The 65,424-nt window shown below is 33.5% G+C and overlaps 3 protein-coding genes and 1 long non-coding RNA gene across 7 annotated transcripts in view; 3 read left to right on the top strand and 1 right to left on the bottom strand.

Moving 5' to 3' along the window:
• Positions 1 to 6,128: 6,128 nt before the first annotated feature.
• Positions 6,129 to 7,891, top strand: LOC18586889 (ubiquitin carboxyl-terminal hydrolase 13). The gene is made up of 4 exons (XM_007010470.2): positions 6,129 to 6,215; positions 6,397 to 6,520; positions 6,599 to 6,747; positions 7,620 to 7,891. Exons 1-4 carry the CDS (start codon positions 6,209 to 6,211, stop codon positions 7,772 to 7,774), a joined length of 435 nt encoding a protein of 144 aa, XP_007010532.1. The 5' UTR covers positions 6,129 to 6,208; the 3' UTR covers positions 7,775 to 7,891.
• A 13,533-nt stretch (positions 7,892 to 21,424) lies between these two features.
• LOC18586892 (replication factor C subunit 1) lies at positions 21,425 to 36,910 on the bottom strand. 4 transcript variants are annotated; one of them, XM_018129730.1, is made up of 23 exons: positions 36,892 to 36,910; positions 36,427 to 36,483; positions 35,987 to 36,079; positions 34,745 to 35,212; positions 34,594 to 34,661; positions 34,290 to 34,365; positions 34,149 to 34,210; positions 33,909 to 34,057; positions 32,319 to 32,473; positions 31,847 to 32,035; positions 31,621 to 31,742; positions 31,308 to 31,515; positions 29,793 to 29,846; positions 29,216 to 29,385; positions 28,421 to 28,511; positions 27,445 to 27,626; positions 27,305 to 27,344; positions 25,705 to 25,829; positions 24,240 to 24,312; positions 23,338 to 23,430; positions 22,996 to 23,239; positions 21,969 to 22,025; positions 21,425 to 21,855 (listed from the first exon to the last, which is right to left on the bottom strand). In XM_018129730.1, exons 2-23 carry the CDS (start codon positions 36,427 to 36,429, stop codon positions 21,704 to 21,706), a joined length of 2,874 nt encoding a protein of 957 aa, XP_017985219.1. In that variant the 5' UTR covers positions 36,430 to 36,483; positions 36,892 to 36,910; the 3' UTR covers positions 21,425 to 21,703. The 4 variants fall into 4 exon arrangements, 3 of the variants coding, with proteins under 3 accessions (XP_017985219.1, XP_017985217.1, XP_017985218.1); XM_018129728.1 differs by lacking the exon at positions 36,892 to 36,910 and adding an exon at positions 36,607 to 36,754; XM_018129729.1 differs by lacking the exon at positions 36,892 to 36,910 and adding an exon at positions 36,702 to 36,753.
• A 21,803-nt stretch (positions 36,911 to 58,713) lies between these two features.
• On the top strand, positions 58,714 to 61,513 carry LOC18586893 (putative disease resistance RPP13-like protein 1). Its single transcript, XM_018129724.1, has 2 exons — positions 58,714 to 59,488; positions 59,625 to 61,513. Exons 1-2 carry the CDS (start codon positions 58,714 to 58,716, stop codon positions 61,511 to 61,513), a joined length of 2,664 nt encoding a protein of 887 aa, XP_017985213.1.
• Positions 61,514 to 64,684: 3,171 nt separating this feature from the next.
• Positions 64,685 to 65,424, top strand: part of LOC108663850 — a 996-nt gene continuing 256 nt past the window's right edge. Inside the window, exons 1-3 of the long non-coding RNA XR_001929949.1 lie at positions 64,685 to 64,881; positions 64,982 to 65,091; positions 65,349 to 65,424. The exon at positions 65,349 to 65,424 is cut by the window's right edge and continues 256 nt beyond it. This is a non-coding gene — a long non-coding RNA (uncharacterized LOC108663850). The remainder of the gene's footprint in view (positions 64,882 to 64,981; positions 65,092 to 65,348) is intronic.

The raw sequence follows: 65,424 nt of genomic DNA, 5'->3' as shown, positions 1-65,424 counted from the left end.
AAAATAAGGAGAAATGCTTAAGGAAAATGGATTTCAAGCTTAAGTTGAAAAATCCTACCTTTTTCACTTGTTTTCCTTGATTTTCCACACTTTTTCTCTTGAAATTCCTCACCTAGGGTTTGTTCTTCCTCTCTTTCTCTCTCTTCCTTGCTTGGCCGAATATTTGGAGAGTAATGGGCTGATTTATGCCGATTTTTTAGTTAAATAATAAAATATCCTAAGCTTGATACATGGCATTTTCTTATTGGTTCATTTTAAAACTTTTTAAACATTTTATCTCCACTACATGATTAGTCAAGGGTCAAAGATGAAGATAAAGGAAGACCATGTGCTGGAAAAAATGTCCTGATGGTGGAAAATTACAATTTTGCCCTTGGGGTGGCAAAATTATCATTTTACCTTTTTACTCTAAATTATACCGAAATTAAAATTTTTCACTTCTAAGCCTCAAATCATACTCCAATAAGTCAAATTATACTCCAATAAGTCAAATGGGGACAAATAAATCTTTTCTAAAATTACCATTTTGTCTCCAGGTGGCAAATGATCATTTTGCCCCTAGATGGTAAAAATTCCTGTTTGACTCCAAATTGATCCTCAAACTCCGAATTACCATTTTAAGTTATCCTTGGACTGTGACACTCTTAATTTCACCTTAAAATTCCTATTTGATCTAGTTCGAGGATTAAATCAACTTTGTTGTACCTCTAGGTACAATATCGACTTTTGTAAATTTTTCGGGACTCTCCTAGCATGCAATCATGCTATCATCACATGTATGTCATGAATAGTATTTTATAAGGTCGGGCTTTACAACTTGTGCCAATGACTATGTCATCAACATAAACGAGAAGGGCTATGAATATTCACCAGTTTCTGTACTCACGGTAAATAATGAGTAATCTGATAAAGATTGTTTGAAACCATACTGTGCCAGTGTTGTTGTAAACTTTTCATTCCATTGTCTTGAAGCCTATTTCAAGCCATACAAAGACCTATGCAGTCTGCACACAAGCTTAGTATCAGGTGGATACTCGCCCTGGACTTGATAACCTTGTGGCAAAGACATATACACTTCTTCATCAAGATCCCCATTAAGGAAAGCATTGTTGATATCTAGCTGAGTTAAACACCCTCCTTTTGTAGTTGCTAATGCTAGAAACACTCGGACAGTAGATTGCCTTGCAACAGGACTAAATGTCTCCTGATAATCGAAACCCTCAACTTGACTGTAACTTTTGACAACCAAGCGAGCCTTGAACCTTTCTATAGTACCATCTGCTTTCATTTTGACCTTATAAATCCATTTAGAGCCAATGGAACTAGAATTAGTGGGTAGAGGAATTATGCTCCATGTGCCATTATCCTCTAAAGTTTCTAGTTCAACAACCATAGCCTTTCTCCAACGAGCATGTTCAACAACTTGATGATAAGTACTAGGTTCATGAATATGTGATAATGAAGCAGTAAAGGCTTTATGTGTAGGGGATAATTGAGTAGTAGATAAGAAATGAGTAATTGGATGAGAAGTGATAGAATTTGAAGAATTAAGAATATCAACATGATAAACTTCAAGATACTTAGGTAGTTTTCTATGTCTGTCACTTCTTCTAGGTTGGATAGATGTAATAGGATTGGAAGTATTGTCATTAAATGTTGAATCAGAAAAGTCAACTACAGGGTCAATAATTTTGTTAGAAATAGACTGGTCATTAGAATTTTCAGCAAAATCAACTAAATTTGATGTTCCTGTGTTATCCAAGGATGTAGGAGATTGTAATGAAGGTGTAGAAGTAGATGGAAATGTGGAAGATGGAAATGAAGTAGGTACAGCATCCAAAAAATCAAAATTTGTGTCATGCACATGAGGTGTTTGATAGAATGCATGATCATAGGAATTGGCCCCCAATGATTGAAATGGAAATACATGTTCATGAAAGACTACATTCTTGGATATTAGAATATTGTTGGCAAGAAGATCATACACCTTATAACCTTTGACACCATAAGGATAACCTAAAAATATACATTTACTAGCCTTTGGATCAAATTTCTTTCTATGTTGACTAAGAGTAGAAACAAAACATAGGCTACCAAACACTCGAAGATGAGCATAAGATGGAGATTTCCTATAAAGAAGCTCATATGGAGTAAAATTATTGAGAATTTTGCTTGGCATTCTATTGATAATATGAATGATAGTAAGGACAACATGACCCTAAAAGTGAAGTGGAACATGAGACTAATGTAGTAAGGCTTTAGCTACTACTAAAATATGTTGATGCTTCTTTTCTACCCGATCATTTTGCTGAGGAGTTTCAACACATGTAAGATGATGAACAATACCTGTCCTGGCATAGAATTCAATAAATCAAATTCTTTACCATTATCTGTCCTCAAAACTTTTATGCAAGTATTAAACTAAGTTTTGACAAAATTATGAAAGTTGGAGATAATGGTTGAAACATCCGATTTGGATTTCATCAAAAACACCCATGTGAAACGTGTAAAATCATCCACAAGAGTAAGAAAAAACCTTTGATTAGAAATAGTATGTATCGCATAAGGACCCCATATATCAGCATGCACAATTTCAAATGGATTAAAAGTGGTTTGCACATGAACAGGAAATGGAGTTTTTCTTTGTTTGGCCATAGGGCAAACTTCACAAATCAAATTTTTTGAACCTTGAACTTCTGGACAATGTTCATGAATTACATCTATTCTTTCTGAAGGTGCATGACCTAATCTAAAATGCCACAAATCAAAGTTGGAAGGTGTAACTAGGCTAAAACTGAAGTTACATTGGCAAAATCAATGATTTTATTGAAACTATACTTGGACAGATCTTGGTCATCCTCATTAACTTGCATGAAGTATAAACCTGCAGTGACTTTAGCTACCCCAGTCACCTTGTATGAATTCAGGTCCTGGACAACACATATTTCATCAATAAACCAGACACAATTTGTTTTTGAACTAGTAAGCTTACTCACAAAAAGAAGATTAAACTTAAAGCTAGGTACACACAAGACATTATTCAAGGTGAGAGATGAGGTAAGTTTGACAGTCCCAATGTAAGAAACTAAAGCTCTAGCCTTATTTGGAAGTTGCATAAAACAATTAGACACAGGCTTAGCAGAAACCAATTGTTCAAAGTATAAGAAATATGATCAGTTGCCCCTGTATCTACTATCTAAGAATTATATTCAATCATGGAAGCATTCACATTTCAATATTTGGAAGGAAGATTATTAGAATTACTGAAGCAAATGAGACCAGAAATGATATCTGCAAATGTAGAATTGACCAGAGAATGTTTGCTTTGTTGAGTGGCAGTAGGATTTTCTTTACCATCATCAATGTTAATGCCACTTTCATTTAGGAGATTCATCAGCTTGCTGACTTGCTGCTGAATGAGTGACATCTGGAACATGGAGATATTTCCAACAACCTCATCATCTTGTGCAAGCTGTTTTCCCTCCATAACAGATTGTTTCCCTTCAATAAGTGTAGCATTATTTGCTGCCTTGTCTCTCTTGTATGCATTTCTTCCTTTATTGAACTTGAAATCTTCAGGAAAGCCTATCAATCGGAAACATTTTTCTTTTAAATGGCCTTTCTTATTGCAATGAGAACAAATGACATCTTTCTTGAACTTTTTCTTGTCATCTGTTGCAACAGCCATAGCAGAAGAGTCTAACACTGGTTGACCTTGTATCAGTAGATTTCTTTGTGCTTTTTCGGTCAACACCATACTATATACCTTATCCAAAGTAGGAATAAGATCCAGTAAAATTATTTATGACCTTATAGCAAAGTAAGAATCATTCAAACCATTTAGAAACTTAAATACCATATCCTTCTGGTATTGATTTGAATACCTTTTAAAGCAATTAAAATTGCATTTTCCACATTCACATTGTGGCAGTGGTCTGTAGTTCCTCATCTCTTCCCAAATCCCCTTTAATTCAATGAAATATGCATTTACTGATCTTGTTCCTTGAGACACATTTCCTAAAGTAAATTGCAGGTTACATATCCTTGTGTCATCAAGTTGTGAGAAGTTTTGCTTTAGAGTACTCCAAATTTCTACAACAGAGTCCATGTAGAACACAGTAGAAGCCACAAGAGGAGTTATTGACTCTAATAACTAGGCTACGATTAAATTATTGCACCTTGTCCATGAATCAAATAATGAATCTGTCATAGCTGGTTTAGCAATACTTCCATTTAGGAACCCTAACTTGTTCCTAATCGAAATTGCTAAAAGAAGCGATCTACTCCATGAAACATAGTTTGTTGTGCTTAGTTTAGGGGTAATGACAACTGATCCAGGATAATCAGAATGGTGTAAAAAATAAAGTGATAATGGATCTTGAACTGGATAAATAACAGGTCTTACAACTGTATTTCATCCATCATGAACTCAGAAATTTCAAGAATGATTAGCAAGAATCAACAGACAAATTTCATCAAGAATCAATGCTAGATCTATTGGAAATCAGAAACAAGTTAACAAGATCTTCAAAATAATGAGAGTTTCAAAATCCCTAACCGAATGCTTTGATACCATGATAAAATCAGCAGAAATGTCATACAAGCTGAGAGAGAGAGCTTCGAGAGACAGTTGAGAGGAAAAAATGATTTTCACATTTTGAATCAGTCAGTACAAGATGTATTTATACTAACAACTAACTAACTCTAACTAACTCTAGAAACAATTAAAAACTAACTTTTACTAGCTTTTAACTAATTACAGTGTCATAGTAACAGTAACTAGTAAAACTACAATCCAAGCCTATAATTAAATTACATGTCCATTGCTAGTACTCTGTTCTTCATTACAGCCAGTAACTCATACTTCCTTAAATAGATCCTGTAGCTTTTAATATCAAGCTTGACCATGAGAAAATAAAATTCGATTGAGCTCGAGCGTCGAGTTTTTCAATTGAGTCAAGCTCGAGCTTGACACTAATTTTCTCTCTCTCATTTTCCTTCATCAAATTTTTTTGTTTAAACTCAATGAAGGGGAGGACAACCATGTCCATTTGACCTAGAGCTTTAAACATACCTACATCCTTGAAAAATAGGAATAAATAAAGATAATTGTTGTAATAATCTATGAGTAAATAAAATGTTTCAAGAAAAGAATGTATAGTAAAAATAAGAGAATGAAATATTTAACTATAGATTTTTAAGCAGAAAGGCCTAAGCATGTAAGGATGGTAACATGATTGCCATCTTAAATTGGTCAAGTTTTTCAAAGATATCACAACTCAATTAATAGAATCAAGAGTTCTAACTTAGAGGTGTTAAATTTGAATATTGGTGATGTTAAGATAGATAAATGATTCACTTTGTGGATTTTTTTTTCATCTGTTTCAAGGGTCTTAATAATTCCTCATCAAATCTCTGCTCTGCTTCTCTATTCTTTAGTTATTTTATATTCCCTTGCTACTGGTTCATCTTAATCTTTGTAGCTTTTTGCTTTTGCCTATATATGATCAGCAGGTCATTGGCAAATGGATGAAATCTGGTCATGGTTTAACATTGTTTAAAACCTTAGAAAGATAACCCATGAAGAGCATGAGAAGGCACTTGTGACAATTCTTAATTACATAAATTGCTTTTACATAACCCTTAGACATAATGCAGCCATCTTTTATACTGCTCATCATCTCTACAACAACATAAGATAGAATCTACCAATGGAAACCTGCTAAATTTTCCAGTTTTCAATGATAAATTTCGAATAAAAAAATAAAAAGTGAGATAGGGAAGTAGTACTTGTTTATTGCCCTACTTTTTCCTTTACAAGTTGTCCTAGTTACAGACCAGATGTAACCTTACCCAAATCTGTCCAAAGAGTGCAGAGGTTGAGACATTCTTTACAAATTTAGAATCAGAATTTGCAGACGGTGAAACCGTTCCCTCACAAGAAGAAAAGCAATGGAGTATTCTTTTATTTGGTTTTTACTATGCAAATGAATGGAGTAGGAAGCAAAGTGATTTGTAGTAGAAGAAGGAAAGAAAAGAACTAATTTGGAGTGAAGTCAAACTCTAATTTAATATTTATTAAAAAAAAGGCCGAGAGCTTGTACATCAAGTCCAGATAGGTAAAAAAGGAGAAACAAACAAGAACATTGCGTAAATTAGACGGCTAGCTCTTTTTCTAATCAAGTTTTGATCACAAGATTCTCTGCCAATGGAAGGTAATCTCAATTCCATTATTAGAACTTAGATTTCATCTTAGCATAAAACCCTAACATGGGATTTATGTTATTAACGGTTTGACAACAAGTAGAACAAGTTTTCAAATTGATGCCTTGTATTGTTTTCTTCTTTAGTTCAATGTCTTTAGCTAACCTTTCTTAATTTCGCTTCTTCGTGCAGGAAACACTGGGTCTGCAAACGATGAACCCCAGAGTTTATTGTTCACATGGAAAGCTGAGAATTTCTCGAGACTCGAGGCCAAGAAGATGTACTCTGAGACCGTGGATCTTGGTGGCTACAAATGGTAATTTGCGTATCTTCAACTTGTTTATCATGCACTGCCGATAGCTACTTAAGATGTGGAAGGAATTGTATTGGACAGGCGACTACTCGTTTTTCCCAATAAGGATCATTTGTCAATTTTCCTAGATGTTGCTGCTTCAGAAAATTTGCCTGATAATTGGAGTGTCTGTCCGCTGTTTACATTAACAGTCGTCAACCAGATTGATAAGCGTTACTCTGTCAATAAAGGTGAATTATATTACAGTAGCTTGCAATCTGTTGTTCATATAAATTGGATACATGATTTCAAATGGTGTGCACGATTAATCTCTGATTTCGGTATTTGAGCAGTCCACCTGTGATGCCAAGGACTTGTATAAATTCATTGGTTTTGTGAAGTAAAACCCTTTCGTGATTCTTGGCATTTTTGTTCCTTGTTTTTCCCTTTTCCATGAAACAACAAGAATAGTTTCATCTTAAGGACATCAAGAATAGTGACATATAATAAGTTAGTATATCTGATAGCCAGTTCTTGTGAGGAAGGGCTCAGTTTTTGTTATACACTTGTTACTCGATGTGCACATTACTGCACATGTCACATTCGTTTCTGCTAAGATATGGGCCAATTGCCTTAGTTTGTTCACTCGAATGAGGACTTGTACTACGAGGTCAATATTGGTGACTGTTCACCCTCGCCCCTAACCTGTACTGTGCAATTAAGATACCATCTCTCAAGCATCAAAACACTAGTGGCACGTCAGATACACATAGATATATTTCTGACGAACTTTTTTCATATATCTACCAAGTTCATCGCCTAGAAAACTGAAGTCTTGGGTTTCCCAGCTAGTTGCCTAGTAAGTTTAACCCTTTCCTGTTGAGGAGCTAGCCATTGCAACATAACATTTATCATTGATCGTCTTTTGTAAGCTGAATTTGCTCTTCAGCTCCCACTCCTTGTGTTGTTTATTATTTTTCTAGTTAAGCTTTTGCATCAGGAAGAAGCTCTTCCCAAGTGATTTATGCCAATTCTACATATGCTCTTTGCATTATTTTGTCTCTTTTGGTTTTCCATTCTTGTTTTAAACTGAAATTGACAATCTTTTGCGTTGCTTTTTCAGACACATATCATGAGTTTAATGAACGTGACCATGACTGGGGCTTCAATTGCTTCATGCCTCTGACTGAACTCTACAATCCTCGAACAGGCTATCTTGTAGATGATACCTGCATAATTCAAGTTGAGATTTCTATTGGCTCACTGTTTGCAGACTGAGTACTTATATTCCCCATTACCTCTTTTATTATGTAGGATTTCTATGTAACTTATTTTTTAATGCTTCGTACATAAACTTACTTCCCATTTTCTTGTTTCTCGTATTCTAAAATTATGTGTCTTATTTCCTACTTTAAAATATCTAATACTTTTTATTTTTTTTTAAATTTCAATTTTATTTTTCATTGCTTCCTTTTTATGCTTTTTGGCATTAAAATCATATTTATGTAAAAAGTTTTAAAATTTTAATAAAAAATATAAAAATCAAAATGTTTAATCTTAAATTTTTTAAAAGTCAAATATGGACAATTAAAAAGAAATGCAGCAAAAGAAATTTTTTTTTGCTAGAAGCGTTAATTGTGCATTTCATATTGAATTACATAATAAGAGAAATTTTTTTAATCTCATAAATCTTATTTTGTGAATGGAACTTCTAAGTTGTAATCATCTAGTAAAAATCTGAACCGACCCAAATGATTTCGTTATCGGTCTGCAATTCAACCCAAAATCTAAGAATATTGACTTGAAAAAGATAACCAAAAGTAGCTGAATCCAAAATCCAAAGGGACTAAAAGCAGACTCAGCCAAGCTTTAACTGAATATGAAAGACCAATCCAAACCAAATTCGACTCAAACGACAAAAATATCATTGGCTTAAAAGTTACCAAAATCAAACTCAAGTTGATCTAAACTCAAGAATATTAAAATTTTTTTTAATATTTTATACATCTATCAAAAAAATATGATAGTTATTTACCTATTTTAAAGTTTTACTTGAATTGTTTTTCTAAATTCATACTCAAGTCGAGTTTTAAATTTTTTATATAAATTAATAATAATTGAATTGACCTCAAGTAGTTTAATTTTTTCTTGAATCAAGCTTGTTCATGAGAAAATAAAATTCAACTGAACTCGAGACTCGAATTTTTCAATTGAGTCAAGCTCGAGCTTGACATTGTACGTGACCAAGCTCGAGCATTGAGTTTTTTAATTGAACCGAGCTCAAACTCACCTAACACTAGATAGACTTGACTTGATTACACTTCTAGATGTGCGGTATGCTTAGATAAAATGTTGTATTGAACAACTTAATTGAGGGTGATAAAATCTCAGTCAACTAGAATGATTAGTCTAATTCAACTCAATTTCATTTTAAAAATTATCCACTTGAATTTCAAATGAATCGAATTTTTATTGATTCAAAATAATCCGAATTTGGGTGCAAGGAATAACGGATATGGCTTTGTAAGTATGGATCTAGGATGGTAGGCTACAAGTTTGGAGGTAGGATTTGTAGGTCTGTGGCTGTATAAGTATGAAGGCTATGAATAGGTACTGAAGAGTTTTTATTTTCTAATTGATCAAAGCCCAGTTTTTGTTCTAGGGGCAAATTATTTTTTGTGATGCAACCAGGGAACATTTTGAGTTTTGTTGTCAATTGCTTTTCGTGCGGTAATTGTTTTTGGTAATTGTTCAGATTTTTCATACACAAATCAAGTTATTATGTCATGCAAAGTCTCTTGTTATACAAACAAGAAACTTGAAATGATAAACTGATTGTTGAGGTCAATAAATTTACTTTTCAAAAAAAAAAAAACCATATACCGACACTCATTTCCATTATTTAAATATGAAATGACCCAAAATTTGTATTAAGAAAACTTTTTATTTTTTTTTTCTCATTTGAAAAATTAACTTAATTATAAGTAATATCTGAATGAACCCTACAATCCTCCAACAGCCTATCTTGTAAACGATACCTGCATAATTCATGTTGAGATTTTTATTGCCTCACCGTTTGCAGAAACAAATCCCAATAGCCACTCAAGGGCTTTAGTCGGCATGATTGACAATCTTTTTTTTTTTCTTCTTGCATAAAGAAAATGTTTGAATTATTGCCTCTTTTTTGTTTATACTTACCAAATGGAGGCTATATTGTAAATGGCACATGCTTAATTCAAGTTGATGTTGCTATCCCACTGATTTCATGTCATATGATCTAGTTGACAACAAAATATTAGCTATTACTTTCGATAATGCTGCCATCTTTTCTACAACAACATAAGGTAGAATCTACCAACTCAAACTTGCTAAATTTCCCAGTTTTCAATGTTAAATTAGAATAAAAAAGATCATAAATTAAAAAAAAAAAGGTTTTCTCAAAAAATCAAACTGTGGCAATATAATAAAAGTGAGATAGGGAGAGTAGTACTTGCAGTTTGTAGCCTTATTTTTTCCTTTTCAAGTTTTCCTAGTTACAGACTGTGGAACCTTAGCCAAATCTGTCCAAAGAGTCGATTTAGGAAGAGGCTGAGACATTCTTTGCAAATTTAGAATCTGAATTCGCAGTCAGTAAAACTGTTCCTTCACAAGATGTAAAGGATAGGATTGAGGAAGCCTATGACATGGTTCCAGCTATATTTGTTGATTACAGAGAATTTCTCCAATTAAGTAGATATTCATACCTGGAGAGGAGCCGAATTCAAAAGACATTCAACTTACTCTCGACTTCTCTTCTGCTTTATTGCTTTCTTATCAATTCCATGCAGCTTGCAGGTTTGTTATAATTTTTTAACAATCCTACAAAATGGAAACTCACTTTTCTCTTTGAAGGTGTTAACCGTTTAACATGTGATTCTAATATAAAACGTTTTCTTTTATTGGTTTTAGGTATGTGAATGCAATGAGTATGAAACAAAGTGATAGATAATGTAGTAGAAAAATTGGAAGAAAGTTTGGATTTTCATTAAAAGTCCGTATCTTACAAATTACATGGCTAACCAATTTATAGACTAACTCACCATATCAATTGTAGTACTAGGACAAAAGGAAAATATACAAGAAAATGAGCAGGATAAAAACAGTCCAGCTGCAGCCCCTTAAGATTGAACGATCCTTACGACAACTGTAATGTCATCTACCTTGCCTCCCATACGATTCAGCCCTGCCTTCTTTGCAGCTTCTTCAAATGGAGAGAATGCAAATCTGTCAAACGAGTTGTGCAATGCATACCCTGCTATCAATGATGCTATCTTATCTGGACAAACATTTCCTTTTTTTTCCTTTGTTTCGCGCTTCAAAATTTCCTCCATCTCAGTTGGATGCATGCTATCAAGCAGCCATCGGTGCCAAGAACGACTATGTCCCCTGCCTCCACCCTCACAAATAACTTCATTGTCATATTAGGTCCATCACTAATCTCGCTATTACCCAATTGATAAGGATATTTGAAATCACGTTGCTGACTGGGTGATCGACAGACCAATTTTGCATCTCTAAACGCCATGACCCCACTGTCTCCCACATTCACAGCATGCAAAAAGTTGGCTTTAAGTGTGAGAATACAGGCCGTTGATGATCCTTCAACCTTGGTATGGAAGTAAGCTTCCTACAAGACTGTCCTAGGATCAACACTTCCCTTAAGCTCATGTTCTTCATGGACAGCTATGGTGGCGTTAGCCATAAGTTATCGAAGATATTCGCCTACATCCATGCCCTTGGTTGCCCATCCTCTAATCTTTAGCTTGAAAAGACTTTATTATCAAGATTTTGCTTAGAGATTAATGCAGATATTTGTTCAAGTACAATTTGACGTTTCTTGAAAATTCTCTCATTATCAAGACTACCCATATTGTTACAACTATCAACTTTGTTGTGCATACCTATGATTTCAAAACTTTTTCTTAGTGTTTTCTTCAGAAGGAAAATTTCTAAGATGAACTTTAATGGATCAATTTCTGTCAAAGAAGAAAAGTAATGGAGTAATTTTTTTATTTGGTTTTTGCTATGCAAATGAAACGGAGTAGGAAACCAAATGATATGTAATAGAAAAGGAAAGAAAGAAAAGAGTTGTTTAGAGTGAAGTCAAACTCTATTTAATATTTATTCAAAAAAATTAAGCACGTGGAGCCAAACTAGAAGCTTGTACATTAAGTCTGGATAGGTATAAAAAGGGAAACAAACACCAACATTGGCAAAGAGGCATAGAGTTAAGCTTACTCTTCTTAGAGGAGAGGAAGATATTGCTTGTTAAGGATTTTGAACAGGATGGTTTGTCTAACTTCCATTTTCTCTAAATATCTTGTCCATAATGATAAATGGTATATTTATGCCTTTGATTCGCTAGCTGTATTGGTTCTTATTTGATCTTGTTATGGAGCCCCTGATTAATAAGAATTAGTCTTGGTGCAGTTTTGATGTTAGAAAATTTGCAGCTAAAATTTTCTAAGAACCACCAGTCAGGGATCCAGAACAAATGAATGTCTTTTATATAAAGTGCTTTCTATCTAAAAAGGCTAGTTAGGTAAGTCCATGCCATGGCAATGGCTAATGATATGCTTTTTGCTGGTACATAGGTGTTTAATCTGATTTGAGTCCATCTTTCTTTAAATCATTAGTTTACATTGACTTCTTTTTGACTTTGACACAAAAGTGAGTTACTTAATCCATCGTTTTGTTGCAGAATGGGGCTATAATCTCATGGAAAGCCAATTCTGAGCCCAACCTTTTCAACTTGCTATATCTTTGGAAGGTCATACTGCTGCTGTCATATCTATAACCATATGTTAAAGGAAGCCCTGAAAAGCTATTGGCTTGACACTTGGTAAGGCTCTTGGTTTCACACTTGGGCGTTTTGTATGAACGATCAATTAGCATTTTGTATGTGTGACGTGTCGCTTGTTAAGTTTGTGGTCTCACATCTTATTTACTGATAGTATATATAATTTCTGATTTTTTTTATATTATCATTTTATCTCTGGCACAAAGCTGCACTTTGCTATCCAGAACCTTCCTTTTCTTCAGTTTCTCTATTTCTTTTATTTTCCTTTCCTTTTGTCTTTATTAGTTCAATATCTAGAACTTTCTCTTATTTTCTTTGCCTTTCTCTTTTCCATCTTTTTCTTGTGTTTCTCCATCTTTCTATTTTCCCTTCTTCATGTTCTTGTTGTTTCAGTATCCAAAATCTTCTCCACTTCTTCTTCTTGCTTTTCTTTTTCTTTCTTATTATTTCCTTGAGTTTTCTACATTTTTTGGTTTGTTGTCTTAATTTGCTTTCTTTTTTGTTGGTGCAAATGGGGTTTAGATGAAATTTAAGAAAATGACAAAATTGACTTCAAAATGAGCTTTTCAATAAACGTTATCTTTAAGACTTAATTCGCCTCCACTACTTTGTATGTAAAAGGGAATAATGTGAATAGCCTTAAAGATACAATGAAATACATTACGAGAGTAGACCATTAAATACATTTAAGAGTTTGCAAAGTTGTTCAACCTAATAACCTACTTTTTGTAGCAAGTAGATTACAAGGGATTTAAATGCTTTTTGTAGTTAATGGGAACTTAAGTATTTATGTTAATTTTTAGAACACAACACTTCTCTTACTCTTGATTTTTCTGTTATTGTTTTGTTTTTGTTTTGATATATTAAAATGGTTAACAGTAAGTCCTTTATATAGGCTTGCAAGTATCTTCTCAAAGACACAATTCTTTCATCAAGGCACCTCTTTTTCTAAAAAACATCTTTGTATTTTTAAGACACAACCTATAGATAAAGGGATGTTTCCATAATTATCATTTGAAATTACAACTATTCATTCATAAGACACAATATGAAAAGATAACTTTTCATTTGAAAAGACTACCTTTTATTTTGAAAGTACACTAACAATCCCCCACTATTTTCAAAATTTTCAAATATCAACAATTTTGAAAATCTTATGCATAAACCCGCTGATTTGAACCTTCACTTAGTAAGTGCAATTGGTTTTATTTTGAATTGAGTGGTTGACCAAGCATTGAACTATCAATTCTTCATTTGATTAGTCGGGCGATTAAACACACACAAACTTCCTAACTCACTTTGTATTTAGTTTTTCCAACAAGTTTTATGGCCTTATGTTTTGCATCCATTCATGAGTGCTTGTCATAGTCAATTCGTTAGCTCCTAGAAGCTGTCACACCTCCACTCATATAGGTAGCTCCCATCAGAAGTACCTTGTAATAATAATATTTTAACATATACATGTTATGGGTCTATTAAAAACTTTTGTTCAACCTTGTTTTACACATTATGGGAACCAAACATTATACATCTTGGGATGGAAAATATAAATTAGTGCTTGCAATCATTCATTTGGTAGAATGACCAATACCCAAGACTTGTAAGTCAGCCACAAGCACTGAAGTGAGCTCCCACCATTGGAGATTTAGTTGATACGCTTGAGACCTATCCTTTTTGAGGTTTTTATCACTATGTCCTTTTTTAGACCTTTAGCAAACAAATCTGCTAAGTTTTCATAAGATCACACATAACTTATAGTGACTATACCATCACTAATTCTTTATCTTACAATGCCATATTAAAGTCTAATATATCGACTCTTTCCGTTGTATGCTTGATTATATGCCTTTGATATCGTTACTTCATTGTCATAATGTATCAAGATTGGTGTCATTGGTTTAAACCAAAATGAAATTTCATAAAGTAAATCTCTTAACCATTCCGTTTCTTGGGTGACAGATGCTAAAGCTACAAATTCAACTACCATGGTAGATTTCATTTGACAAGATTGTTTCTTAAAATCCTAAGAAACAACACCCCCACCAATTGTAAAAACCTAACCAGTCATAGAAGTATGATCCGTTTTATTTGAGTTCAAACTAGCATCTATATACGCTTCAAAAACTAAAGAAAAATCTGAATAATAAATGCCATAATTCATTGTACTCTTTAAGTACCTTAGAACTCTATGAACAACATATCAATGGTTTTTACTTGGATTACTTGTAAACCGGCTTAGCATCCCATCTGAAAAAGCAATGTCGGACCTTGTACACACCATAGCATACATTAGACATATAATCACCTTGGCATATTCATTTGTGCTGTCGGCTTATTTTTGTTGGATACTAGCCTTAGATTAGAATATAAGGCGTAGACATTGGTATACAATTTGACTTACCATACTTTATTACAATCTTTTCAATGTAATAAGATTAAGACAATGTTAGGTCATTATTGTCTCTCATTATTTTTATACGAAGAATAACATCTTAGGAAGTGATCTATACTCATAATGAGGAAAATGTATGTCTTGTTTTTCTTTTACTTCTTTTGTCTATAGGAACATTAATAATCCATCTATGTTTCTTTCTCAGCTTTTATATGTTCATTTACAAAGTTACAACAATGATATGAGTATTAAATGAGGAATGACTTCATGTTGACCTTGTATGAACTATGACGTAAGAAAGCAATTCATGTTTCATCTAGTCGATTGGATTTTTTTTTATGCAAAAAATTGTGCTTAGGTTTTTAAAGTGGAATTAACGTATGAGTAACATTCGTAAGAACTTAAGTCTTCCAAGGTAGGCTGAGAGAGCAACTTTACAGCAAATAATGTTGGAGTTTGAACACCACAAATTTGAAAGATTGAGGAACAAGAACTAAAATTGTAGTAATGCAAATGACGTGTCTCTTATCTTTGTAGAAATGGAATTATAGCTCCATAAAATTACATGATGGAATTGGCTCATCAGTTGGCCTTAGTCTTTTTTTTATATATATAAAGAACATGCATATATATATGCTTTTTTCCTTATAGAGTCTAGGCGTAGAACACGGACTTCCAATTTCTTTATATGGACTTTTGATTTCAAGGTGTGCTCACACTTTATGGTATGAACACGCTAAAATGAAACCAGTTTTATTCTGCTCTTACAATGACAACACTATTCACCTAAATGAGTTGCCATCGTGAGTATATCTCTTCATGTTTCCATTACAAGAGTGAGGGAATCTTTTTGGCTTAAAAGTTCCTTGTATGAAATAATACTGATTAATGAACTTAATTTTTGTGTTACAGGTTCATGGAGAGGGGCAGATCATTTTCAAAACGAGAAGTAAGAGTGGTTCCAAGAGGGCCATATGGTATTTTCTTCACAAAGGATGCAACTGGCTCATTGGTTGTATGGAGTTGGCTACCAAAGCCTGATGGAGAGGCCTCATGACCATCAGCTCTCTACTTACAAAACACCCTGCACTGCTAACATGACCTTTTTGGGTAGACAAAGATGGATAAATGAATGTGGAAACCAAGTCTTGAAGGAAAATCTTTGTGTTGATTGTAGTGAATCATATTAACTAATTTATGAAATTGAACTCTTTTGGTTCATATATAATCTTAGTGCCCATCAGGCCATCAAGATATATTACCATAACTATGCTTTGTTATCTTAAGTTGCTCAAAGCACTTTGCATTTAACATTTGAGATTGAAGAATTCCATTTTCTTGGGGAAAACTTTTTTCTTCTTAGTACATAGTTCTTGTTTTTTTTTTTATTTCTTGTACAAAATATATTGTTTTGTAAAATAATGTTGTTTACTGGATTTGTAAATATATATATATATATTTTATATATTTAAATGCATGTCAATATTGAACTATTGGTGCCATCAAATTTTGGTAACTATATATGATGGTTTTAATTATGAATGAAGATTGCCGTGCTAGATTGGTTTGCCTTTTGTTTTCAGAATTATCTTTCCCTTAAGCTATGTTATGTCCATGGGATATATTTTGGATGTCTTGTAATTGGTGTGGAGGTGATGTTAGTGCTGGTGGCTGGGTCCAAGCTCTTATTGTCAATTCTGCAGCTAATATAAGCTACCACTAGAGACTTGAATGCCATGATCAGCTATTGGTGCAAATGGGGCTTAAATGGAATTTAAAGAATCGACAAAATTGACTTTAAGGTGAGCCTTTCAATAGATGCTATTTTTAAGATTTATTTCATCCCACCACTCTATATGCAAAGGGGCATAATGCGAATAGTTTTAGGGATACAATGAAACTAACGTCTAACTTCATCTTACACTTTATGAGAGTTTGCAAAGTTGTTCGATCTTAGAGTCTACTTTCTATAGCAAGTAGATTATAAGGAATTTGGACGCTTTTATAGTTGATGAAAATTTAAGTGTTTATGTTAATAGAACACAGCACTTTTCTTACTCTTGATTTTTCTGCTCTTGTTTTGTTTTTGATTTGATGTGTCAAAATAGTTGACAACAAGCCCTTTATATAGACTTGCAAGTGTCTCTTCTTCAAGGGCACAACCCTTTCATTAAAGCATCACTTTGTCTAAAAGACATCTTTACATATTGCAAGACACAACCTTTAGATAAAGGTAATATTTTAATAATCATCTTATAAAAAGACAACCATTCATTCCATAAAACATAATCTTTAACTTATAATTTGAAACAATAACTTTTCATATTTAAACTTTTAAGCTATGGTGTTTTTTTCAATTTGTCTCATAACCATTAGATGTCATTTTACTAAAAAACATAACCATTCACATAAACCTATCTACAATCCAATAGTCACACTACATCACTTTATATGACATAACCTCTGAACTAAAATAGTTTTTCATTATGTGATATAACTTTTGATTTTGAAAATACATCAACATCAGCTATGCTGCCTAGGAATGTTTTGGTGGGATTGCAACTAATATGGTACATAGGATGGGACCCTATTTTTGTTTCCAATCGTCACTGAGGATCAGGTCTTTGGGGAGTTTGAATTATGCTGATGATGTGCATTTTGTATTAGGTATGGGTTCCATCTATTGCTAGGCTGTTATTTGTCTGCTGCTGCGGCCTATCTCTTCGAACAGGCAAGGTTGTTAGGGCAGTGTGAATTGATCATTTCTGCTGTAGATATTGTGTTAAAATCTAGTCGTACTGGGATGTTTATGGGGTGCTTTTGAGCTATAAATGATTAATTAGAAGAAGGGGTTTCAGGGACCTATTTTGATCCCTAGAGCACCTTGGTGGCTTATTTTCTTATTTACTTTCATCAATGAAAGCTTAAAATTGCCTTAAAAAAAGATTATGAATGAAATTGAGGTCAAGGATATGATATGAAAATGATAATTATTTTATATGTTTTGTGTTGGTAAATGATGCCAATACAATTTATTGCAATACATTTTCAGCAACCTTATATGTGATTTTAATAATTTAAGTTACTAAAATATTACACATATGTTATTGAATTTTAGATACTTGTTTAGTCTTATAAATACTTTTTCAATAATCTTTTATATGATTGGGGCTATGTTGTGAATCACACATGCTTAACCCAAGTTGGTATTGCTATCCAAAACGCCAAGGATTTCATGTCATATGCTTTAGTGGACAACAAGGTATATCAGCTATTACTTTCAATAATGCAGCCATCTTTTCTACAACAGCATAAGGTAGAATCTACCAACCCAAACTTGCTAAATTTTTCAGTTTTCAATGATAAACTTCAATTAAAAAAGTTTTATCAGAAAAACATAAATTTGTGGGAACATAAAATAAGTGAGCAGGCCAGTGACGGTTGCGACCTCTCAATTTTTAATTTTTTAATTTTTGTGGTTATAATATTAAAAATATCTAACTTCGTCACCTTTAAATAAATTTAATGAATTGCTTTGGAGTAGTGGTAAGGAATTTAAGTTAATTTTCAACAAGTCTTTCTAGATCCAAATTTTGAAATTTTGTTTTCTTTTTTTCCCTATTTTTTTCTTCTTTTTTAAACCAATTTAGATTTTTTTCTCTTTTTTTCCTTCTTTTTTAAACCAATTTGGATTTCTTTTCTTTTTTTTTTGCTCTTTTTGGAATTATTTTTTCTTTTTTTCTCTTTTTCCCTTATTTTTAAAACCAATTTGGATTTCTTTTTTTTTTTTTGCTCTTTTTTCCTTTTTAAACCAATTTGGATATCTTTTTTTTTTTTTTGCTCTTTTTTCCTTTTTAAACCAATTTGGAGGATTTGGCTTTAACATGTATTTTCCTTGGTCCTGTGGAGTAAAATATGCATTACTTAATTGCCTAAAAAATGTAATTTTATACGTTGGTTTTTTGTACAATCCATTGATTCAATTTGAACACTTATGCAGCATATGTATTTTTTTTTTTTTTGTCCTATGAAGTAAAAGATGCATTGCTTAATGACCTTAACTACCTAAAGAGTATAACTTTTTACTTTGATTTTTCTTACAATCTATTAATTCAATTTGAGCGCTTCTTAACTACCTAAAGAGTATATTTTTTTCTTTAACTTTTCTCACAATCTATTGATTTGATGTGAACACTTATGCAATATGTCATATGTTGACATGAAAAACTAAACAAGAATGTGATTAAAATATTTAGAAAATTTTAATAATCTTATCTTATTTTTTCAAATTAAATAAGTATAAATTGAGCTTATCATGATTAATTCAAAATTGATTCTTACTTTAAGAAAAGATCTCAACAAGACAATGATGACCTTCCCATTCTTGACACGTCAATTATGAATGTCTATTTAATGCTAATTTTTTCTTATATTTTATATCTATTTATTTTAGTGAATCTGAAAACTTATATTTAAATTCTTAATGAAATTTTATGTTATAATTTAATTTTATTTCAAAAGTGATTAATTTTTTTGTTTTGAATCGAATTATTGACTCAATCCATTACTTTATATGATTACTCTTCAACCACTCCTCATACGAAATTGTAGATCCATCACTGTAAATGAGATAGAGGGAGTATTACTTGTATACTGTCTTACAAGTGACATGGCTAACCAATTTATAGACCAACTCACCATAACAATTGTAGTAGTACAAAAAGAAAAAATAGTAAATAATGAAGCCATGATACAAGAGAATGAGAAGGATGAAAGCAGTCCAGCTGCAGCCTCTTAAGATTGAATGATTCCTACAACAACTGTAATGTTATCTACCTTGCCTCCCATATGATTGAGTCCTGCCTTTTTTGCAGCTTCTGCAAATGGAGAGAGCACAAACTTGTCGAACGAGTTGTACAACGCATACTTTGCTATCAACAATGCTATCTTCTCAAACTCTTTGTTCTTGTTCCTTTGTCGCACGCTTCAAGATTTCCTCCATCTTAGTTGGATGCAAGTTATCAAGCAGTCCATCGATGTCAAGAATGATTATGTCCCCTGCCTCCACCCTCACAAATAACTCTGTTGTCATTATCAGGTCCATCACTAATTTCGCCACTTCTCAATTGATAAAGATAGTTGTAATCACGTTGTTGAATGGGTGATCGATAGACCAATTTTGTATCCCTAAACATCATGAACCCACTGTTCCCCACATAAACTCGAGAATACAGGCCGTCGATAATCCTTCAACCTTGATATGGAAGTAAGCTTCACTTTCCCAAGATCAACACTTCCCTTAAGCATATGCTCTTCATAGACACCAATGATGGCATTAGCCATCAGTTCTCGAGCATATTCGCCTGCATCCACGTCCTTGGCTGCTCATCCTCCAACACCATCAGCCACAACCAATGTTTGTTCCTCGTAGCAAATAAAACATACATCCTCTTCTAAAGGCTTCAACTCATTGTCTTTTGGAAGATAACATGCTCTAAATTTTATCTTCACTCCTTGGCTTGAAATGACTTTATCATCAAAATTCTGTTTGGAGGTTACATCAGATATTTGTTTGGGGACAATTTGATACAATTTCTTGAATATTCTCTCATTATCAAGACTAATCACATTGATACAATCATTGACTCTGTCCTGCGTACCCATGATCTCGAGCTTTTTATTCGTATTTTCTTGTGAAAAAAATTTTTCTCATATGAATTTGGATGAATAGATTTGTATCAAAGGAAAAAAAAAACTAAAATTGAAATTAGGAAGAATAAGTTTGGAAATGGAATATATGTACCGGCATAACATTCCTAGTAGCTCATATCCTTTCTTCTACTTCGACTTGTACAAAAATTGTTTAAAATCATTCTACTTCTATTCATACAAGGATTATTTAAAATCAAAACAATAATAAATACAAGCTTTAAAATGATTTTCCTTTTATCAAAATGAAATTGTAGCACATATCCTTGAAAACTATATTAGGAAATCTATACTAACCAATTTATAATGCTTTGAAAAATTAATTTATAATATATAATATAAGGTCTCAAACTATTCATTTGTGGAGATTTTTTTTATTTTTAATAAGACAATTTTTTTTTTTTAATTTCCTGATATAACCACCAAATATAATACATGCTTTAATTTTTACTTTCTTATAATAAAGTTTCGACTTTATAGTGAATTACATATATTAATTAAATTTAATTGATTCTGGAATAAGTCATAATAAATTTAATTCACTTGTTTGCATAAGGTTATAGCTGTTTGAACATCATTAAACAATATTCTAGCTTACGTACTATATTAGCCCAACCCATAGAGATTGTAATGAAGACATATGTACGCTTAGATTTAAAATTAGGTTTCTTAATTGCCATTTTATTTGTTGAGGGAAACTGTGTTCAATATGAAGCTTGAGTTCCAATACTTTGTAATACGCAATATTAGTTTAGAATGGAAAATTAATTGATATTCTTAAAGTTAAGTGGTGAAAGAGTATAGATAGCATAGCAGCGCATGAGTCAGGTTACAAATTCTTAGAATTTGCTTCACTTTCATTGATGAAAAGTGTACATATTTCTATATATATATATATTTATGCTCATGTTATAAGATAAAAGTGATTGGCGTAATCTATATTTGAGTTTAAGCTATTTGCAAGATAAAGATAATTGACAAAGAGAAAGCAAATAACACCAGAATAATTGGCATGCAATAGGACTAGGCTTCATCCAAAGGGAAGGTTTAATGGGCAACTCAGCATTCCCATAACATACTCAAAATGCCCAAGATTGTTATGCATCAATCATGGGAATGATATCCTCTACGCTACTTACACCAAGGAATCCAACTACAATCCTCACTCACCATCCTAAAAGAGTTATAAGTTGTGGAGTGACATGCTCCTTACACTGGTTATATAAACAACGCCAAAATTGTAGAATGTCCACCCTATACTCGCTTCTCATCTTTTTCTCTTTGCTCCTGCCCCTGAACCACGCCCACCTTTCTTTTCAGCAGATCCTGAAGCACCCTTACCACCTCTTCCTCTACCAGCTGGTGCCTTCTTAGCACTTGAATTCCCTGTCCCTTTCAACTCCATTTGTACTTCAATTCCTAGGGAAAATAAGGCAAAATATTAAAAACAATTAACTGGTACAACAGGAACGAATATATATCGAATAATCACTCTTGATTAAAAAACAGAAGGCTGAGACAAAGGCAGCAACCTTTGGAGTTCAGACTCTGAAGTTCTGCCCGCAGCGTCTCACCATCGGTAGTTCCTTCTGTTGTGCCAAAAGAAAAGGCATAAACATAATTAATGAATGAAATGAATAGTACACATTCAGATATTTGTCCGAAAATATAACAACCAGAAAACTGTATATGTTCCCTTTTTTATTTTTATTTTTTTATTTTTTATTTTTTGCCTTTTTGAGACAACTATTCAAGTCCTTGGTTGTTACAGCTCACTGGTTGTGTTCCACTTATCACAGAAGACTTCAAAATAATCCCCTACTTATTAGATCTTAGGACTTCCAACATCAAAGTCAAGTTTATACCTTAAGAAAGGGGGCTGGAGTGTATGAGACTTCCAATTTGAAAACTCAAGTTCAAACCATGGGAAGGAGAGATAAGGTTTAGGCAACGAGAGTAGTTATGGTGGGTTTTATGGGATGGGAAAAGGAAAATGTAAATAGTTAGAATTTATCTTGAGATGTCAAGTTAGAAACTTGGAAAGGGAGGATAAGGTTTATGAGATGGGAGACAGCTACCACCCATAGAATGCTCAAGGCCTAGCAGACCTCCATATTGATAACAGGAAAAAAAAAAAAAAAAAACCTCACTTTAGACAAGACTTTCTGCACCCTCACTAAGAAACTTCTTTCTTCCACTTTAATGTTAGCATCACAAGTTTCCCTGATCCAATGGGAAATCCTGGGTCCTTGCCCAGCAAATTGGATTTTCAATGTCTCGAGAACTAGTACAATGCAGTACAACATATTTCTCCTGCCACTTTAGTAGATTCAAATGCATGCATATTTCTATTTTTAATTTTTAGTGTTGATGAGTTATTTTCTTAGAATCAAATAGTAGACCTTTATCAAGATTCTATCATGTTAAAAGACAGTAAAAACAAGTGCCACATTAACTGTGCTAAACAGATAACTGAGAGATATAATTGATGAGTGCAATGCAAAACAGCAATGAAATAAAGGAAATTAATTAACACCAATATTAAAATCAAATTTTTACCCAAGTCCTCTGTGTCTGAAGACTTCTCTTCACTTTCAGGCAATGTGTCACCATTCTCCTCCCCTAATACATCATCTGATGGTTCTAGTATTGCAGCAATTCGCTTCTTAGGGGCCTTTTTCATTCCAGGAAGAGTTACTAAATCCGCAGCTCGTACCATTTGTGTCTTGCTTCCTTCATTGTATGCTTTTGTCAGAGCTGCTTTGACAGCTGCTGGAATGCCTTCCAGTGGATTTGATTGCCCCTGAGCACAATTATTCAGAAAAAAAAAAAAAAGTATGTTGGAAACACAACAGAAAATGAAGCTACGTATGTTATATAGGCTATAGAAGTAGAGGGTACCTGGAATTTAGATAACTCAACAACCGTATCAAAATCCTCCTGGCTTATTGAGTAAGCATTCATAAACTCAACAACCTGCTTAACAGCTTCATCCTGGTCCATGAAGAAGAAAATATGAAAAAATTTAAAACAGCAACCTCTCACATCTAAGGCACTCATAAGGCACAAAGGCCAACTGCAAACACATCCAGACATTTGTATGCACATACGTGCACTAAGATAAACAGAAGAACAGAAACAAAATATAAGAAAATAGGGAAACAGGAGAAGGCACAGGTACAAGGCGAACAAGAGATATAATGCTTCAGGCCCAAAAATCAGGCATTACGCATAAGAGGAAAAATAAAATAAAATAAATATGCAGTAGAGAGCAAAATGGGAGATGGTCAAGGGTTCTGATAAACAAAATTCAGACTAAAGGGATACAGATCAAAAGGTGAAGAGCATTAACATAACACCTCCCCATTCCACCCATCTCCCAACACACATATCCAACAAAGAAAGGAGCTAGAGGAATATTTGGAGAGGAGAAAGGGCAGACAGAGTAACATAAGCAAGGGAAGAATTCTCTCTTCTTTCCTTTAAAAGGAATAAAACCACTGGAGAACAAAGAGATGATGATTTGCTTTTATATATTTCAGAAAGGCAAAGTAAAATAACACTAGGTTAATGCCTACTTAATAAGAGTCATTGAATAAATTAGGTGATACAACAACCACTAGCAAACACCCTAGTCTTACATCTCTATTTGCTTCAGCAGAGTTACAAAAAACATGTAATTCAATACACCTCACTCAAACATGCGGGCCTCTTGAGGACACCATAACTTGCAACAGCACATATGGCCTGCCTTGGGTCACACAATGCTTACAATATACTAATTTAAAATGTAAGTTCCGAACCTTAGGCTTGTCTCGAAGCGGATTAGTCAATTGTGTCAGAAGAACTGTAAGGTAATCAAGTCGAAGAGTCTCTCTGTATCATTTACAACAACAAAAACACTGTTCAACTTAAAAAGGATACATTAACAAAGAAAAGGTAATCAAAATGAGAAATAAGACCCCATAGTATATGAAGAAATAATTGAAATTCCATGAGAGCTAGGACAAGTGTCATTTTCTTTAGCTATCCCCCAATGGTTCGTATCAATGAACAAAACAACTTTTATGAAGGCTGTGGCTCATGCAACAATCTATATGCATAGATTCACACACATGAATGCAGACACGTATGCAAATGCATGCAAAATGAGTTCTTCATTTCTCCCTTTCCATCTCTCTTGAAATCATAAGACTTCAAAGATCGATAGAAAATGCCTATAAATTAATTTAACTAGCAGCAGAGCAGATCTTTGAACAAAAACAATTGATGACAATAATGTCAATCAGCTCCGTTTCCTCAAAATTATTGACCCAACTAGATTAGGAAATGCATTTTTTTAAACAAGTATGTCAACATATTGGTCTTTATCACAATTGCTTAATTTACTCATCTTGTTAGCATATAAAACTGATGACATTTAAACATCTACATTAGCACATCTTAGTATGTTAACAGCTGCATGGGAAAGTAGACCATGTCAGACTTCAGTATTTGGCACTCTACTTCAGTTAGTTTATCTGTCAAAAAGGTCTACATAAATGCAAAATGATGAGAGAAGATATCATTAACAACAACTCAAGCATGCGGCTAGTTTATCATTTACCAAAGATCAAGTCATGGATCAGTAGGGAATATGAATAAAAATGGCTTAAATAACAAAAAAAAAAAACCCTAAACTATGTCAGTTTATGCAACTAAGCCCCTATACTTTTATTGTATCCAAAAGAAGCCTTTATCCTTTGATATGCACCCAAAAAAGCCCTATTTTTTTTATTGTGCCCACACAAGCCCTTAATCCATAACGGAAAATTAACAACCATCAGACCCAATACTAGCTGAGATTTTCTGACCACACGGCATATGATGTTACCCCATGGCAGCTGAGGTGGATTTTTTACATTTTCCCCTTCCACACCATCCACATGGCATATGACATGGCCCACTCTACTATCACATGAAAAGAAAATACCAACTAGTATTAGGTCTGACAGCCGTTAATTTTCTGTTACAGATAAAGGACTTGTTTGGGTATAGTAAAAGAATAGGGGTTTTTTCATACAAATCAAAGGATAAGGGTTTCTTTTGGGGACAATAAAAATATAGAGGTTCAGTTGCATAACCAGACATAGTTCAGGGGCTTTTTGTTATTTAAGCCATAAGAAATTTAAGTAATGCTTACATGCTTTAAATAGTCTACTGCATACAAAGAACCTGACATGTTAAAAACACATTATGATGGAAAAGTTCATAAAACAGAAGAATTACCTTCCTGAACTAGATTCACGAGAAGCAAGAATATGAACATGCAAATCCTCCAAAAGCCTATAATTTTTACTCATAGTTGAATTCTTCCCTAGCCACCCGCCGAATCTATTAAAATTCCGTTCTCCCTGCAGTTGTGAAGCCAGCCTTGAATATTAGGACATATCTAAATTTCAACATGATATCATCATTCTAAACAAAATTGCATTGGCACAAAGTAAGCTTCATTACTGCATGTTCTACTCGAGCATCCGAGCAGGAAAATGCAATGAGCTTCGAATTGTTCATCCTAATAGAGGCAATTTGGAGAGGTATGTGGTAGTAATTTCATTGAATTTTAACACACTGAACACTGCCTACCATATAGAGATCCATGAAGACAATTAAGGAAGGTGAAATATTAAGCTCAAAGAAGCCACCAAAGCAGATTGGCCAAAATAATATTTTCTTCTGTCTTTCCCATTTTATTACTATTTTCATCCTCTCTCTCCTCAATACACCCCCCCCCCCCCCCCCAACACTTCCTTTTTTTCTTAACTTGTGAATTGAGACTCAGCTTCCCCTAAGGCAAAATTGCAAAGCGTAATTGGTGATTGAATCATCACCCCTCTTCAATTCTGTTAGTTGTGATAAACTAGGTTTTATGACATGGGCATTACAGTTATTGATGTTAAATTTTCTTGATTGTTTAGCTAGGTTCTGTTCTAGTGCATTAGAGCTAGATTAGAGTAATTTTGATGTCACATTCTTTTAGGGGTGGGGTTTTTTTTAGGGGCCAGAATAGGGGTAGCTGTATGTAATTGTGTTGGTTTAATTGTGAATTTCAAGGGTATAATCGACAGGTTTGGTTGTTCTGAAAGAAGGTTTTTAAGCAACTGTGGTCAAGTACATGATGGCTCTGATGTGAAGAGAATAATAAACTCACACACACAGACTCACTCACTAGCTCAGAAGATAGTGGCAGTGGCATCAGTCATAATCTCTAACTTTTTATGAATTGGACTCCCTTCAACAAAAATGAAGTAGGAGGATTCAAATTGAACTCAATGAAACAAAACAGAGAACATCATCAGCAATTATTGCACTCCAATTGTCCAATCATAATCACAAATTGTGTAGGGTCCCGTAGAACATTATACGGAGTCCAGACTGACAAGTTGATGACCGACATCCATTGTTGTTGTGACTAAATAATTGTAAAATTGTAGTAAAAATAGTCATAGTTTAATTAAATATTCTGACAAGATAGGAAAGTTTATTTGACATTTTAGCAAGGCAGTATCAAGCTAGTGAGTTGAACTACGAGAACAAGATAAAGCCTGATAACCATATCAATCACCAAAGCATAAAGAATGAGCTAGCCATGAGCAGGCTTCTAGAAAGGACATAGAATGCTTCAATATTTTGCATGAAAAAATGATGTACGCATAGAATATAAAGGTCAAGAACAGCTTCCATATGGTACTTGCAAACCTTGAAGAAGCATACAGTAAGAAATTGATTTTTAAAAAACAAAAAGACTAATGTCAAGACACAAACAATTACGGAAATGCATGAAGAAGTCATAATAGTATCAAGAAACCTAACTCATAACACTCATTACCTGTTCAAGTGTCTCCCTTTGTCCATGTAACAATGCAGCACTGATTAAACAAAACAATATTGGAAAATATCACTCAGAGAAAAATAAAAATATTTTGACGAGCTCTTGATAGTTTAAGGCCTAAAAAATACAATACATACGGAATGATGCATGATGAGAGGGAACCAGCTTGCGAAAGCTGCCACTGTCGATATCTTCGAATCTGCACATTGATTATATCACCATCACCAATAGACTCAGCAGCTTGGGCAATTAAGTTCATACGTTTCATCCCACTGTCATCTTTACCAATTGAACTCGGCCTATAATTGATATAATTTTCCTGCCATATAATAAAAAACTAGTCACACCTAGAACAATAATTGGCAATTAGTTGTGACATGTGCAATGGATAACTTTGTGCCACCAAATATGCAAGTATCCAACAATAGGAGATGATTCCGGCAAAACAAAGACATAAAAACAATTAATCAAAAAATTGCAGGGCAAAAGAATGCAATTGCACTTGCAAAAAGTACAGTCACAGTAACATAGACAAAGAAAGAGTAAAGTATGCAACTTCCGAGATAAGGACTTCAAATTCAGCTGTTTGGATGCCTTAGCAACATGGTCCATATGATGAAAAGGAATTCTTACAAACCCAATATCATGCATAAGTTGGAAAGCACTTTTGGAAGGTCACCACCTAAAATGTACATAATATCCTCCAGTTGGTAAACAAGGACCTAGGTACTGCCGATGTGAGGGCTATTTTGGTTTTGGGGTGGTGTCTATGGTTGGAGCAAAGCCCACCAAAAAATGAAAAAAAAAAGGAACATTTCTAGAGAAGCTATTGTACCTTTAATTGATTTACTACATCTTCCAATTATTATTTAATAGTCTTCAAAGTTCTAAGAATTACTTCAGCATTACAAATAATCAAATCGTTCGAGCTACATTACATGGAAATGGAGCCAGTTTCCAACTCAGGCACCAAGGTTTTCTAAGTTTTTTCATAGATTTAGAGTCCCAAAATCATTCACATAATGGGTTTGAGGTTTCTAAGAAGATCTAAAAATCTTTCACAATTCAATAATTGCAACCAAACATGGTGAGACAAGCAAGAAAAAGCACAACCTGAATAAGAAGTGGAACTAGATCAGGATCACTCATGCTCAGGTCAATTCGCTGGTCCATTCTCAACTTTCCCCCATAAATGCCAAAAAGCCTACAGTGACAACAAATTCAAATGGGGGCACGGGGAGGGAGAAACAGGTTAATAACAGACAACATATTGTTTACCATGAGCTTCAAGTGAGGTAAAATTCAAATAATCATTAAGTATGCAAGCATAATTGAATATTTACAAATGCCTCATAATTAAGAACTTCCCAATTGACAGGGAAAAAGCTTATTTCAATTCAATCAGAATTTTTTCAGTGATTGACCATAAAAAAACATAAAAAAATTCTGAAACTCCAGAACAAATAATGCTTGAGCCAATAATATCAAACCTAATGGAGGCATAGTCATAAGGCACCCAAACTCTGTACTTTACAATTTACATCACCAAAGCAATAAACCAGACAAAGATGGATTATTTTTTTAAAAGAATTTTTAGACTCATAAAAGCAGAATTTGCACTTGTCAAAACCATTTAGTAACTGGAAATGAGAAGGGTGTGAAAGACTAAGAGAAATATTATCCGAGAAATAGAATAGGTTAATCGATGATTTAGTAACATAGGAACAAAGATAACATGCCGTTCCTCTTCATGATCAAACAAAGAGAGAGAGAGAGAGAGCATAAAGTTCATTTAATAAAAAAAAATGACATGAAGAGAAGCATTTGCAAGAAACATAAATCAAACAGCAACACTCAGCAAAACTTATAATCACTGTATGACTAAACTTATAATCACTGAAGTCATACTTATCAACAGCTGTGAAAGGTGAAATGTCTTCATCCTTGGAACCGCTAAGAAGGCGCTGCCTTATATCATCATACTTAATGACTGACATAGACAGACTCATGTACTGCAGCTGATTAAGGGCCATGCGCATATCTCCATTCACTCTTTCTGCAAGTTCCTGAAGAGCAATCTGGAAAAACAAAAAAGTTTAGTTTTTTTGTGTGTGGGTGTGTGTAGCGGGAAGGGAGGGGGGGAGTCAGGAGAGAATGGAGGGAAAAGATCTTAGTTGACGTTAACAAACGGTATAATTATAAGAACAAAATCAGCAGCTCATAACTAAAAGTGACTGCCGAAGGTTACAAAAAGGGAAAAAAAACATGTCCAGCTTCCAAAAGTAAATTTATCCAACTTAAAAAGTAGTAAAAAACTCCAATTCAATTAGATTACACTTTCTCCAAAAATTAAATGGATGACAAACCAGAAAAAGGAGGGAGAGAGAGAGAGAACTAAAAAGTTCAATGAGCAAGAATTGAATAAGTCCATTCTGAAATCATGATTGCATCATAGTTTAAACCATACACTCCATGTGACTTTTACCTCGTTAACTTGAAGACCTTCTGCATTTGCAACTTGCATCAACCTCTTGGCCATCTGCCATGCACAAAATTCAGGGTTAGAAACTGGCATAATGATGAGAAACTTACATACTGACAGCAGTTTAATTAATTTCCATTTTTGGGAGGGGGGGAGAGGGAGGGATGGAGATACAATATACACAATAGCACTACAAATATTAGTATTTTTTTTTTCACAAACCCATGCCCATAACCATATTGGTATATAAAGGCACATACATTTATGTAACAGAGACTTATGTTTTCTCTTCATTTAACAGATCACAGAACCAACAAAATATAATTGGACTAACAATAGTTGATAAACTGAGATTGTTTAAGTCAATTGACATAAACAGGATACTTAGACTAAATTGCATTTCCTACGCAGTATATGTGAACTCTTTCATATTTCAAAATAGATACCACAATCTGAAGCTTCTGTGAAAATCAAATAACCCATACAGCATCAAGGCCAAATCATGGCCTCAGCATCTTCATTAAAACAGAACATACACCAACATAAAGATGCCAGAGATTAAAATTCATTGAATAAACATCAGCCCAATCTATCTCTCTATCTCTTTCGAGTGAAGCAAGGGTCTCTTTTCCTATTTTAATTAGAGAAAAGAGGATAATTGGAGTCATGGCTACTCTAAACTTGGGATGCTGGTAAATCTCTAGAGTAAGGCTTCACATAATACATTCCTCTTCCTCCAATGCTCATCAAATAAGAAATCTGGGCACTTCAAGATCCCAGACAAAAAATGAAAAAAAAAAAAAAAAAAGAACAGAGCACTCACTCTTGAGCTTCTACAGTTGCATGTTTTCAACTCTGATAATTCACAGCTGTGACTCTTAAAATGACGAGTTTATTTGGATCTAGTGTTGAATCTTCAGGATTATGATGAGATTTTTTTTTTTTTTGATATTGGCAGGGGAAAAAGTTTTCAGCTATTGTGGCCAAAACATGCCAGTACGGCTGAACTCTGAGTGTACTGGCCTGATGCTGTGAACAATATAAAAAATAGGCTTAAGTGTACTGGTTTTAGTAAACAAAAAGGCCACATACTGGCCCTAAAATGTGGTACTGAATCAGCTCATTACATCAGGGGAAAAACTCTGAAAGGGCAAGCAAGAAACCATCTCAAACTTTTAAAAGTTTTACTTAAGTATCTTGATCTGTAAAAAAGGCTTGTGATTAATCCCATGCAGTAGATAAAGGTTTTCTTGTTGCTGCTTGTTGTTGTTGTTGTATCATGATTTGTTCGAGGATCAGCAGCAAAAATACAGATATGAAAGCCCTTCATATAATTTGTCTACATCTTACTGCATAAGATAAAAGCCAAGACAATAGCAGGTACAAAAAATTGGATGATGGAAGCCACATGATAGTAAGCACATAGATCTGAGTAACTGCAAGATAGGCAGAAATTTAATAAAAAAAAATCTATAAAAAATATCCAAAAGGAAAAAATAAAAGTTTAATAAACTGTACCTGTTGTTTTGTGGGTTTACGGAAACTGAGAAGCAAGCAATAGTTCACAAGACTCTTCAGTTTCTGACTGTATCGGTCATTACAGATGCAAATGATTGGGATTTTGGAAATTTTTATGCTGGCAATAAGATCAGCTATTCCACCTCTATCACCAGCAGACATGCCATCCACCTCATCCATGATCAGGACAGTCTTTACATGTTTTGAACTGCAATTTCCATTAAAAAATTAACTTGTCTGAGAAAATATTTGAAAAAGGTTTATAAATTTCCTATGTAATGACACAAAGATTCCATAAGAACAGAAAACAAACCGATCCATGTTAACACTCAAGGCTTCATTGCTAACAAGTTCCTTTATTGAATTTGCATTGCTTCCACCAATTCCTTTAGAAATTTTGGCATCAGCCTTCCCACGACTATCACTAGCATTTACCTATATGACACATACAGGATACACATCAGCAGACTTTAGTTTTGGGCAATGTAATCTGAACTTAAACTAATAATCAAGATTGATTTTGGTAAAATAAACTCCACCTCAATGGTCTGGAAACCTAGCATCTGACTAACCAACTTTGCTGATGTAGTTTTCCCAATGCCAGGTGTTCCACTCAATAGGACAGCTTTTTTGGCACCAGGATCATTTTGCTTTTTGCCCTTTCCCTTACTTCCAGTTCCAAGAAATTGCTCATTCCAATGTGCCAACCAATTGTGAAGTTGGTTAACCTGCAGCCATGACAAAAAGAGATTATAATGAGTATGCTTCCAGCATATGTTGCTCAGACTCGGGACTTTTGGACATGGTTTTGATTCCAACATGGATGCATACAATTTTTTCTCCAAATTTTTCCTCATATTTGGAGGTCAATAACCCATATCAATGGCCAATTTGAGGTGCCACATCAGTGGTTTTTTATGAAAAGTGAGCAAGATGACCACTAGCCTTCTGAAAACAGAAATTAATGTTAAAACATATCCTGATAAAGGATGACAGAGTAGAAACTAATACCAATGATTGATTCCCAGTCATTTCATTTGGAACTTTTGGCCTATATTTTTCAGTCCATGTCAGAGATGAATGCTGGATTGGTTGCCCTCTCTGCTTCGTGGATGAGACACTTGTAGTCAAACTTTTACCAGATATCTTTGCTGATGAAGAGTTGCCTATGCAAGAAGCAGCATTAGTTAAAGACAATGGTTTAAACTAAAAATAATGGCAATCAAAGTTCATTAAAAAATGAAACTACATGCACAATTCACAGAAAGTTACATAAGATGACAATCTTCAGCAATATATTAGTAGCATGGAATAATGGAATATAAATCTAGCTATATACAGAAGTGGCCAAAGATTCATATCCAGTTTGAGAGACAAAAAAGATACAAGAGGTGGAAAACAATAGATAGATCAGCCATCAAGTTTGGACACCAGGAGAGTAGAAAGTGATGGCATGACCATAGTAGAGAAAAGGCTACCATTTAAGAACGGGCAAGCAAAGGAAAAGGAGAAGAATTATTGATACAAGTAAAAGAACTCACTAAATGCATTGGATATTCAAGGACTACAATTATAAAGATTCCTTTCTATCCAAAGCTATGAACTGCAGATTTATTATGCTAAAAGTAGCAACAGCAAATAACAGTGTGCTCCATGTGCATGATAATAATAATAATAATAGAGGTAAAATTACACAAGCAGTTCAAAGCATTGTTGGTCAGAACATGAACATTTTTCAAAAAGATGTGAAAAAAGGAAACTGCATATCAACAGAAAAGGGCTTTTATTATTAGTATGAATAGTAACTCTAAATAGTTAAACTAGAAATCGCAATGATATCAGGAACATAACAAACATGGGTATCAGTGGGTTCTTCATCATTGAAAACAAGGAGAACTGACCTCTCAGAGAGCTCCACAATCACAATAAAATAGAAAAAACTAGCTTACAAACTTATAGTTTCATATAGTCATATACTTCTATTCTAGTTGGAAAGCTGGATCTACAAAATTTTTGGCATGTTTCAGTTTTCCTGTGTCAACCATGAAAGAACTTATTCAGCTAAGAACTATGAGATAGTAAGTATGAAAAGCAATAAGGCCTACATTCCAGAATCCATTATACAGCAAAAGTACAGACATATAAAAGAGTACCAAAATAAATGAGAATATCATCTAAACAAGATTAAGTTTAAGGATAAGAGCTGAAACAAAAAGATAGGATTCTTTGGTATCATGGCTGAGCCCCATCAGCAAACAAATGGATGGACACAAAAAAGGAAAACCTATAATAATAACACCAAACTCCAGGTTTGGCACCACCATAAACCCAGTCATAACCTCTAGAATGTATTATACACATTGTAAAATAGTAGTTAACAGTGGCATTTCATCAACCTTCATTGAAAGTTTACACAAACAAGAATGGCAAGAACAAAATCCAGTGGCAAGAATAAAATCCTTTGGCAAGTAAGTAGTCAAAATTTCACCATCTTGCTACTTGTAAGTAAAGGTCATGTCATAACAACTATATATACTATTATGTGGTCAACCACTAAAAAAATGCAGCAGAAGCTAAAGTGCATCATTATTTGGGCCATACTCTTCACTTCCATTTTCTGGGGGCTCTTCTTAGGTAGAGATGCAGCAAAGCTTTCTGCAGATTTTTTTGACTCTTCTTTTGAATGAGCTTTTCCGCAATTTGAAGCACGGATCATGTCAAACAATCCATCCTCAGTGAGAAAAGGAATGCTACAATAAGAAATAAAAACCAAGATTAAACAAAAGAAACAGGGCAATAAGGAATTCAAACTAAAATTTTCCAATAAGAGGGACAACAAACCCAAGCTCTTTGGCTTTAGAGGACTTTCGACCCTCAATATCTTCATCACATAAAAGATAATTCTGCAGATGGACAATGTTAATCACTTGTCAAAATTGGGACCGGAAGTGAAGAGATCTTCAGGTATAAGAATAGAATAACCGTTTTTTTGCTGACGGCTGTAGTAATACGACCACCATGGCGTTTGATCAAGTCCTCTGCTTCCTCTCTTTCTAAACTGTAAGGGAAAAGTTCAATGATTATGATGCCATGAAGGCCCGATCCATCAAGGAAAATCATCCATAAATAAAGATTTAAAAAAAATGTAATTGTAAGTAAAACCCTTTGTAGAAAAATATGGTCTATTGCTCCATGTTGCTGAGAAGAAATGCATCAAGAATAGTTTTACACATGAGAGCAAGAGGAATAAGTACTTGAATGTCAATATCAGTAACAAATAAAATACCTGTCAAGCGTTCCACTAATTACAAAAGTTAGACCAGCTAAGCAATCAGGAGCACCTTCAGGGACTTCCTGACATAACAGAAATTCATTGTTAACCAATATTCATGCTGATCCAATTATGATTAAATCAGACATTTCTAATATAGCTCCACCTTCTCTCCTTTATGAGGAGGATCTTTCCTTTCTCCAAAATTCATAAATCCACCTCGTCCACGGCCTCTGCCCCTTCCACTAGCTGGTGCCACTGATGCACCCGTGCCACCACGACCCCCCCTTCCACCAGACTTTACAGGAGACTCCAAGTCCTTAGCATCATCTTCATCACTTTCATCATTATCTTCAGCTTTTTGTGCAACACCCCTTCCTGAACCACTCTTCCGTTTCTTACTGGGAGTGACATCAACAGTATTCCTTGATTTGGGCAAAACAAAGTCATCATCAATACCAACTTTGCTTGGTTTCTTCGAAGGTGGGGGTTTTTCAACACTTTCATTTTCATTTTGAACTTTTCTCTTGGCTGGAAGTTCCTCCGTTCCTTGTTCACCCTTTGGCTGTTGTTTTCCTGCAGGAAAATACTTGCTAGTTTTCCTTCTGCCAGAATTTTCTCGGCCTCCAGGTACCTTGATAAATTTCAAATGACAAAAATCAGATAGAGAAAGAAACATTTAAGCATAAGTTAGACCAACATTTTAAGAATAATTTTGGCCAAGAACGAGGAAAGAGGGAGATTCATATCTGCCCATTCATGCTTTCTTCATTGTCATTTTCCTCTAGGTACTAAAATTAACATATGCTTCCAGCCAATTATGTATAGATTGAGCCACACATTAGCATTTGGCCCTATAGGGGCCTTCAATTACTCATGCAAACCCCTCCCTTCACTTACTCCTTGATTCAAAGCTTTTCAAGTGACATATAGCATCCCCATGTTGGTGACAAAAATGCTTATTTTCATTTTAAAACAGTAAAACAAAATCTCAGTTACTTTATTGTTGGTTGGTTGCTAAAAAAGCCAGGGAAAACATAAAAGGCTATCATTTTAAACTCTTTTTTATTTGTCTTGCTTTTCTTTAAACTCGGTATATTAAAATTGGTTGTAAAGTTTTTCTCATTCAGGAAAGAAACTAAAGAAACTAAGTACACAACTGGACCTTATAAAACAAAAATACAGTCATATGATATTCCTTTTCCTTTCAGTGTACTCTCAGCAACCAAACAACAAGTCACAGCAATTCTTCACAGAATCATGAAACAACCTAAATAGAATCTTCAGATGGCAATACATGGATATCATTCAATTTTCAATATTATTGCCAAAAACCTAAGCAAAAGAACCGTGCTGAAATCTTACACAGGAAGAAATATACATATGAAATGGCAAAAGATATACTCACAGAATCTGTATTGGTTGGTGCCGGGTTTGCCGGCTTTGAGGCATTGCCTTTGCCTTTATCATGCGCTTTCATAAACCATTTCCTAATATCCGACTGCAATCAACACCAAACCAAGGCCCATTGTATCCAAAATAAAATAAACAGAAAAGCATGCACATAATTAAAGATCACATTTCATATATGAACCGTAATTCCCTACTTAATTGTTGCAGAAGATCAAAAAAATGAAAAAAAAAAAACTCCCAGTTTTCTAGTGAAAATGTAGGTTTAAAAAGGCTCCTTTCCCCCTTTTATCAAAAAAGAAAAAAAAGAAGTTTTTATTTTCTAAATAACAAAGCAGATTAAAAAAAAAAACCTTATACCCTAATTATCCATAGTTCATGTTTAAGAATTTGAAGGAGAAAAAAAAAACTCTTGGGAGTTCAAAAGCCGAAACTCACCATATCCGATGCTTAAGGAGACTCAATTTCTTCGGGATTTAACCTTCTCAACACAATCTGCACAAGAAATTTCACCAACCGTAAGTATAACTAAACAATGTACACGCAATTTTGTCAAAGGAAACACTTTAAAATCCAGATTAGTGAAAAGGTACAAGAAAAAAGTAAGGCAGAATTTACGTATAGTGTTTTGTTTCTTTTTGAAACATTTTAATTTTCCCAGCTGTGTTTTCGAAAAGAGGGACAATGAAAGAAAAGGGGGGGGCAAGACTCACGCCATGGCTAGAAGAGCTTGAAACAGAAAAGGGCTCTTTAATTTTTTTTACATTTTCTTTTTCAAATAAAAAGATAAAAAATAATAATTTTAGAAACCCTAAATCTCTATTAAAACCTTTCTAAATAATATTAGTAATAATTAATAAAGAATATTCTGACTTTCTCACTCAAGAATCTTCCATAACTTACCTAAGAGAGGTTCCCTCATTTTGCCATGTCACGTGTAGGCTAAAAGGCTGGCCATGGGAGCTTTCAATTGTCAATAAAAGAAAAAAAAAAAAAAAGAAATCATCATCATTACCGTGGCAGTTACCTCAAAAAATTCATCTAATAATATTAATTTTTTTCAAATTATACAGTTCACTATTGATAGATTAACCATATTATTTATTTTTAAAAAATTTCAAAATATAAAAGTCTTTTGCATTGACTCGAGTCCGTAGCAATATTCCATCATCTACATGTAGTAGTTCTGAACCCACTTAGTCAGGATAAAAAAATTACCTGTCCCTCAATGAGCTATTATAGATAACAGTTTCTTATTATTGTCATCTATTTAATTAATTAATCAAATTGTTATTTTTTATTTTTATTTACTTTCACTTTTATTTCATTTTATTTTTATTTATTTTTTATGAATATGAAGCCCAGATTCGAAAGGGGTTTAAATGGTTTTTGGGTCTTGTTAGGGTTTTCGTTTCAAGAGTCTGGTGAGTTTAGAATTCAAGCCCAAGACTTAGCCATGTTGATTAAACAGATTTCTTGCAATTAATTAAGACAAAAATTAGAGGAAAGTAAAGGTCGGTTAAGTATGGTTTTGGTTCGATTTTTCTTAAAATTGACAAAAAAAAATAACCTTTTCCAACCAATCAAATAGAGTCATGTTAGAGGTCAGTGTTAACTGATTTTGGTTCAATCGATTTCAAGTCGATTTTTATAGTGGGTTGACTTGGGCTATTTGAGATTAAGTTGGGCTTCTTTTTGTTCAAAATGATTCCTTTTTTGTTTGACTTGGGCTTTTTTATGTAACTTCTTATAAATTATTATTTTGGATCTATTTATTTATATATAATTTTTTCATCTATTTATTTATTTTTTAAATAATTAATAATATTAATCTTCATACAATAAATAAATATTAATCTTTATATAATAAATAAACATTAGTTTCAAAAGTTCTATAATTAAATATATGGTCATAAAAGAAATTAACATTAATCTTCATATAATAAATAAATAAATAAGGGTTCAACAACTCAAAGTTTCATAATATAAATTACTAAATTTCAAAAAATGGATCTCCAAGGCTTCAACTTCAATTCAACAATTTTGCAAAGCATACTCCTAAAAAGGTTAAAAGAAAATATATAATTAGTGTAAATTTTTGTGGTAAGATAACCTAAATAAATTATAAATGTAATATAAATATTGCATAATACTTAATGATAACATTACCTGAAAAGTGCTAATGGCCAATAGAAATAACATGTTAGTCCAACTCAGGCTCAGATTCAGCTATTATCTCCAACACAATATTAGTCAAATCTAAAATCAGGCTCAGATTCAGCTATTATCTCCAACACAATATTAGTCAAATCTAAAAAATAAAATAACAAATATGGTAAATTGATCTTTAACAAATCTAATAAATTAAATTATAAATAAAATTACAAAATAATTATCAAAATCAAGCTTATCGAGCTCGTCCAAATCATCTTCAATCAAATCCGAATTACCACGTGCCAATCCATGTAACTAATCTTGAGCACAAATACGTGCTTATATGACCTTATGAGTCAAAGAACTCATATATACATCAAGCACACATCCACCGGTACTAAAAGTGGATTCCAAAGCAACTGTTGATACGAAAACAGCCAAAACATCACGATTAACGACAAATAAAAGAAATCTAAATTGATTAAGTTTTCTACCACATAAGAACATCAAACTCATCATTATAGAAACCTCTATCATTTACAAGTTCAGATAAATATTTCTCCAATTCTGTTTTCACCTCTTTTGACCCAATGTTTAACCGATGCTTCTTGAACCTATCCAATCTTTTTTTAGTACGTTTTGTGTCCTTACCAATCAAAGTCAAAGCAACACTATCACTACAACCACCACTAGTGCCTTAACCCATGGAAGTTGGACACTCTTGACCACTTTCACTAACATCACGAGCAGTAAGTTGTAACATATTTCTATAACAACGAAACAACTCATCCATTGTTTGTGTCACCAAAGAAAACATCATTGAAGCTTGAGTAAGAGGATACATGTCTAGCAAAGTGAATTCAACATAAGAAAGCTTAGTATAATAGCAATGAATAACACCAAATTCATTTTGTCCACATTCCCCCAATACTTGTCAATTTCTCTTTCATCTTAATTGCCATAGACTGTAAATCAACATTATCATCATCATTTTGCCATTCAATCAAAGTGGTATACACATCAGAAATGGAATCCAAAAAAGAATTAGAAGTTATGTAAGATGTGCTTGAAACACTAAACGTCAAATCATAAAATCCTCTTAAGAAACGAGAAATCCTCCTCACATTTGCCTAATCTCTGTCATCAGGCACCCCATCTCCCAACCTTTTTAGCTCAAGTATGTAGCTATTATCACATAATTCAAATGATGCAAAAGCCTTCTAAAATTTCAAAGCTGTATCCAACATAAAAAAAGTAGAATTTTATCTAGTGCTCACATCCAAACACAATAAACACTTGCTCTCAACTCCTACACTAGCAGCACACTCCTTAAACTTAGCTAATCTAGTATGGGATTGTCTAACATATCTCATTGCCCCTCTAACACAAATAATTGAAGTATTGATTTCCTTCAATCCATCAGAAACCACAAGATTAACAATATGAGCAATGCATCTCACACGAAAAAATCTGCCTCCTAAAATACTAGTTCTAGCAACATTAAATTTTTTCTTCAAATGTTCTATTGGAACATCATTTAAACTAGCATTATTAACAGTGATAGAAAAAATCTTTTAGATCCCCCAATCAAAGAAACATTTACTAATTGCCTTACCAATGGCCTCACCTTTGTGACTAGTGATTGAACAAAAATTCAAATTTCTTTTTTGCAACTTCCAATCATTATCAATAAAATGGACAGTTAGACAAATAAAATTAATTATTTGTATCAAAGTCCATGTGTCAGTGGTGAGACACATTCTACCAGAACATGATTTTAACAATATTTTCATTCGAGTTTGTTTATCAGTATAAACCTTATAACAATCCTTAGCAACAGTTCATCGTAACGGTACACAAAATCTAGGACATACTTTGTTTATGTGTTTCCTATATCCTGGATTTTCCATAAACTTCAAAGGCAATTCATCTAAAATGATCATTTCAGCTAGTCTCTTCCTAATTGCCTATTGATCAAACTTTCAACTACCCAACCCATCCTTTCTTGAAGCAAAAACTAATTCCATTTGTTTGTTCTCCTCATTATCACACACCAGTTTCAACTTAGGACAAACTTTAATATGATTGTTCAAAGAAGAAGTTCCATTCTTTTTTGTACTAACACACAATTCTTTACCACAATAAGCACATTTAGCCTTCTTATTACCCCGCTTATCAACAAATTTGGTGAAGTGATCTCCCATAATCGATGTAGATTGAGATGGCTCCCTTTGCTTCCGCACTTTGCTTACAATTGTTTTGTTGACTTTGGTAGAACTACCAATAACATGAGGTGTAGATGTTGATGGTGTTGGTGTTGGTGTCTCATTAGTTGTGAAATTTGTTTCCTCATTAGTTGACATCTACAAAATAAAAGGTAATACCCAAATATTAATTCCAATGTTTAATTTTAGCATATTGCCAAATTAAAAGTTCAAATAATAATTTTAAACATTAATTCCCAAACATAATTTTTAATGTTTAATTCTAGCATTGTCAATAATTTTAATTGAAAATCCAAACAATAATTTTAAGCATTAATTCCCAAACATAATTTTTACTATTTAATTCTAGCATATTGCCAATCATTTTAATTAAAAATCCAAACAATAATTCTAAACATTAATTCCCAAACGTAATTCTTAATGTTTAATTCTAACATCCAAACAATAATTCTAAACATTAATTCCCAAACTAATTCTTGATGTTTAATTCTAACATCCAAACAATAATTCTAAATATTAATTCCCAAACATAATTTTTAATATTTAATTCGAGCATATTACCAATCATTTTAATTAATTATCCAAACGGTAATTCTAAACATTAATTCCCAAACATAATTCTTAATGTTTAATTCTAGCATATTACCAATCATTTTAATTAAAAACCCAAACAATAATTCTAAACATTAATTCTCAAACATAATTCTTACTGTTTAATTCTAGCATCAAATCATTTTAAGTAATTATCCAAACAATAATTCTAAACATAAAACTCTTTGAAATGTTTAATGTCAACTAAGGTTGAAATAATCTATAGTTGAGAAAAAAATTTAATTCCCAAAAATTAAAAAATCAAGCCTATCATTTTTCTAATCCCTTGGAATTGTTTTTATTTGCACTAATTTATTTTTTTAAGCAAAAAACAACATATCATATTCATAATCTCTAACATATTTTCTCTCTAGCATGAATTTTAACCAAAAAAAAATATTTATAATCTCTCAAGCTTTCTTTCTCTTGCTATTTTCACAAAATCAATAACAAAAAAAAATTTATGGTTTACCTTGCTAAAATAGGTGGTTGGCAGCAATTTGGAATGATAATGAAGCATCGTTGGAGAATAGAAGAGAGCCAAGTGACTTGGCTACTGGTTTAGGGTTTAGAATGAAAGGGAGAGGTAGAGAACAAAGTGAAAATTAGAAGGGGTCATGAGGGAAAGAATAGTAGATGTGTTGAGGGGGTTTAATGAAGGGTAAGGGTGTCTTTTCCCCTTTAAAAAAAAAAGAAAGAATCCTCGATTAATTGGTTGATTCAGAAGGGAGGGAGTCCCCCCCGACAATCGAGCAAATTAACATAACCGACGGTTACAACAACAACCAACGGTTATGGTCAATTGCCTAGTTGTAACTGACCATTGCACACTCCTAGCAAAAATAGATCAAAAATCAAATACAAATATGATTAAAAGGGAACTCAAAAAATAAGAAAAAGAACCGAAAAGGTAGCTAGCTATACAAACGGAATAAAAAATTGTATATGAAGGACCAATAAGAAAAAGAGAGTGATGAAAACCCTAAACAATAGATATCGTGTTTATTTAGTTCTCGAGTAAGAAACCTTAGCCGACGATTTAGGCTCGAGAGTGGGAAGAGGTAAAAGAATGAGTAAAGGTAGAATGGTTGTTTAGGAGTTCAAAGTGTTTAAGAGTTGATTTTTGCATAGACTGAGAGGGTTTAGGATTGATCTAAGGTGCAATGGTTGCGGCGACGATGAACTGTAAGTAAAGGTGAAAGAGTGAGTGATACACAGTAAAGATACGGAGGCTCTGTAGTGGTTTGAACGATGGTGAGGTTCTGCTATGAAAAGTGACGGTCTGTAGTTGAGAAAAGAAAGAAAAATGAGGCAAGGTGTCACGAACTATGCTCCTTCGATTAAGTATGTGATAGTTCTGCGACGCTTAAGTGGACGCTTCCACACGAGTCAACCAATAACTCGTCTAGATCTGAACAAACATCAACAATAGCCATAAATTAGATTAGAGCAATGTACATCAAAATAATAGGGCATATCGAATGCCACACATGCAACCACTAGAGCCATATAAAGAAAAATGTTTTACTAATATGAGAATGAGTATAAAAGGACCAAGACACACCATTGTCGAGACACCCTAGATGGTTCACTACATACATACCTTTACTAGTAAGGCAGTCTAACAATCAGTCGACTGCTCACCCCTTGTGAAGAATTTATAAGATTTAAAAGTGTTCTACCAATAGCCATTACAATGCTTAAAATAAGAACATTCCATTCCTAAAGGGTTTTTCCTTCTAAAGACTTAACAAGTATTTTTAGAGATGTCACCATGAGCCATTACAATGTTTGAAAGGGTGACATTTTCCTTACAAGTACAAAAGACTCAATCTCTTAAACAACCCTACCCTGTCATAGTCCGATACAAGGTTAGCTCATGACATCCTCCCCCACTCAATTTGTTGTTATCCTCGTTGACTGGTTGGCTTAGAATTCTTCAATCTTCTATTGAAAGGCACGAAGATTGTTTTTCTTCTCTCTAGTGATCTAATCGGTCGTCAGTTGATTATCATCATCCTTCTTGCTAAAATCTCCTCCACTCGACGTTATGATCGTGGCATAATGCTGATGGCAACTCTTGTGGGTCGACTCTTGCTTGCATCTACTAGATTTGCATGGAATAGTTTCAGGTTGTTGACATGAAACACGAGGCATACCTTTATCCACTTTAGTAGATCAATCCTATAGGAAGTCTTTCCTATCTTGGTTATAACTGATATTGGACCTTTATACTTTCATACTAGTCTTCGATCCCTCTTTCTTAGGAATCAAAGTTGTTCGGGGTACCAATTTCACCAACATTAAGTCTCTCACCTTAATGTGTTGCTTCCTTCAACCTTTATCTTCCCATTTCTTCATGTGACTTAAGGTTTTCTCTAAATAGGCTCTAACGATTTCGATGTTTCATCTCCACTCTTTAGTAAAGTTGAATGCTTGGGGACTCTTCCCGTTATATGATTCCACTGAGGTATGGGGAAGTCTAGGTTGTTGCTTGGTGACAACCTTGAAAGGGGTTCTATTAGTGGCTGAGCTCTTCTGTGAATTGAAACATAGTTGAGCCACATCTAATAAGTTGGGTCAATTCTTCTGATTTGCCTATACAAAGTGTCACAAGTATTCTTCTAATAACCCATTAAAGTATTCTATCTGACCATTTATTTTCGGGAGATAATTGGAAGGTATGTTCAGTTCTGACCCCAATAGCTTGAAAAGCTCTTTCCAAAAAAAGCTTGTAAACCTCGGATTTCTGTCGTTGATAATGCTCTTAGGAACACCTTAATATTTTACCACATGTTTAAAAATCGTATGAGCCGTTTCTTCCGCTGAGCCAAACTTATACACAAGAATAAACGTCACGTACTTAGAGAAATAGTCCACCACTACCAAGAGCACTATCATATCTTTAGGAAGTCTTACAATAAAGTCTAAAGAAATACTTTCTCACAATTTGGTCAACACTAATAGAGGTTCGAGCATTCCCATCGATTTTTGTCTGTCTACTTTGTCTTGTTGGCAAATGAGACACGTCTTCATATAATCCATCACATCTTGCCATATAAGAAGCCAATAGTAACCTTGTTTCAGTAATGTAATGGTCTACTGCCAACTTGGATGTTGTAGTCAATGAGTATCATGACATTTCTGCATAAGCTCTCCTGCTCTTGGAACAAATATGTGTGGTCCTTTTATTAGTAGGAGTCCATTTTTCACTCAAAAGTATGTCAATTTTCCACTCTCCAGCAACTTCATAATGACCATTGCTTGGGGATCTCGATGCAAGTTTTCCTCAATAAGATTACGAATATCTATAGTCACTTTGTTGGCTATCATTGGTGCGATCACTCTTGGAGCTGTGAATTCAACTTTTCTACTGAGGGCGTCTACCACACTGTTCACCTTTCTAGCTTTATGCTCGAAAGAGAAATCAAACTCGGTTAGGAACTTTTCCCATCTCGTTTGCTTCGCTGTAAGTTTTGGCTGTGTGAGAAAGTGACTTACGACTGTGTTGTTAGTCTTAACCATGAATTGTGATCCTAGTAAGTAGTGTCGCCAAGCTTGTAAATAATGAATCACTGTTAGTAGTTCTTTTTTTGTACTATGTATCTTCTCTCAACTTCATTTAACTTTTGACTTTTGAACCCAATCAGATGTCCTTCTTGTAACAACACTCCTTCAAAGGTAAAGTCTTATGCATTCATCTGTAAATCGAAAGGTCTTGCAATATCAAAGAGTGATAAAATGGGATCCGTCATCATCACGATTTTCAAGCCTTCGAAGTCAACTTTGCACTGTGGTGTCTAACTCCACTTTTGTTCATTTTTCAACAATTTTGTCAGTGCTACTATCCTTCTTGAATATCCTTCCATAAATCTCCGATAATAATTTGCTAGCCCTAAGAACGAATGAAGCTTAGTTGTATCCTTAGAGGTTGCCCATTCTTTGATAGCTTTCACCTTCTACACATCCATCTAAATGTGCCTTTGTTTAATTATGTGGCAAAGGAACTAAATTCAGGTTTGCACGAATGCACATTTCTCCCTTTTCACATAGAACTGGTTGTTGCATAGCCTTTGAAAGACTTACCGTAAGTGCCGTTGATGTTCCTCTAAGGTTGAATTGTACACCACGATATATTCCAAGTAGATTACCACAAACTTGTCCAGATAATCATGGAACTCTTGATTAATCAATATGCAAAAGGTAGCAAGAGCATTGGTTGTCCAAAAGGCATAACAAGAAATTCAAATGCGCCATACCACGTTACGTAGGTGGTTTTTGATTCATCTCCCTCAGCCACTCTTACTTGATGGTATCTCGATCTCAAATCTGATTTGGAGAAGTACTTTGCACAACTTAACTAATCGAAGAGATTTGCTATAAGAGGGATAGGATATTTATTCTTAACTATGACTTTGTTCAAGGCCTAGTAATCCATGCACAATCGTAAACTTTCATCCTGCTTCTTTGGAAAGAGTACTAGGGCCCGAAAAGGTGCTTTAGATGGTCAGATAAATCTAGCTTGAATTAGCTCGTGTAATTATTTTCTTAGCTCTGCTTAGAGGTGAGCAAAACTGAACCGAATCGAATAATCGAACTGAATTAAACTAAGTTCAGTTAGTTTAGTTCGGTTAGTTCAGAGTTCGATTAGTTCGGTTCGGTTAATTCGGTTAATGAAATTATTTTGGTTCGATTTCGGTTAGAGAAATTGCTAACCGAACTAACCGAACCTAAAAAGGGTAGTTTGGAAATTTTCCCTTAAAAATTACTAAACCTAAATACCTAATTCTTTTGGCCCTTAGTTTCTGCCTACTGTTACTGCCCGTCACTACTGCCATCCCTTGCCTTCCATCTCCATTCTCACCGTTTCACCCTTTTTGATTTTTGCTTTTGCCGAATACCTATTGATCATTGCCCTTCCAAGCACTTTTAGTCTTCCATCTCCACTTTCATCGTCTCACGGTCTCACCCTTTTTGATTTTTGCTTCTGCCGACTGTCGATCGATCACTGCCTTTCCAAGCACTTTTAGTCTTCCATCTCCACTCTCATCGTCTCACGGTCTCACCCTTTCTACTTTCAACTTCTATCGATTGCCAGTCACTGCCATCTCCACTATCACGATCTCACTGTTTCTGGTTTCTACTTCTGCCGCTGCCGATCACTGCCATTCTTGCTTCAGCTTATTGGGCCTTCCCACATCAAGTTATTGGTAAGTTTTTTTTGGGTTTATACAAATATTATTCATTGAATTTAAGCTAGCTATTGTATTAGAAAATGTTTAGTTACCTGCTTATCCAAAAAAAAAATATTTAAATGTTTTATGAAATTTCCTACATGAGTAACCAACCACCATAACATTTAAAATCTTAAACTTAAGTTGGCATAAAACGTCTGATTTGTGCAAAAAGTAGAGTAAATACAATTGCAGTAGGAAACTACTTAACTAAGTTTAGTGGCAATTTCCTTCCCTAATATGAGCTTAACAGACAAAAGAAAGCTCTCTAGCCTTTCCCTAAAGGCCTGTGCTGTACAAAGGAAAACAGAGACTCAAGATTTCATCAAGCACATCTTTTTCTAACCCAAAATGCTTTCCCTAATTTTGCATGGTTGTCTTTAAAAACAAAAGAAACAGCCCCATTCTTAACCAAAGAAGCCCCCAAAACAACCAACACTAAAACACAACCAATGTAAATATTTAAATATTTAAACACAGCTAATGGTAACTAAACATTTAAATAGTTTTATTGGTTCATTGCCTGATATACATGAGCTTTTGACAGAATCTTCTTTACTCTTTTGTGTGGAACCATATGACTTTTCCAATTAAAATTAAACGAGATGAAATTGATTTTTCCTTTTATAGTTTTATACTACTGCATGAAATTTGAGAGCAATCATTGGTAATTTAATCTCACTCATACAATTTTAGGAAATGTTGTGAAACCAGAACAGCCTCTCAAGCTTGATTTGTCGACTCGGTAAGTACAAAAATTTATTATTTATAAATGTGACTTGAAATTATGGAATATGAATAATCCAAAGATAATTAAGATCAATCTTTTGAGTGAGCTAGCTTTTGTAGATAATATAATGAGACAGATCAAGCTGGCTTGTTGAGCATGTTTAGGATATGAAATTGATTCCTCTTGCCAACTTTCTAAATTGATACTATCTAATTCTATTAACCAAAAGAGTGGAACATATATTAAATGATTATATTTTCTCATGTATTTTTAATATGTGCTATTAGTGATAGATTCTTTAATAGATTTTTCATTCTTGAATAACATATTTGCTAATTAATTAATTCTTTTTGAGTGATAGGTTGAAGATTTAAATGGCAAGTGAAAGTGATAATCCAACTCCTACTCCTAGTGATGCTACTACACAATCTGCTCCTCCTATTGGCATGTCGTAATCCTTACCAACACCAACTACACAACAAACTATAATCACCACTAATGAGAGTGATGTTGTCAATTCTAAGAAACGGAAAGCACTTCCACCAAGGTCAGAAGTTTGGAAACACTTCACCAGATTTTTCAATGATCAAGGTGAACAAAAAGCTAGATGTAATTATTGTGATAGGGTACTTTCTGCTAATACTAAATATAATGGCACAACTTCATTGAAGAAGCACATGAATTCTTGCAAAAAGTTTCCTAGTTCTACTAATGATTCTGCTCAAACTAAGTTAGCTTTTCATTCGGGGGATGGGTCAGTAGGAACTTGGAAATTTAGTCAAGAAGCCATTAGAAAGTCTCTAGCTAAGATGATCATTCGAGATGAGTTACCTTTCATATTTGTAGAAGGGGAAGGATTTAAAGAATTTGTAGCAACTTCATGTCCTAGGTTTATTGTGCCATCACGATGGACTGTTGCTAAAAATTGCTTTAACCTTTTTGTTAATGGAAAGAACCATTTCAAGCATATATTAAGAACATCTTCTTGTAGAGTTTCTCTGACCACAAACACATGGACATCAATTCAAAGAGAGAATTATTTGTGTCTTACGGCTCACTTTATAGACAATGATTGGAAATTACACAAAAGAATTTTAAACTTTTGTCCCATTTATAGTCACAAAGGTGAAGCCATTGGGAAAATAATTGATAAATGTTTGCGTGATTGGGGGATTGGTAAGGTTTTCACTATTACTGTTGATAATGCTAGTTCCAATGATGTTGCAATAGCATATTTGAAGAAAAAATTTAACTTAACAGGAAATGGCTTGTTAGAAAACAAATTTCTACATATGAGATGCATTGCACATATCATTAATCTCATTGTCACTGATGGATTGGAGGAAATGAATCATTCAATTGCTTGTATTAAAGGGGCAGTTAGATATGTGAGACAGTCACCTGCTAGGTTAGCAAAGTTCAAAGAATGTGTTGAGTCTGCAAATATTTAATCAAAAAATTTGTTGTCTTTAGATGATAGTACTCGATGGAACTCCACTTACTTGATGTTAGAAATAGCTCAAAAGTTTGAAGAAGCCTTTACTTTATTTGAGGAAGCTGATTCTCAGTATAGAACTGATTTGTTGATGGGAGATGGGATACCAAAACATGAAGATTGGGAAAATGTGAGGAGGTTGAATATTTTTTTAAAATATTTTTACACACTCACAGTAAAAGTTTCAAGTACTTCTTATACCACTATTAATACTTTTCTTAATGATATTTGTGGTGTTTATTGCATTTTGAGAGATAGACAAAGACATGTTGATGTTGAGTTGCAAACAATGGCAAAGAAAATGCAAGAGAAATTTGATAAGTATTGGGGAAATATAGAGAAAATGAATAAGCTACTTTACATTGCCTCTATTCTTGATCCAAGGAAGAAACTTGTGTTTGTGGAGTTTTGTTTGAGGAAAATGTTTTCGAATGAGCAGGCTTCATCAATTTGTGTGAGTTTGAAAAAAACAACGGAAGAGTTGCTTGTTGAATACCAAAAAAATGTACAACGTCCTCTTGAGAAAGTTGGTGATAGTAGCCAATCCCAAGTGAGCCAAAATTCTGAAGTGGATAATGATATTGACTCTAGTGCTAGTGTTGCTCTTCTGAATGAATTTAAAAGATATAAGATTGCAATTGGTAGGGAAGAGGATAATGGAGAAGTATTTGAGTTTAAATAAGCTTGATGCAACTGATAGTGATGACTTTGATGTTCTCATTTGGTGGAAACTCAATAGTCATAGGTATCCTACTCTTGCCCTACTAGCTCGTGATGTATTAGCGATTCTTCCATCCACAGTTGCTTCGGAATCAGGTTTTAGCACCGATGGTCATGTGCTTGATGCATATAGGAGTTCTTTAATACCTAAGATGGTGCAAGCCCTTATTTGTGCTCAAGATTGGCTACGTGGACCTTCTTATTATCTTTATGACACTAAGAATGATTTGGCAGAGCTTGAGAAAGTTGATGAAGGTGAGTATTTTATTTATATCATCCTTTCATTTTTGTTGTTTTAATTGTTAATATGTAATTGCTTTATTTCTTACTTTCTTGTTTGTGTATTGTAGAGTTGTCAAAGATTGCAGTGGACAATGTACTAGATAATCTTCAAAGTAATCAAATAATGTTTAATACTTGATAAATATACTCTTTAATATATATCAAATTAACAATTTTATATTATCTGATTCTTGAAAAAGTTTAGTCTTTATTGATGATAATTTGTTTAGTTTTCATATTTCCTTTTGCAGTGCATTAAATAACTTGGTCTAACTCATACTTCCTATTTAATGCATGAAATTACTACAAAATTCCTCCCCTAGGAAGCTATTAGAAATATATAGGAGTATAAGGAAATTCTGCATGTATACAATTACTTCTGCAATACTATTTTACATGGCAGCAAGCAAAAGCAACCGCTTATTAATTGACACAAACTATTTATTCAAGAAAACCGTCTTTGAGAGTAGATTAAGGTTTGAGTAATGAAACCACATTTTATAACTTAAGAAGCATCAATAGCAATCTTCAAGCCCCTATCACAATGACCTGGGATGCTGCAAATGAAATAGTTTCGTCCCTTTGATAGTTTGATTGCATCATTTCCAATGCTGTAAACCTTAAAGGTTGGAGAAGCAAAGTAGCTCTTGTAGCCTTGGATGTCAACTACTGCCGCATTGTGCATCGATGGATCATAATTGAAAACTGCATAAAAATAAGCCCAAGTCAGTTACGTAAAATGAACTGAAAAAAATTACAGTGCATTAATAATTAGTACGTACTATAGATAATAATAATTAATCACTTAAGCTCTATCACTTAGATTTCTTTTTTTCGTATACTTTTGTTAATTGGACAAGATTGTGACATTCATTTATTTAAATTTTTTTTAACATTCAGAAGAAAAGATGGGGGTGCTGCTGCAGCATATATTGGTTCTTACTTCTGAAATGAGTGCTTCTGGTGGCTAATGCTAATGTTAGTAATGTCTATTTTTGCTAGTATGTCTTTTTGTTAGTAATGTCTTGTGTCATCTCAATGGTTAAAGTTGATAGACAATTTCTTTTTGGAATGCTATTATTAATTTAATCTAGGCTACTTCATTTTATGCCTAGTTTGCTGACCCCTTTACATTACTTATTCTGTTGCAGGCATATGTGTAAAAGTTTCAGAAGAACTAAAAGAAACATGGGAACCTTTTCATTTCTGTATCCAGTTTCCTGTAGCTTCTAGGAATGCTTACCTTTTCATTTCTGTTTGTGTTTTATTCCTTGGAAGTTAATATATAAATATTTTGTTATCTCTGTATTAGAAGTTTATATACGATGCTGGCACTTGCTTGTCATATGTGGGTGTTTTGTGCCAGTTGTGTTGTGATATTTTTAAATCTAGTGTTTGACAGTGATTGTTGCTCTCTAGGCATCTTGTTTTTATCTATGGTTTTAAGTCAAAGTTACTTCCCTCTGCAAAATGTGCCTAAAAATTCAAAAGGCAAACGAGAATTAGAAAAAAAATGATTAAGTTCGGTTTTCAGTAACCGAATCGAACTAATCGAGTTAGTTCGATTTCGATTAGTTCGGTTAGCTTTTTACTCCGATTAGTTTCATAGATGAGTTCGATTAGTTCGGTTACTGGATATCCAGTAACCGAACTAACCGAACTACCCGTTTGCACAGCCTTAGCTCTACTAATTTTGGGAGAGCTATCCTATATGGCCTTTTTGCAAGCGTTTTGACTTTTGGGAGTAATTCTATCTCGTGATCGACAGCTCGTCTAGGTGGTAGGACCTTAGGTAGTTTTTCTGGCATGATTTCTTGAAATTATTCCAAAAATAGTTTCACTTCTTCAGGTATTGGATTCATGTTATCTTCGTCTTTGTAGATCGGTATGGCCATGTAAGAGTGCTCACATTTCTTAATCCCCTTCTTAAACTACATAACTGATATAATCATCTTCCCACTTTTGGGTAAAATTATAGTTGGTACCACACATAGTTGTTCTAAAAAAAAAACATTGGACAACTTGCAGTAGGGAAAGGAATGGCTAATTTATTCTTGATTGAGATGAGTCTCTAGTAGATGGTCTCTTATAGCCTTCCCCACTCGAGGGTCTACTAACTTTCTAAAATTTTGCCCCACTGTTTGAGTTAGAGCTACTTGTCTTGGATGGAGGGTTTTTCTTTTTATTGAAGTTTTCACTATAATTAGTAAGGCGCTTAGTAGCCGCCATTGTCGAAGTCACATCCTATACCTTTTATCATTTTAACTCCATCCTCACCCATGGTTTTAGACCCTCGAGGAAATAGAACAATCTATCTTTTTCAGTTATATCCCCAATATCTAGCATTAAAGTAAAGAAGTTCCTCACGAACTTTCGCATCGATCCCGTTTATGACAACTCCCATAACTTTTGTCACGTCATATGCTCAACATTCTCAAGGAAAAACTACTTCTTTAGTTCTTACTTGAAATCTTCCCGAGTGTTGATATGGTATTCACCATCAATGAATTTCGAACACCACCATAACTTCATGTCCCCAACAAGATACATTAAAGCCATTACCTCTTTGTCCTCCTCCGACTCTGTGTGCACAACTCAAAAATACATCTCCATATCAAAGAAGAAGTTCGCTAACTCCTTAGCATATTTGGCCTCTTCATATAGCTTGGGCTTTGGCACTTTGGACCTTTTACTTCGATTTCTTGAGTTTGCACTAACATTACCAGTAGCAATAACCAAAATGTTTACTTGAGCTTTCAATTCTCCAATCTTATCCTGGAGACTGCTTAATACATCCCTGGTCTGATCACTCAAGGTATTAATCATCTCGGACAGTTCTCGCTGGACTGTCTCAATTTCATCTATTCACTCACACAGGACCATATGAGCTTTTACTCCAGCCATCGCAGCCTTTAGCTTATCAATCCTTCGATGGTCCTCTACTAAACTCCGCGTGGTCACCATGTTTACTCTTTAGCTCAACACGTCTCACCCATGCTCTAATACCAACTGTCATGGACTATACTTCTTCGCTTAAGTATACGATAATCCTGTGGTGCTTAAGTGGATGCTTCCACATGAGTCAGCCAATAACTTGTCTAGATCTTAACAAACATCAACAATAGCCGTAAATTAGATTAAACCAATGTACATCGAAATAATAAGGCATACCAAATGCCATACATGCAACCATTGGAACAAATAAAGAAAAATATTTTATTAATATGAAAATGAGTATAAAGAGACCAAGACACGCCATTGTCAAGACATAAAGGCAACCCTAAATGGTTTGCTCAATACATACCTTTACTAGTGAGGCAGTCCAACAATCCACCAATTGCTCACACCTTATAAAGAGTTTACGAGATTTTACAAATATTCTACCAATAGCCATTGCAATGCTTGAAATGAGGACATTCCTTCTCTAAAAGGTTTTTCCCCTAAGAACTTAATAAGTATTCTAAAGATGTCACCACGAGCCATTACAATATCTGAAAGGAGGACATTTCCCTTACAAGTACAAAAGACTCAATCTCCTAGACAAGTCTACCCGATCATAGTCTGATACAAGGTTGGCTCATGATATAGGGGAAAGAAAATGATGTTTTTGCCGACTCGGTTTAAAAGGGGAAGAACGAAACAACATTGTTTTGAAAGATTAGTTCTTCGACTCATTATTGTCTTCAAGCTAGGCCTATTAAAAAGCTGCCATGAAAGCCCGCTTACACTATTTTAGGCTTTGACCAGGCATTGGCTTCTCATCTTGGGTTAGTTAGGAACAAATTATATGTTACTTAGGCCTTTCGTTTTACATTTTTGTCCTATTGGGTTATAGGATGTTGATTGGCATGTTTTTTGGAATTATTTTTATTTTTATTTTGTTAGTCATTTTAACTATTAAATAATATGATAATAAATTCTAAAAATTATAAATTTAATATATATGTATGAATAATACAGTGGATAGATATATAAAAAATATATATGAAATATATGTAGGTTGGAAGGATGTTAAAAATATATATGTAATAGAAAAATATGATGATAAAAGTAAAATATATAAATCACTAGGGTTTAAAATATATCAGTAGAATTTATTTATTTATTTTAAATTTAAGTTAATCTGTACGAAATTAAATGTAATAATTTTAAGATTAGATAACAATAATAATAATATAAAATGAAGGTATAATGATAATGAAAAATATAGTATATAAACATTCTAACCATTTTTTTATCATAGGTACATACACATAAATATTCATGTCATACATTTTTGGTAAATATTATTGCATAACAAACAACTACTTTGATGATGAGACTCTCTCAAGAGGCTTGTAAGGATAAATCACCCAGAAAACTCTCTAGGTAGGAGAACGTTCTTGGATTTAACTAAAAAGATAAAAGAATATAGGTTACGCTTTCAATAAAAAGTCGTCATTCATATTAAATAAACTAAATTTTGCATTATGATGTATATATTTTAAAACAAACGATGTCTCCAATGTTGATACCTTCCCAAGGAGTTTGTAAGGATAAACTTTCCTGAAAAATTCTCTAAGTGAAGATTTGTTCTCAAATTTTACAATAAAGATGGAAGGATCTGAGAAATGCTCTCAGTAAAAGACTTTGATTCATATTAAGGGTCTATTTGGAAAGCATGAAAATATTTTCTAAAAAATATTTTCAGTAATTTAAGTGTTTGGTTGAGTGCAAAAGTATTCAAAAAGTAAAACCTTTTACAAAGTCAACGAAAAATAAGCCATTGACCCCATAAAGGCGTAACACAATTTCCAAAACACAAGCTCTTTCTCTGTCCCAGTCTTCTTCTTGCTCTTCCCACTCTGTCCCAACCCATTTTCTCTCTCACTTGATCTACTACTTTTCCTTCCTCCTTCCACTATTGTTGGCAACATCGCAAGTCTTCTTGACCAGTAACCTTTCCTTTGTTTCCTCCCTTTCTTTTTTCTTTCTCTTCTTTTGCTATCAAAATTGTGTTTCTCTTTTTCCTATTGCAATGGCCTACACCTCCCACTCTCTTTGTTTTCCTCTTTTTCTTTTCTTTTTTCAAAAGAAAACTCCTTTTTCTTTCAATAACCTTCCTCTTTCAAGATCTATTGTCGATTTGAAGAGCTTGGTACAAAAACTCAAAGTCAACCATGGATACTTCAATAAACAATACTATCTACCAAAAGAGAAGATCTCTAAATTTTAGATTTCAAGATTCATCATATCAGTTTGAAGCTTATTACAGACCATGAAAGAATTGGGACATAACTTGCCTTTTAAGGATTGGATACATGTATCTATTTATTTTAAAGGTTGTTTTTTTGTTTGTCTTATCTACAATGATTTGTTGCTTTCCTAGATGTGTATTATGTAGCTTGTAGGCTTGTTATATAGGTATTCAATGCAAGTTTGTAAAATGGGGGATTTTATGCAAACTTAGGATTTCTTAGGTGAATGGTTGAGCTAGTTTTGTTCCTTTTGGGCGAATGGGTTTTTGTTTCTAGATTTGTACTTCAATCTCAAATGTTTGATTGAAATATGGATGTTGTGTCAACTCTAAAGTCTATTGTTTGAGAAAAAAAATAAAAGATAGAATGAACTCTAACCAACCACTTTATCTTCAAAATATCTTTCAAAAGTCTTTATTGAAGCTAATGAAGAATGAGGTAAAACTGATTTTCTTAAAATTAGTTAACTATAGTTAATCCCTTAAAAATAAGTTTTCTTCAACATGTATGTAATTTGAGTAATCTTTTCTCTCTTTTCTATTGTTTTTGGATAATATTTGTTGAGTTTAACTAAATTGGTACGATATTACTTTTTTAGATTATAATGTTACTAAATGTGGTTTTGAAGAAAACTTTTGAAGATAATTTTTTTTAAGAAAATGAATACTAAAAAATATTTTTCATAAGATAATCCAAATAATAAAAAAAATTTTCGACAGTTTATCTAAATAACAAAAAATATTAGATTTTCTAGTAATATATTTTACACGAAAAAAAATTAAAAGTTATTTTATGGTTACCAAACAAACCTTAAATAAATTGTAATTTGCATCTTATCATGCGACACTTCTTCTAGGCATAATTGTCAACTTCAATAATGGGATTTACTCAAAGCGCTTGAAATGATTAGTTTCCTCGAGGAATTATCTAAGTAAGAGGATATTTACAGATTTTACTATAGTGATGAAAGGGTTTAGGAAATCTTTTCTATAAAAGGTTGTTGATAGTAATAAATAATTGAAAGTTTACAATTTATTGGCACACACACCTATATCTAATGTACAAACAATGATCCCGATAATGAGATTTCCTTGTGAAACTCGAAAAGATAAGTGTCTTAAGAAATTCTCTAGGTGAAAGAACATTCTTGGATTTTACCAAAAAGATGAGAAAATGTAGGAAATGCCTTTAATAAATAATCTTACTTCGCATTTAATAAATTGAAATTCATAAACATTTACCCTGCCTTTATTACATATTCATTGCATGCATATTTAAAATTTGAAATGAAGCTCGACCGATAATCCTAATGATGAGATTTCTCCAGAAGCTTGTAAGGATAAGCTTTCTGAAAGATTATCTATGTGAGAAGACATTTTCAAATTTTACCAAAAGATAGGACGACTTGAGAAATGTCTTCAATTAAAAAATAATCATTCATAATCAAATAAAGTTAAATATTAAATATTAAGGTTAAAATAGGATAACAAGTGATTATTTGGTATCATTCATTGAACGAGCGTGACGAAGGTGTAATTCTTCCCCGTGTGTAACCATATTCTCGAATCTAATTAAAAAAAATATACACTAAGTTTTGTGTAGGTGTGCACATGAAAATGGCTTAAATTGATAAAGAAGAGTGCATAAAAGGTCTATGTTTCTCCTGCATATCTTCTAGTATTTTGACCATAACTCTCATTCTAAAATTTCAACTAACATGATTCTTGAGGCAATGGAAATCTATGAGACAAGGCTACAATTTTCATGTTTACCACTTTGTCCAGTTCAACCTGAAAGAAGGAGAAAATTATGTCACAAGTTGAAGGAGTGCAACAAAGCAAAGAAGAGAAGATAGAACCTTGGGAGTTGTGGCCTTGGATGATTGGGCAATTAAGTCAATTAAGTAAACATGAGAAATTTAACATAAAAAGTCAATTAAGTCAAATAAGCATAATTTTTTGAAAAATTAAACATTTAATTTTATATACTCGAGTTTAAACCTGTAAGAATTAACATTAAAACTTATAAAGGAGAAGCAAGCAACGTTCAGATATTGACGTAAATGTATGAGATTTAATGTAATAAATCAATTAAGTCAAATAAACATAATTTTTTTGAAAATTAAACATTGAAATTTATATTCTCAAGTTTGAAGTGCTTAACTATTTACAAATTTTAATTTGTAAACCAATGATAGTAAGGATAAATATAATTATAGAAAAAATTAGTAGTTGAAAAACTTTCACTACTTGTAAGAATTAACGTAAAAACTTATAAATGTGGAATAAGTAATGTCAAAATATTAACGTAAATATGTGAGATTTAAGATAACAAGTTAATTAAGTTAAATAAACATAATTTTTTAAAAAATTAAACATTTGAATTTATATTCTTGAGTTTAAAGTGTACAACGGTTTACAAATTTTAATTTATAAATGAATAATAGAATTATAAAAATAATTATAGTGAAAATTAATAATTTTTTTTTATAATTTGGGGAGGGGGGATTTGAACCCTACTCTTTAGACAAGGAGATTATGCAGCAACTAATGAGCTAAATGCTCAAGTGCTAATGAAAATTAGTAGGTGAAAAACCTTGACATAAACTTGTAAGAATTAAAGTAAAAACTTATAAAGATAGAACAAGCAATGTTAAAATATTACAGAAACATGTGAGATTTAACCTAACAAATCAATTAAGTCAAATAAACATAATTTTTTTGAAAATTAAATATTTAAATTTATATTCTTGAATTTAAACTATTTAACGGTTTACAAATTTTAATTTATAAATGAATAATAGTAAAGATAAAGATAATTATAGTGAAAATTAGTAGTAGTTGAAAAACTTTGACGTAAACATATAAGAATTAACGTAAAATCTTATAAAGGTAGAATAAGTAATATCAAAATATTGACCAAAACTTGTGAGATTTAACGTAACAAGTCAACAAAGATATGTTTTTAGGAAATTAAATGTTTAAATTTATATTCTTGAGTTTAAAGTGTTTTATGGTTTACAAATTTTTAATTTTTAAACGAATAATAGTAAATATAAAAAGAATTATAGCGAAAATTAGTAGTTGAAAAATCTTAACATAAACTTGTAAAATTTAACGTAAAAACTTATAAAGGTGGAACAAGTAACGTCAAAATATTGACGTAGACTTGTGAGATTTAACATAACAAGTTAATTAAGTCAAATAAACATAATTTTTAGACAAATTAAACATTTAAATTATATTCTCATGTTTAAAATGTTTAACGGTTTACAAATTTTTAACTTATAAACGAATAGTTGTAAAGACAAAAATAATTATAGTGAAAATTAGTAGTTGAAAAACTTTGACTTAAACATGTAAAAATTAATATAAAAACTTATAAAAGTAGAATAATCAATATCAAAATATTGATGTAGACCTACGGAATTTAATGTAATAAGCTAATTAAGTCAAATAAACATAGTTTTTTGAGAAATTAAATATTTACATTTATAAATATCGAATTTAAAATATTTAATGATTTACAAATTTTAATTTATAAACGAATAATAGTAAGTATAAAAATAATTATAGTGAAAATAGGTAATTGAAAAACCTTGATTTAAACCTATAAGAATTAACGTGAAAAGTTATAAAGGTTAAACAAGCAATATCAAAATATTGATGTAACCCTGTGAGATTCAATGTAACAAGTTATGATAATAAATTTAATTGAATTAAATTAGTTAGATTCAACCTACGGCATTGCAGGAGATTCATGCAGTGCTTGATGATGCTGAGGAAAGGCAGCTGAAAGATCAGTCTATGAAAATCTAGTTGTCCAACCTCCAAAACTTGGCCTACGATGTGGATGCATTTTGGATGAGTTTGGAACTGAAACTTTGAGACGCACTTTGATGGTGAAACGTCGAGGTAGTTCAAGTAAGAAGCCCAAGCTCATGATTTCTGATTCATACAATGCTGTTTTGTTTAACAGGGACATGGCGTCCAAGATAAATGATGTCACTGCCAGATTGAAAGATTTAGAACCACAAAAAGATCAGTTATAGTTGAGAATGATTGACTGCCATAAATTTAAAAGGATAGAAGAACGGCAGCAGCCAATTTCTGTGGAGATTGAAACTCATGTGTCTGGTCGAGACAAAGACAAAGAGGTTTTACTTGAATTGCTCCTCAAGAGTGATGATGAAGGAAATTTTGTGATTCCCATCATTGGTATGGCAGGGATTGGTAAGACAACCTTGGCCCAACTAGTTTACAATGATACTTGTGTTCAAAATCATTTTGACCTTAAAGCATGGGTTTGTGTTTCTGATGATTTTGATATCACAAGAATAACGAAAGCAATTTTACAATCAGTCAGTTTTGAGCCAAGTAATGACAATAACATGACTTCACTTGAAGAAAAATTAAAGAAAAATTTATCTGAGAAAAAATTTCTGACTGTTTTGGATGATGTTTGGAATGAGAATTATCATAATTGGACCATTCTACAATCTCCTTTTCTAACAAGGATTCCAGGAAGCAAAGTTGTTGTGACAACACGAAATCTTGATGTTTCAGCTACAATGGGTGCTTCTCATGCTCATTCTTTAAAAGTTTTATCAGAGGATGATTGTTTATCTGTATTTGCTCAACATGCATTAGGATCAACAAATTTTGGAGGACATCCCAACCTAGAAAAAGTTGCTAAGAAAATAGTGAGAAAGTGCAACGGTTTGCCTTTGGCTGCTAAAACCCTTAAAGGCTTGTTACGTACTAATGTTGACCACGATGCTTGGAAAGAGATATTAGAGAGTGAGATATGGCAACTATCAGAACATCGCTGTGGTATAATTCCGGCTTTACAATTAAGTTACCATCATCTTCCTCTACATTTTAAGCGATGCTTCACCTACTGCTCCATCCTTCCTAAGGATTATGAATTTAAAGAATATATAAGAGATAATCCTGTTATGGAGCGCAGAAGGCTTTCTACAGGAAGCACGAGATAAACAACACATTAAAGATTTGGGTCACAAGTACTTTAGAGATCTACTATCAAGGTCTCTTTTGCAAATATCCAACAAAGATAATTCTCGGTTTGTTATGCATGACCTCATTAATGATCTGGCTCAATCAGTTGCTGGAGAAATATGTTTTAGAATAGAAGGTGATAAGAAAATTTCGAAGCAAGCTCGCCACTTATCTTACATAGGTAGCAAGTATGATGCCATCAAAAAATTTAAGGGGATTTGTGAAGCCAAGCATTGTCGAACCTTTTTGCCTTTGAGGTTGTCAAATAATAGATGTTGCTATGTAACCAACAATGTTCTAACATATTTGTTGCCAGATTTAAGGTGCTTGAGGGTCCTTTCTTTGAGAGGGTATCAGATCACAATGTTGCCAGATTTTATCACAGATTTAAAACACTTATGGTATTTAGATTTTTCTGAAACTTTTATTAAAAGCTTGCCCGAGTCCGTAAGTACCTTCTATAATTTAGAAACCCTTTTATTAATGGGGTGTGAGAAGCTTGAGAAGCTACCTACAGAGATGGAACACCTGGTCAACTTATGTCATCTTAATATCATCTGTGCACATAGATTAGAAGGCATGCCAAGTAATTTTGGTACATTAACTGATCTTCAAACAGTATCCAATTTTGTTGTGGGTAAAGGTGAGGGATATCAAATAAGGGAGCTAAAGAATTCATCCAATCTCAAAGGTCAACTTTGTATTTCTGGGTTAAAGAATGTTACTGAAACTCAAGATGCATGGAAGGTTAAGTTACAAGATAAGGCAGGACTGGATGAGTTAGAATTGGAGTGGAGTGGAGACTTTGATAATAGAACGGAAGAAGTTGAGAAAAAGGTGTTGGATTTGCTGCAACCTTCTAAAAAGCTTAAGAAGCTTGCCATAAAAAACTATTGTGGTGCAACATTGGCAAAATGGGTTGGAGATTCATCATTCAATAACTTACTTTCATTTTGCCTCAAGGATTGTCCAAATTGCATGTCACTGCCATCAATTGGGAAACTGCCATTGTTGAAAGAGGTACGTATCAAAGGATTGTATAGTGTAAGTGATGTGGGAGTTGAGTTTTTCGGAGAAAACAAGCCAAATGCATTTCCATCATTGGAGATTTTACAATTTGAAGACATGCCTAAATGGGAGAAGTGGAGTTTTTGTGAAGTTGATGAGGAAGCTAGGAGATTTCCAAGACTTCGTGAGCTCCGTATCACGAATTGTCCCCAACTGTTGTGGACTATGCCGAAATGTCTTCCTTCGTTGGAGATGCTTGTGATTCATGTTTGTGAGAAACTAGTAATTTCAGTTTCAAGCCTTCCAATGCTTTCAGTTTTAGAAATTGAAGGGTGTGACAAGGTAGTGTACAAAGGGTTCGCAGATCAAAGTTCATTGAAAAGAGTTTCTTTTTCAAAACTTTCCAAATTTATTTGTGTAGCAGAATGGTTGGTGTTAGGGTCAGTAAGAGTGAAATCCCTTGAGTTGTGCTCTTTGCGAGAGAATAATTGGGGATTGCTAACCCAATCAATGTCCTTGTGTAATATGACAATTCAAAACTGGCCCCAACTTTTCTCCATAGGGGCAGATGAGGAAAGAGATCAGCTGATGCAATTGAAGATCCCTTGCAGAGTTGAACAGATGAAAATATGGAAATGTGAAGGGTTTAAAAAGCTATCAGCAACCTTTCAATCCATCACATCGCTTAGGGTGCTAGAGCTTTGGTCTTACCCGAAACTGATTTCTCTTTCAAAAAGCAGTTTGCCTTTGAATCTGAAAACGTTGGTGATTGGTAAATGGAAAAACTTGCGATGCTTGTTGGAGGAGGGAGAAGAATATCAACATCAGTAGTGCATGTCCTCTTGAGTACTTGACTATTGTAAATTGTCCATCTCTTGTATCTTTATCATCCAGAGGTGAGTTACCCATGGGGCTTAAAGAATTGAGCATCTATAATTGTCCGATGCTAGAATCAATGGCTCAAGAAATTCAACATGATGCTCCTCTTGAATATATTAGTATCTTTGGGTGTGATAATATTAATTATTTAGCTCAAGCATTAAGCAAGCTCACCTATCTCCGGAATATTTACTTAACCAATGTTTCAAATTTGGTTTCCTTTCTTGAAACTGGTTTGCCCACCGCAAACCTCAGAGTGCTCCGTTTCTATAATTGTACAAATCTCCAAGCTCTGCCCGATGATATGCACAACCTCAACTATCTAGAAGACTTAAGAATAATGAATTGTTCAAGTGTGACATCCATCTCGGAACAGGGCATCCCTACGACTCTCAGAAAACTTGACATCGAAGGACCCAATATTTGTAAGCCACTGATTGAGTGGGGATTGCATAAACTCAATTCTCTCGGATCTCTCTCCATAACAAATGGGTGTCCAGATGCAGTGTTGTTTCCACAATAGGAGTTAGGAATTATGCTGCCAGGCTCTCTCACCTCTCTTGACATCTTTGATTTTCCAAAGATAGAGATCCTGCCCTCCAATGGCTTTCAGAACCTTACTTCCCTGGAAACGTTGTGTGTCGGGTCCTGCCCAAACCTCAGATCTCTACCGGAAAAGGACATGCTTTCTTCGCTTTTGCGGTTAGAAATTTGGGGATGTGAAGTGCTAAAAGAACAGTGTAAAAAGGATAAAGGACCAGAGTGGTCCAATATAGAACACATACCTTGTGTGCAAATTCATGGCAGTATATCTATGATTTTAGATGGTCCTGATTCAGGGGATGGTTCTGGTTCAGATGATTATGATTCAAAGGATGATGCTTCAGACAATAATTCTGCGGAGCAACAAAATTGAAAGGAAAAGGATCAAAGTTTCAGGTATTACAATTTGGAATTGATTATAACCACTACAATATTTTTATTACAATTATAGTGTTGAGTACATCTTCAAATGTATAAACTAAAGAGAAAGGAAAAACACTTTCGATTTATATCATCTTTTACCTTTTTGATCTTCGGACCATTAATTTTGCAAGGATTGTGGTTGTCTTGCTTTTGGCATTAATTGAAAAAGGTTAGATTTTTCTCTGTTATTTGCAGGATATGATGATAACCATGGTCTTATGAACAAAATGCTCATTATATGCTTAGCGTAATGCTTGAAGTAGCAAAAAGGGAGTTGACATTGGCCTTCTCGGTGCCAGTTGCTTGTGTTTGTGAGTTTTCATTTTATGGTTCGATCCATTGATTGAGATCCATCAAAATTTGATACAACAAGAGAGAAGTTAAATGTTGGTTGAGATATGCATATTAGAGTATTTAATTCTTGCCTTATGTGTGTCTGTTGTCTAAAACTTTTTGTTATATCTATCTATCTGTTTTCAGTTATTTGCTTGTAGCATGAATACTGAGATTTATATATTCATTATTTAGGTACAGATATTTCAACTCCTAGCAAACCTTCCATACTCTGGCTTAACATTGATACTATTGATGCAAAAGCTTGCTAAGCAATTGGATCAATGTTTCCTCATCTAATAGCACAAGTATGGCTCTTTCATTGTTCATTATAAACATTATATTTGGGTAGAATGAGTTAATAATATCAAATGTTTATGATGTTATCTTTTATATACATGGATATTAATTTGATTAGTAATTAATGTTGGTTGCAGTTCTAAGTTGCAGAAGCTTTTGTCTAAAAGAGTTATGTAAAGGTCAGTTCTTTCTTCATGACCTTTTGATCATCTACACTATTGCTTGAATGGCCTTACACGGCCATATAGGAACCGAGATAAGACTCATGACCCAAAATGGCTAACTCAAAAGTTAACAGACCCACCTGATTGCGACCTATAATCTTTATAATCGTACGTATGAAATCCAATGTTAGAAAAGAAAAAGACATTACCGATCACCAAGGTTGAGTCTATTTAGTTGTAAAATTCAAAAACTGAAATTGATGGTGTACTCATCTATGATCCAGAGAGCTGTTTGATCTCTGAAAATTAAAGGGAAGATAGAGGGATTAGAAATTTATATCATCCTCTGCTCATACTCAAGGTTAGGTATTTCAGTTTGGAAAAGCATTTCCATTTTTCTTCTTAACAGATTTTGAATTTCAAAAGGCAATGCTGTTCATCTTACTTTCACATTGAAACTTATATGATTTTTTCATTATACATTTTTCAGGCTTACCGGGATTATCTGTCATGTGGAAATTTGTGTGGTTGCTGTCTTTCCTGCCAATTTGATTTTATCTTTTTTAGATGGTAAGAGGGTAGTTTAATTTAGTGTTAAGGTGTTTTTGCCTCTCTTTCATTCTTCAGTTTGGGTACAGTTGGATCTTAAGGAAGTTCTAAATGCCAGTTCAATACTGAAACTGGGTGTGAAATTTTAAAGATTTGCTAATTAGGAAAACTTTGATAAGGACTTATTTGCTAGTTAGGAAAACTTTAATGGATAGATATTCAATATTTTTTCTTGGTTTTCTTATCGTTTCATTATGTATCAAAGAAAGAGCATTTGTTCTTTGGTGGTTGCATATTGTTGAACCTATAGATTGCAATTTCTATGGAAATTGACATGAACCTTTAATTTTTCAATTTTATATTCCTCAGTATTATCATAAAACTTGAACGAGGGAATTTAAAAAATAAAAAATAAAAAATGGTAAGTGGCACTGTAGCGTAGATTTTGTTTTTTACCATAACAATTGTATGGATGCATTAAGCTTATGCTTTATGGAGAAGTTTCCCTATCACTTACCATTTTTTACCAACAGTGAAATTGAACCCAGGCATCAGTGACACCGCTGTTGCAACAATTAAAACCAACACCCAAGCTTTTGCTCTTCCCTTTTGCCCTAAATCATCTTACCTACTTGAGTTTTACTTTGTAGTCAATCCATGCCGTAGTTCAAAGCTGTCCATAACTCATGTCCTTTTGAAGACCTTCAGATGGTTTTTCATCTTGATGAATGGACTGGATACCTTTTCAGAGACAGAATATATATCCATAGTTGCAAGCATATTATAGAAGATTGCCAAGTAACTAAATACTGGTATCTGTCTTTGTGATTTTTTGTAGAATGGAGATGCCAATAATTATGACTAGCATCCGAAATTTGAGTTTCAGAAAAGATACCTAAATTAATCTTGATGTTTTGGAATTGATTTTGTGGGTGGTGTGCAAGGTTCACCAACTACAATTTATGAGACAGAGATCATAGTAGCAGGCTAACTCAAGTTAGAGATCAGGTTTCAATTCTAAACAATATTTATACTTCTTATTCCACTTGATTTGAACTTGAGTAAATCAAAATACCAAACTATTAATTCCTGCTTCTGGAAATGCAAGCATGTTGAAAGCTCCTTTCACCTAAAAAGATGAGCTAACATTTTTTCTCTCGGATCTCTACTTGGATTTCGCTTTTTGCCCCATAAAAGGACTAAGAGATTCATGAAGAGGTTAGTTCTTTCTCCAAGACTCTTAAATGTTATCTATATTTACAGATATTGAAAGAGAAATGGTCTATACCAAGCTTTGATTGATTTGGCGAGTTGTGATTCTTGCCTATAGCTTATTTCTTTGGTTTGATGTCTTTTTACTGTTATTATCTTTTGGCTACAGCAATTGGCCATGTACAACCCTCATCTTCATATATACATGGTGCATGCCCTCTTTGGATTTCATATTTATAACCCAAACTCTACTTTGGATTCAGTTTTAGCATGGCTCCATCTCTCACTAACCATGATGGAATGGAAGTTTGGTCCATGTTTCATTTGATGCTGAAGAAA

The sequence above is a fragment of the Theobroma cacao genome, unplaced genomic scaffold (assembly GCF_000208745.1).
Source record: "Theobroma cacao cultivar B97-61/B2 unplaced genomic scaffold, Criollo_cocoa_genome_V2, whole genome shotgun sequence".
In the NCBI taxonomy this organism is placed as follows: domain Eukaryota; kingdom Viridiplantae; phylum Streptophyta; class Magnoliopsida; order Malvales; family Malvaceae; genus Theobroma; species Theobroma cacao.
Note: the sequence above shows the minus strand (reverse complement) of the source record. Positions and strands in the feature narration are given on the sequence as shown.

What these genes read in the sequence shown, in the direction of transcription:
- LOC18586889 (XM_007010470.2), top strand. An exon ending in GATCTTGGTGGCTACAAATG is followed by an intron (nt 6,521 to 6,598) that starts GTAATTTGCGTA and finishes TGTATTGGACAG; the next exon opens with GCGACTACTCGTTTTTCCCA. An exon ending in GCGTTACTCTGTCAATAAAG is followed by an intron (nt 6,748 to 7,619) that starts GTGAATTATATT and finishes TTGCTTTTTCAG; the next exon opens with ACACATATCATGAGTTTAAT.
- LOC18586892 (XM_018129730.1), bottom strand. An exon ending in CGCTTCGAGACAAGCCTAAG is followed by an intron (nt 23,431 to 24,239) that starts GTTCGGAACTTA and finishes TTCATGGACCAG; the next exon opens with GATGAAGCTGTTAAGCAGGT. An exon ending in TTCAGACACAGAGGACTTGG is followed by an intron (nt 22,026 to 22,995) that starts GTAAAAATTTGA and finishes TTGGCACAACAG; the next exon opens with AAGGAACTACCGATGGTGAG.
- LOC18586893 (XM_018129724.1), top strand. Translation starts at nt 58,714, where the DNA reads ATGATTGACTGCCATAAATTTAAAAGGATAGAAGAACGGCAGCAGCCA. An exon ending in ACTATCAGAACATCGCTGTG is followed by an intron (nt 59,489 to 59,624) that starts GTATAATTCCGG and finishes TATGGAGCGCAG; the next exon opens with AAGGCTTTCTACAGGAAGCA.